Genomic DNA, 72,089 nt, shown 5'->3' with positions numbered 1-72,089 from the left:
CAATGTTTTCCAGGTTTCAATTGCTAATTCGTGAGGCTTAATAGGTAAATTAAACGAGGATTATCAACTGTTCTAGCAGGGTTGGCATATAAGTGAGGACTGTTCTAGAAAGGTTCAGAATTCAAAAGCTATACCATCTATGATGTACCTCTGCGTGTCGTTCTTTGGATTACAGTAGGTTATAGCGTTTCGAAATCTAACGAACAAATCTACAGTTGGCAGCGGGCTATATCAACAACAGATAATATATATTCTTGACGTAATCAAAACTACTTTCTATGTTCACCAGTCTAATGTATATATGATATTTGGGTAAATGTTTTCATGACAAATCGTTATGCATTAAATAAAAAAGGCTGCTTATTAAGAATAGGCATTGTGTCGACTTTATCAAAACAAAAACACAATTTTCAGATATATATAGAATTATGTTTTGACAAATAAGGATCATGGGTCCCTTCTCTTATTCTTAACTATATGCTAGAAGACATAATTTTAAAAGTATTTCCATGTTGCTAGGTTGAAAGTATCGAGTAGAATAGAAAAATCTAATTATTTTTCAAAATTCAACACGATATCACGTAATACACCAACTTTTACAATTCTTGGAGCCCGACAGGTTGGATAATTCTACACGTTTCTGCGAAATCAACTTCTAGTTTAGCCGACCATAGAAATACAATGTATTGAAGTCGCGACTTAATCGTGACAACAATACATTAGGCCAGTAACAGAGTACCTCCTTTTTGGAGAGTATTCAATTCCTACAACAAACCACTTTGACTGAAATATTTCAGGGTGCGTAGGTTCCAACTGTTTTCCCCTTATTTTCCTTTTTTCCTAGTAGGTTTTTTAAAACTGTTCAAAAAGAATTTACCTCTGAAACAGAAGGGGGTGGAGTTAGACATCTTTAAAAATACTGAGTAACACGCGGTAAACTTGAGTTCTCTATTTTGCCTTTACTCTTTAGATAACATACTGTGGAAGAAATGTAGGTAGGTTTTACTTCTGCCCCAAGGTTATTTTTGAATGAAGTGAGCAAATTTAAAACAGTCCCATAGGACTCGACCATAATTTTTCAATGTTGGAGTTAGAATTCTGTCTCGTTAAATCCGTTTACTTTACTTGAGGCTATCGGGAATGATATGGTCCGAGAGCTCACGGACTTTTATTGCAACAATTGAGACCAAAAGAAGTTTATACATTTTTGGAAACAATATTTCATATCCTCCATGAAAACCCATTTCTTAAGTGTCAAAGCCGTGCCTATCTATATTTTGTTCACTTATGTTTGTGATAGGAGAGGTAAAACTCACTTGTAAAAATTTAGGGGGTAGGGTAAGGTTTACGACTACCATTTTTTTCACTGTTTGATTACAGTAACTATCTTATTGTCAGTAAATGTATATATGTCAACCAATGTCAGCAAAAAGAAGTTCATCAAAAAGGAATGAAGGGCAAACTTGATATTTAAGGTCAAAGGTCAAATTTATGTACAAATCACAAAAATTGGCATATTTGAAATTTATATTTATACTTAAAATTAGTGTGTTATCATAAGCCACTCAGTTTTATATATATAATGTGTATGTATCAGTCAAAGTCAGAAATGCAAATTTTATTGCAAAACGTCGAGGTCAACCTTGATAACTGAAGGTCAAAGTTCATTTTCATGCAAAAATATGAAAAATGTTACATTTACTTTTTCTAACGTTTTTAATATGTATTCACATTGTTAGTCACTGACGTTACACTGCGAAAAAAAGGTCAATATACGGGAGTGTACGGTCCCGTATATTTCGAAAATACGGGCGTATACGGGATGTATATTACAAATATACGGACCTAATATACGATCCCGTATTCGGAACATCTAGTATACGGGAAGTCCGTATATTTGTCATGCATATACGGGATCCCGTATACGCCGAATATACATAAATGTATATTTCCTGTATATATGCAATATACGAACTTTCCTAAAAAATCCCTAGAAATGGTGTTATTCGTGTCCTGCTTTAACATAAGTTTCATTTTCTTGTATTCAAAGGGTCTTGGGATTTTTTTTCCCTTTAAAATTTCCGTTTTTTTAAAATATACGGAAACCGTATTCGAGCCTGTATATTCCAAATTTTTAGTATTTTAAAAGGTTTCCCGTTTTTTTGTAAAACGGACTGGTTTGCTTTTAATTTTGGGGGGTTTTTTTAAAAGGAAATTGTATTTTTTTAATATAGGGGCTTGGGGTTTTTTCCCCGTATACGCATTTATACTTAGTATACGGATCCCGTTTTTTTTGGTTTATACCGACTGTGTTTGCATCTATTAGGGGGCATATACGGATTGTTTTTTCCCTTTTTTTAATAGGGGGTTTTGGTTTTTTTTCCGTTTACGAAATGTTATTTAAGTATCGGATCCGTTTTTTGTCTTTTTGGGGGCATATACAAAAACTGTACTTTTTGTTATACGGGGCAAAGGACTGGGCCCGGGTTTGCATGGTATACGCTTTTTCGGCCCCCGTACTTGTTTTCTTTTTGGGGGGAAAATTTACGAAACTGTTTTTTTTATTTTTCGGGTTGGCTAGTCCCTTTAAAAATGCAGGGGTATACGCAATAGGGTTTCCCGTACTTGTGTATATACGGAATGTACTTGATTAAATTTACGGGGATTTTCGGGCCAGGTTTTTCCCCGTTTATGCAAAATATGCAGAGTATACGGATTCCTTTTTTGGTGTAAATTTAGACTAAATTTTGGTTTTTCGTATTGGGGGGAAATTTCAGGGGACCGTATTTCAAAAAGTTCTTTTCCCGGGACTTTTCCTTTATATGCATGTATAGTATACAAATCCCGTATTTTCTTTTTTGAAAAGGATTTTTTTTTATGGGCCCCACACTGAAAGATGAAAAAATGAATTCGGTGTTACCTACAGCAGAATACGGTTTTTTAAAAAAAGCGAAAAAGGGACGGGTTTTAAGAAAAATCATTTTGTTTTTAAACTGGAAAAATTGTTTTTTAAAACTAACTTTTTTATTCAATTTAAATACTTTTTAAATCATTTTTTTAAACCCGGTTATGAATAATTTTCATTTTTGGCCGAATAAATTTAAGCGGAATTAAAATGTGAGAAAATAATTTAAATAAAGCATTTTTTTTTATATTTTTTTATATTTTCATTTTGATTGAAAAATTTGAAATTCGCAATTTTTTCTGCGGGGGTTTTGACTAAAACAAATCTTTTGAGTATCACTTTTTTTCTATTGTCTGACTGTCTGTACATGTTTTCGTTTTTCCCCATGTATGCGGGATTCCCGCTATAGGTTTTCGATTTGCCGTTTTTAAAAAAATTTGAGCAGTAAAACCCCTAAATTTCCGAAGATGTATTTTAAAAAGACCTTTGTTGGTTCTTTTCGGGGAACACGATATGTAAGAAGGTTAAAAATTGATGAACCAAATGGAAATATTCAGTTTCCTAAACCAAAAATTTATAAGTTTTATCGGTTTTTTCGAAGTAAAGGGAAAACGAATGGCTCTCCGGGTGTTGTCTGATCTGTTGATCAAATATTTAAAAACCCTTCACACTTAATTTATATTCTCTTTCTTTGAAAAAAAAATAGTTCTTTCCCGTTTTCTGTTCCCAGTAAAGAATTTGTGTAAAACCTGGAATAAAAAAAATGCACGCTTTTAAAAGTTTTTAAAAAATGGCTTTTTGCTTTTTAATGGATACTGATAATTTTATTTTTAATGGTGAAAATTATGCAAATTTAAAATGACATGGGGCCCGCGGGGGGGAAACAAACCCCTGACCCCCAGGGGAAATTTTAAAAAAGTTTTCCACTGTCTTTTCCAATTATAACGCAAGGGGGGTTTTTGTGTTTTTTGCGCGTTAAATAAAACCAATTTTTATCGAAAAAAAATTATTTAAAAAAATCTAATTCTCTGTGTTTCCGCAAACATTATATTTGGCCCAGTTAGGTAGATTTTTATACCCTTTTAATTCCATTTATCAAAAAAAAATAAAATTTGCCGTGTTTTGGAGAAAACCACTTTGGGGGTTTTTGCGACCGCATGGATCGAGACCAGCTGCGCATCCGTTGAGTCTGGTAAGGGCCATGCTGTTCGCTTTCAAACCCTTTTGGGAAAATTAAAAAAGTTTTTTAGCAAAACAGCTTTGGATCCTGAGCGGGATTTCCCGCGGATGCGCGGGGTTGGCCCTCGCCCTTTGCGGGTCGAAAACTAAGCTATTTTGGTTTTCTCTGGAAAGGTCAATTATATATTTTTTTTCTGTTCTTGTGGGACGATCTGGGGGCCCAGTCCCTTTTTTTAGTATTTTTTTAAACATTGCGTTATTTTTTAAATTTTTTTTAAACCCCCAAGGGGGGCATAAAAAGTTACAAAAAATTTAAGTTAATTTAATTGGGTAAAATTTGTTTTTTTCCCCCCTTTTAAAAATTTCATTGGGTTTTTACAATTTTGCCTGGGGATAAGAAATTCCGGTCGTGTTGTTTTAAAAGTGGGTCTTTAAAAATAGAAAACCCACTTACAAAGTGATATGTATTTAAAAATTTTTTTTGGGTTTTTTGGGTTAACGGGTTAAGTAGGCCTACATCTTTTTGGCATTCCCGGGAAAAAAAAAGCTTTTGTGGTCTTATTTGAAGTTTTTCGGGGGGGAAAAGGGCCCGGGAAACCGGAACTAAAAAATTACCAGTAAATTCGGAAATATCGTCAACTTTAAATGTGTTAAAATTTTAAAAAGGGTTTTCCTTTTAAAAATTTGTTTTTTAAAATTTTCAAAACTAATCTCGCAATTATTTTTGTTTTTACATGTAGGGTTTCCTGAAAAGAAAAATTTTTTTGTTTTTGATGTAAAATTTATGTAACGTTTTTAAATTTGTTAGTTTCCATTTTTTTTTTTAAAACTTAAAAATATTACTTTTATTTTGACTTTTAAAAAAAAGTTTTATATACATTGACTTGTTCCGAATTTCATTTTTAATTTTAAATTTTTAAACCCAAAATTAAAGTACTTCGTTTGTAAAAACTTTTTTGCTGTAAATGAATCAGAAAAAAAAAAATATAATGACCAAAGTTTTATTTTTTCGATTCACCCACCCCCCCCCCCCTTTGTTACAAACTAAAAAATTTTGTACAAAAATTTCAAAAATTTTTGGAAATTTTTTTGTTTTTCCCGTTTTTCGGTTTTAAAGGGTTCAAAAAAACGGGTTTAATTGCAAAAGATTTTTAAGTAGGGTTTGTTTTTTAGGTCATTTTAAAAATTTTCTTATAACTTTAGTTTAAATTAATCAAATTCTACAAAATTATAAATTTTTTATTTTTAAAAAAAACCTTTTTTTTTATTTTAATTTTTTTAAAAAAAAAATTACGCGAAAAACCCCTTACTAGATTACAAAGTTTTGTAGAGAAAAATTTTAATCTGAAATTAGTTTTTAAATTTCTTCATACTGACCTTTTATTTTCGAGAGAAAAAAAAATTTTTCTCTCTTGACAGAGGCAAGGATGTTGAAATTTTTTGGCAAATTTCCCAATCTTGAAAAAAGGTTATTTTGTCGTTTAAACCGGTACCCATTTTTAAAAAATAAAGATTTTTAATTTTTAAAACTTTTTTTAAATTGCTTTTCCGGGGTTCCCATTTTTAAATCAAATTTGAAGAACGGCGTGCCCCCTTTATTCATTTTTTAAAAGCTAGCCTCGGCTACCTAGCTTCTTCAAAATTTTAAAATTTTTTTCCCTGGAGTTTTTTTTGGGCCTTTTAAACCCGTTTTGGAAAAACCCCCTATGGTTTTTTTAAATTTGTTTTTTGAAACGATTTTTTTTTATTTCAAACAATTGCAACATCAACTTTTGGGGGACTGACATCCTTTTTTGGACTGTCGGATGAAAAAAGGAATAAAATAATAGTTAAATGATTAGTTTGGGGGAAAAAAATGATCAATCGAATGAATTTTAAAGAAAGAACTAAAATTTTTTGCTTTTGGGAAATTTCTTTTTTTATTAAGATTTCAAAATTTAAAAAAACCTTTTTGACGCTTTGAATTTGTTAAAGCAATAAAAAGCAACCCGTGTTTCCGATTAATTGAAATTTTTTTTCTTTGGGTTTGGGTTTTTCACAAAAAAAAAATCAGGGTTTTTTAAAAATTAAAAATATAAATTAAAAAAAGATTACTCGTGGGTTTCCCTTCCCTCTGAAATATGAAAAAACAGATTATCGGTGCGGTCCTTGAGCCTCGGGATTTATGAAACGCGCGAAACTGCCGGGGAAAACGTGTTTCAAATGATTGGTTTCCTAAAATCTTTGCATTTAAAATTTTCCCCAAATTTTTTTGCGTTTAAATTTTTGTTTAATTTTGGGATTCTTGAGTTTCTGATATTGTCAATTTTTGGAGGTTGAAAAATTTTTTTGAAATTGTCAGACCCGGGTTTTGGGGTTTAGGGTTTAAAGGGTTTTTTATCCCCGATTTTATTTTAATTTTGTTAATATGCAAAACAAATTTTTATCAATTAATGTTGCAAAATAAAAACTGGTTTGGCTGAAATTATTTTGTACGTTTATTTTTGTTTTGGGGTGGGTAAATCAGTGTAAATGCTTATATTTATTTTGGGTTTAATTTAAAAAACACTCTTTTAAACTTTGCCAATTTTTTTCGAGCGTTTTCGTTAATTTTAAAACAAAATTTTATTTTTTTCGTCATTCCCGTGAAACCCCCCATCCAAGTTAAACCCCGGTTTTCATTGTTTTAAAATAAAGTAACGTGTGTTTTCGCTACCTGTTTTTTCTTTTTTAAACTTTATTTTTTTTTAAAGTTTTTTTTTTTTTTTTGTACGCTTTTTGGGTGGGTAATGTGTCTTTTTTTTTTTGTTAGGGTTTTTTTTTTTTAAATTTACTTTTTTACAACGGGGGTGATAAGTTTTCTTTTTAAAAATGGCCATAAATATCACGGTGGTTTTTACAAAAAAGTGGAAAAAAGTTTGCAAATAAATTTTTGGGGGGAAAAAGGTTTTGGCCAAAAATCCCCCCACTACCCTGATTTTGGCAGCTAAAAGCTTTGCCCCCCCAGCCCCCTGCACTTCGATAGTATAATATCGTTTAAAATATTATATTTGTTAAAATTTTTATGCTATTTTTTTTTGGAATTAAAAGATTTTTTTGGAAATATACGAAATAAATTTACATGTGCTAGGGGCAATACTAAAGGACCCTAAATCCAGAGAAATAAAATTGTCTGCCAAAAGTGTATTTTCTACAGTGGGTTTTGAGGGGAATAGGAAAAATTTTTTTTTTTCACGTTTCAAAACGTGTTGCCCACATTCGCCCCAAAAGTCAGATTTCCCCGTTTCGAATTTTGTTGATTAAAACCCTGCGCACGTTTTTAACTATCTTAGCTTTTAAAACGTTGCAATTTTTGGGGTTTCTATCACGTTCGCAGTTGTTAGGTGACACGTTCGAAAGTGAAATTTTTTTCCCAAAGAAACTAATCGAGACATCGCCTTTTTTCAATTTTAAAAAAACCAAATCTTACTTCGTAAAATTTTTGCTTTAAATATAAAAAAAAACTTCCCTTTTGAAAGACTTTCCCTTTTGATAAATTTTAGTTTTTCACGCTTTTTTATTGTTAGCTAACCGTGCCCCCAAAGTGTTTGTTTTCACTTTGGGGCCCTTTGGGGTTTTAACGTGCGGGCACTTGCGAAGTGTTTGTTTTCTCCCCCAACTTTTGAATTACCACATTCGCCGTGGGTTTGCTAAACACGTGGCCGGAAAAAGTAAAATATTTAAAATGAATTTGGGGTTTTTTCGAATCTTTGGGGCGGGAGGGAAAAATTTTTTCGATTATTTTTGTCTGTATAAAATTTTAGAATTTTTTTTCATAAGTAAAAATATCAATTAAAGTTTTTTTATCTTTTTTAGTACAATTTATTAAAAGGGGTTTGTTCCCCTTTTTTTCTTATAATTTGGCATTGTATGCACAAGGGTTTTGGGAAAAGTGCAGAAAAAAATGGGGAATTTATTTTGCCCTTAGATTTTTACAATGGCGGGTGATTTTAAAGGATTTTTTTTTTCCTTTCAAATAAAAAAGGGGGTGAATTGTTTTAAACCTTTTCTTTTTTCAACGGTTTTTTGATTAAAAGTTAAAAAATTTCGGGAAAAGCGCTAGATGAAAAGATGGGGTTCATTAATTTTTTGATTTTAAATTTATAACCCGTTTTGGTCCCTGAATTTCTTTTTTCAGTTATGCTTTTTAGTATTAAACATTTTTTTTTTTTCCAAAATTTGGCCCTTCAATTTTACTTTAAAGTACTTTTTGAAAACATGCAAAAAAGTTGACCTTTGGGGAAAAGGCCGGAGAAAATAATTTTCACTACAAAATATTTTTTGCATCCCGTTTTTTTGAAATTTTAAAATTATTTTTTCCCCTATTTCCCGGGTATACGGAAATACGGGTTGTATTTCCCAAAAATATACGGACCTTTTACGTCCCCTATTTTTGAAAATTACCCAAAAAATATACCCAAGAATATACGGGGGAAAATTTAAAACCCGGGATTTTTAAAAAAAAAACAAAAATATTTCATACCCCGATATCCCGAATATACGGGGAAATATTTTCGGAAAATTGGAAAAAAAATTTTTACGGAATATAAAAATCCCGTATTTTTTTAAAATACAAATTTTTTAAATCCCGTTTTTTCTTTGGAAAATACGGGAAAAAATACGGGGGTTTTTACACCCAAAACTTTTCGGGGGCATGTACGTGGCCGTTTTTTCGGGAAAAATACAAAAATTTTTTAAATTTCCCCTTTTTTTCCGGGAATTTTACGGGAAAAAATTTTCGGAGTTTTTTTACGAAAAAATTTTACGGGAAAAATTTTTTTTCCCCGTAAATTTTGAAAAATACAAATAATCCCCATCCCCTATTTCCAGTATTTGGGGGAAAAATTCGGGGTTGTATTTGAAACATATAAAGGGGGAAATTTTTGTCCGTTTTTCGAATATACGGGGTTTAAAGTATTCCCGACACCCGACATATTCGGAATTTTTTCGGTGGGTTGGGTTTTCCCGGGTTTTTGGGAAAAAAACCCTTTTTTGAATTTCCGTATTTTAAATTAAAATTTTCGGGGTTTTCGTATACTTTGAATTTTAGTTTTTATTGTATACGGAAAATCCCTATTTTTTTAGTATCGGACTTTTTTAATTTTACAAGCCCCCTAAAAGCCCGTATTTTGTTTTCCCGTTTTTTTTCCCGTTTATGGGTATTTTAGGGATCCCGTTTCACTCCCGTTTTTTAACTTTTTTTTTTGCAGTGGTTAATTTGTTTTAATGTCTGAAATTTCCTGTCGCAGTGCAAAGGTTAACCCCAAAAATTGCCAAAAGGGGAAAGCTTTTTATCAAAGGTCAAAAGGGGGAAATTTTTTTGTGAACAATTGCATGAATAGCTTCCTGCTTGAAATATAACAGCTATTTCTGATCATTATTTGTAATTGCTCGTGATTTATTTTAATGTATAGATATCCCACAATGTCAGCAATAAAGATATCGTCTAAACTCAGACAAGTTCAAATGTGATATTAAGGGTCAAAGGTCATTTTGAAGTAAAAGAATTAAAAAATAGCTTTTTAACTTTTCTTCTTGTTAATGATATTTCGTCGATATTAATCAACAATATCAGTTCATTTTAATGTATAAAAAGTAGGCGATGTCTGGTATGCACATATTATTTCATAATATTTAAGGGCAGCCATAATTTCAAAGGTCAAAGGTCAGAAAAGTGAGTAAAATGTTGCAATAATATCACCTGTTTGTAATAATTTTTATTGTTTAAAAGTATATGATTTGTCATTTTAGTAACTGATCGTTGTTCATTTTACTGTATATATGTCAGACGATGTCAAGGAAGAGAAAATAAGTCAAGGTCAAACCTGGTATTAAAGGTCAGGGGTCATTTTTTTGTAAAAGATCAAATTTACCATACTTACTCATTACTTTGTTCAAAAATAAAAGAGCTTGTTAGAATTTTCTGTTAGCAATTTATTTTAATGTATACATGTCAAGCAAGGTAAGGAATGTAGGTCTTATCCAAATAAGACAAAGCCACACCTTTATTATCAAATGTCAAAGGTCAAATTTGCGTGAAAATTAGCCAAAAATATCAGTATTTTTGCAATGATTTTTCATTAATTTTGGGGGTATTTCAAAACTATTAACTAATTATTATTCATTTTAAAGTATATATAACAGATGATATCATTCTTGAAATAATAATGAAAAATTAGTCAAGGTCAAATCTGACATTAAAGGTCAAAGGGTAGGGCCTTCAAAAAACTCGCCATTATGAAACAAAATGGCTGGAACAAGTTGGAGAGTAAATGCAAAGATCCTCTGCAACTCTACACAGGCAACGTACGGCCCATAGCAGAGTATGCATCAACCTCATGGGTAACTGCTTCCAAAACCAGTAAAGATAAACTGGACAAGGTTAAATTTCAGGTCTGAGGATAATCCAGGGGCAATGAGACAACTCCAATAAATTAAATGGGAAAGACAGCCAACCCTGAGCCATAAGAGACAAAGCTTTTGTGCATGCAGAGAATGAAAAGAGACTACCACTCCACTCAAAACACAAGAGCAGAACCAAGAACAGACTGAAAAGACAGAGTCTTAACCATATCGTCAAAGAACTACAAAAAGGGAAAACAGCAGCACTAGACACAGAGGCAGAGCCGCTCGAGCCAAATGAATGGGTTCCTAGAGAATGTGCTCCCAAGATCAGATTGGAGGTGCCAGGAGTAGAAGAAAAGGGAAAGCAACATCAGGCTTACCAACAATCTCTTACGCTAGAAATGATCAATAACCGCTATCCAGCACACTCTTGGATCCAAGCATATACCGATGGATCAGTGGAAAAGGCTGTTCAGAAAGCTGGGAGTGGTGCCTACATCAAATTTTCAGACAGCTCCTACTTCATACCCTCTCATCCAGTCGGCAAGAGATGCTCCAACAACAGATCCAGATACAAGCCCTCACATCGGCGACACTCGAACTGTATGAGCGAGGAGAAAAGGGACAATATATTCCTAACAGACCCAAAGTCAGCTTTTCAGGCTCTCTCATCAGTTCCATCAGACAACTTAATCAGACAGCTGTTGAAAAACATCCATCTCCTGCCTCAGAGCAACAATGTAGCATTTTGATGGATTCCTGCACATGTGGGCCTAGCTAGAAATAACGCTGTGCACAAACTTGCAAAGACAGCAACCAGGCAAATACAGCCCCAACCTCCAATTTCATACAGAGAAGCTCTGACTCTATGGAAGGACAGCTTGGCGTCAGATTGGAAGAACATAAATGGAGGTTACCTGCCAAATCAGGGCTGTCTACACAAGCTAAACAGCCAATTAACTGTCTTCCGTCTGTGCACTGAAGACTGTGGCCTGAGAAAACATATGAAGAAGCTGGGAGTTGCAGAAAAAGCTAAATGTCAGTGCGGATCAGAGGAACAAACACCATCTCACATTCTGCAGAGATGTTTGAGACCAAGCCGTGGAGAGATGCCTGCGACCTGCAGAATACGGTGCAGTTCATTGCCGCATCTAATCATAAGATATAAAACGGCCATAAGAAGATGGAAGGCAGTAAGGAAGTAGGTAAGTAAAGGCTAACATTACAATGAATTAACATCAAGTTATAACAAGATATGTTTGAATAAAGAAATAAAATAACAGTGTTATCTTTTGAATTTATTACCCAAAACTGATCTAGACTCATGACTTATGATATCTTCATTGTTGACATTGACCCATATATATATATATATATATACATGTATGAAACTTCAAGGAATAATCATAAGATATTAATGACAAAATACCTTTAAACAATGAAAAGTATTGCAAAAATGCTTTTTTTTGCGATCTTTCACGCAAATTTCACCTTTTACATTTGATATCCTTTACCAATCACTGTTTTTGAAATTAGATCTGCCTTGCTGACATTGATTTACAAATAAACATAAGACAAAATTATTTTCAATGAACAAAATGACAAGATAATTTGTAACGAAGAAGAAATTAAAAATGCTGTATTTTGAATGTTTACATGAAAATGACCTTTGACCTTAAATGTCAGGTTTGACCTTGACTTATTTTCATTATTATTTCAACAGTAATATTGTCAGTTGTATATACTTTAAAATGAATACTGATCAGTTTTACTAGTAGTGACAAAAATAACCTACACAATAAAGAAAAATCATTGCAAAATTCTTGTTATTTTGCGAATTCTAACACACATTTGGCCTTTGACATTTGATAATAGGTTTGCCTTTGACTTATAAGAATAAGACCTACATTGCTGACCTTGCTTGACATGTATACATTAAAATAAATTGCTAACAGTGAATTATAACAACAAGCTATTTTTGATCAAAGTAATGAGTACGTATGGTACATTTTGTGATTTTTTATACAAAAGTGACCCCTGAGCTCAAATACCAGGTTTGACCTTGACTTATTTTCTCTTCCTTGACCTCGTCTGATATAGATACAGTAAAATGAACAACGATCAGTTACTAAAATGACAAAACAAATACTTTTAAACAATAAAAATTATTACAAACAGGTAATATTATTGCAACATTTTACTCACTTTTTTACCTTTGACCTTTGATATTATGGTTGACCTTGAATGTTTTGAAATAATATGTGCATAGCAGACATCGCCTAACATTTATACATTAAAATGAACTGATATCGTTGACTAATATCGACGAAATATTATCAACAAGAAGAAAAGTTAAAGAGCCATTTTTTAATTATTTTACATGAAAATGACCTTTGACCCTTAATATCACATTTGAACTTGTCTGATTTCAGACGATATATTTATTACTGACGTTGTGGGGCAAATATACATTAAAATAAATCACGAGCAATTAATAATAATGATTAGAAATAGCATTTATATGTCAAACAGGAAGCTATTCATGCAATTTTTCACACACATTTGACCTTTGACCTTTGATATAAGCTTTACCATTGGCAGTTTTGGGGTTACATCTGCACTGCTGACTTTGCCTGGCATACAGACATTAAAACAAATTAACTTCAGTGACTAATAATGTGAATACATATTAAACAGATTAAAATAGTAAATGTAACATTTTCACATTTTTGCATGAAAATGAACTTTGACCTTCAATTATCAGGGTTAACTTTGACGTTTTGCAATAAGATTTGCATTTCTTACTTTGGCTGATATATACACATTACATAAGTAAAACTGAGTGACTTATGATAACACACTAATTTTAAGTATAAATATAAATTTCAAATATGCCAATTTTTGTGATTTGTACATAAATTTGACCTTTGACCTTAAATATCAAGTTTGCCCTTCATTCCTTTTTGATGAATTTCTTTTTGCTGACATTGGTTGACATATATACATTTACTGACAATAAGATAGTTACTGTAATTAAACAGTGAAAAAAAATGGTAGTCGTAAACCTTACCCTACCCCCTAAATTTTAACAAGTGAGTTTTACCTCCCCTATCACAAACATAAGTGAACACAATATAGATAGGCACGGTTTTGACACTTAAGAAATGGGTTTTCATGGAGGATATGAAATATTGTTTCCAAAAATGTATAAACTTCTTTTGGCCTCAATTGTTGCAATAAAAGTCCGTGAGCTCTCGGACCAATACTGACAGTTTTATTTTGTGTTTTATTATTGTTTACCAATAATTTGGAGTTTCTTGTATTAAAATTAATTTATCGTGAATTCTCCACAAACGTTTCGGACAATGGCTATCACTTTGCAATTTAACTGTACTTGAGCTTGAGGAAATACCATAAATTATATAAAATTTATAAAACAAACAAAAAAAAAAAAAAACAAACAAAAAAAACAAAAAACGGCACGGTAAAAGTTGTTTGAATTTTGCAACTTAATGCAAAACACAGTCAACTTTAAAAATATACCTAGCAAATACCATTTTTTAAACATTACTATTAGGGGTTTAATACCTTAAAAGTGTTGCTACCCCACTTCTTTATTTCATGGGCTGTTGCCTTAAAACCTCGCTACCTTGTTAAAAAGTTTCTACAGACGACCGACCCTGCTAAAACAATAGTAGAAGTCAGTGGGGACCACCAAACTAGAAACTAAACCTATCTACCCCAAAATCCTGCTGTTTCGACTTCCGCCCAGTTTTCAGATAAAAAAAGAAAGAACTATACACATGACAATCGTGTTATGAATGTTTTGACAATTATGGAATACAGATCATTTCTCTGTTGTTTGTTGTTGCTGTTGTTTTTTTTCCAGACGATATACATTGAACTTATACAGCTGCAAGTCACTAAGCAAAAGCGCTGGTGTGGCCCATGAATGTGATGTTGGGTTACATGGAGAGAAGACGCAAATGCCCACTTGTGATGTTTGATTCTATTTGCTTAACTGAAATCAAACAGTTTCATTAATCGGAGACATAATGTAGGCCAACATCGAGAAACTTCACATCATAGATAAATATTAGCATTCCCTGTAAATCGTAAATGAGTCTCGAGGTTTAACAGCGTTACGCCAGTTCCGGATTTGTATTACAATTGTTGTTGAATTGAAAGAACGCCATTATGTACAAACCAAAAGTGTGTGAGCACTCCTAGTTAAATGTTCACATAATCAGTTTTTAATGCTAAGACATATTCAAAATGTAACCCATGTTCATTAATAACTACGGTTAACCATGTATTCTAAAATCGAAAAAGTTATTTAGACAAGAAGAAGTACAAATATCCTATTTATTCAATGACATATAAAAATAGTAAGCCCGTCCATTGAGGAGCCGTTTTAAACAATTTAGGTAGAAAGACATGTTCTGCCAAATTATTTGTTTGAAACTGCTTGTTCGATTTAAGAATAATTGCTAACAATAATTGCTCTATGTATTCTGTTAATGACATTTTGTTATGTTAAAAAGCATCGTCTTCATGACCGTATCTGATTTTTTCTATATGTCTTGTCAAAGCAATTTATCGCAAAAGATTCTCCACGGTGCACAATCACGTGGTCTATGATGTCACGCCGTAGGTATCGCGCCAAGCATTTTTTGTCAACAAAGCGTCGATTCAAGAAGAAAATTCGTCGTAAGTATTTTGTTACGAATTTTTTTAAAATGTCTTTTGTATGTTGCAATTCTGTTTATAACTGCGTACCTCCGACTACACAGCATCTGCCCGTGTCTGCTTTAGTTTGGCTGGAAAACGGAACAAACTGTCCAAAATTTCAAAATCGCTCTTGCTATCGCTCCAAGCTGATTCCAGAACCGCATTAAAATCCGCTTTCTCTTGCTGAAGTCTTCAGGTGAACGTTTTGGTCTGGTACTTTTTGTCTCCAAACAGCCGCTGATTGATTATTTTTCACGTTAAAGGCCTTTTTTTCAGATTAAACCAAGGATAAAAAGGTATGTTATTGCGGCAAGTTCTGAAAGATAAATGATATCGCAATAAGCTGAAAAATTATGCTATAGCAGCTAGTTCTAAAGGATAAATGCTATCGCAACAAGTTGAAGCATTTATATGCGAGGACGGCGGCTTGAAAGGTTTGAACGTGCTTTTCAGGATAAATCACAGGCTTTGAAGCATAATAAAACTGTTTATTTGTTAATGTAGAGCGGTATTATTCGCGGTACTATTATTTTCGTTATATACGCGGTTTTCACTTAAGCGCAAATTTAAGACACCCGCGTAATAATTATTTCTGGCTCAACACACCGCTAAATATTCAAATTTTTAAAAATCTCGAAACATTACCTACGCAAAATCAACCCGGTTTACAAGGTTAGAATTTAATTTCCAAATTAACTTTTTTTCTCATAATAAATAAGATGGCTAATGGTGTTTTCTTTTAATTGCAGATTCAAACACAGAATGGCTGATGAAGCTAGCACAAACGTGTGCAGCCAGTGTGGCAAGGCTTTCCACCAGAGGCGAAATTTGCATACACACAAGAATAGTCACACAGGAAATACGCCATTAACTTACATGTAAAACACTACTGTCTCCAATGATCTACAATATTTCAATGGAATCACAAATTCAAATTTTGTGTACCAGGATAACCAAATGACCAAAAAGTTGTACCAAAGTAACATTTTACTGATGTTGTGATTGCAACATAATTTGGGATGAAAGGAGTGAAACTGAAAAATTCATGTATTTTCTTAGAAATGTCCAAATAAAGTATATTTTCGACAAGAAGTTTTGACATGTCTATATTGATTTCATAAGCTTTTGAAAATACATATAATGTAATGTGTATTTTCTTTAAAATTACAACTTTATAAATTTTAGACCTTTGACTCTCGACTTAAAAGGTAGGAATAACTTAATAACTGAAGAACTGCAGTGTATGAATCAGTTTTTTACATGAAAATAAATACTGAAATTACAGCTGGTTGAAAATAAGACAATTTACTTGTAAATCAACGGAAAATTATCAACTGCACATTTACTTGTTTTGAGCAGTGTATTTACGAGATATTTTATCTGTTTATCCTGCGCTCAATAGCGCCGGTGTAATGAAGTATTTCGACCCCCATAGAATAACGACACCCGGTCATTATTCTATAGAAAATGTGACTCCTTTCCTGTAAAATATTGACTCCCCTTATAAAAAACTGACTCCCTTTGAAAACTCTATAGAATAACGACCCCCGGTAATACGTCTTGTACATCTACAACTTCTTCTCCTGTTGCTGTCACTTATTACTCTGCTGCTGCTGCTGCTACTGCAACTGCCACTTCCACTGCCACTACTACTACTACTACTACTTCTACTACTACTACTACTTTCTATTGTTGCCGCTACCGTACTTTACTGCCACTGCTAAGTATTGCAACTTCTATTAATACTAAGTTCTATGCTAGCAGTTTCTTGTGTAGTTTTCTTCTGAAGAATTACTTCATACCGATGTTTGCAGGGATTATTGACACTGGTGTGTTTTGTGAACGTATTGTGAATTATTATTTTCCTGAAAAAAATGTATACACCAAGATACAGCGTCTAGAAATAGAATCCCTTTTCCCGTTGCGGAATGCTCTGAGTTCTGTGTCAAGTGATGGTATCTGGGGCTAATGGTCAAACGGAAGGACGGACGGACAAGGGCAAATCTATATGCCCCCCTCCCCCGAGTGGGGGCATAAAATGTAGCAATTAGGCCTTAGATACATGAGTTATCACTAAATTTGGCCAAATGACCGGGGTCGTTTGTTTTATGGGAGTCAATATTCTTCGTGAGGTTCAGTTTACTTCACGTGGGGGAGTCATAGTACTATGGTCTGGAGGTCATAATACTATGACCGGGGGGTCACTTTTTCTATAGAATAATGACGGGGGGGGGGTCGAAATACTTCATTTCACCTGCTTCAGCAACATTGACAGGACGGCCTATGCGGCGCCTAACAAGCTCTTGGCCTCTCCTGTTGTGAACATATAACAATTCTGAAGAAAATGAATATAATTTTGGTATTTATTTATGACATGATTCCCAAATACGCAGATAATTACGACAAAAGTGCATAATATATTTTATTTAAAGTTAGAAAAGTATCACTGCATTATTTCTTTTAAATTTCAGATGCGGAGAGCATGATACACTGAGTTCAGAAAGCTCACGAGAGCAGAGACAACAATCATCGGATTTTCAGTTCTGTCATTTGCGGCCATCTTGTAGCAACCCGTCATGAACTTATCGAGCACATGCGCAGTCATGGAGACAATCGGAGTCTGGTCTTCCCACAATGTGGTGCGATGTATAAGCACAGGTCATCCCTGAATCGGCATATTAGGCAGCGTCGCAGGAATGTGTGTGTAATTTAATCCGGTGAATACTTAGAAAAATCGATGAAGACATGTTGATCCTTTTTTTAGTGGTGCATTCTAGTCATTTAATCAAATAGCATTTTTTGGCAAAAGTGTAAGCAATATATGATGGAATTCATTAGTTGAAATATACTTTATTCAGTCTTCTTTAACAAACAAACACTTCCTACTTCTTTTAATGCAAACTCGGAAATTACGGAATTGAGAAATCTTGACGAAGTCTTTCGATTTTCAGAAAAGAAAACCTACTGTTGATTTATTAAGACTTATTCACTTTATTTACAGTAAAACATTGGGTAAAAATAAGATAAAGTGATCAATGGCTATACAATTCTGGCATTAATTTTGCAATGTAATATAAAATGAGTGTTCAGAATGTTTGTTCCGGTTTTTCAGTAGCTAAAAATATAGTGGATATATACACAACCTTTAAAATTGTAGGAATTGTAATACTTGCAATACATACAACTATGCTTCTACATGTGGACTGTTACTGAAAGAAATTATTTTGAAGTTTTGAAATATCAAATTATAAAATCGTCCATTACATTCACAGTCATTGGCAAAACTGGTGTGAGCGTCTAATTTTATCCGAAATCCATCATTTCCGAAATACTGTACATATTTTAACTGTACATATTTTAAATACTTTGCTCATCCTTTTAAAGTTTACAATTGTAAAAGTTCTTTTAGCACATGAACTATTGTTTCAGAAAAAAACATAATAGTTTTTTTTTTACTTACAATGTAGAGACATGGTATATGGAAACCAAATATTCATAGGAACGAATTTTCGGGACATAATATATTATTTTACAATCATATAATTAGTATGACTTTTATCTTGTTTACGTATGATTATACATGAAGTTACATGTCTTTAAAAATAATAAAAAATGAAGCTGAAAGCTCTGGAATGTGTTAGTTGTAAAATGTTAGGAATGTTTAAACGACCTGTCTCAGGAAAAGTCCAGTCTACATCATAATACATACATAACCTTAAAGGCCTACGAGAGTTAACTGTATAATAACTAAAATTTCCAGCATACAAAAGTTCTTCAAACTTGGTCTATTGACTCATGATAATGTCTGAAATAGAATTTTGAAAGAAACTTCTGATGTCAGCAGCCTTAATTTTTAGTCGTCTTCCTTTAGAAAAGCAGCAATGTCTCAAGGTATATTAGAGTCCACGGCTGATTCTTTTGAGTACGTCTGTCGGATATATTCTGCCGTCTCTAAGACTTAAATACCTCAAACTTTCGCCGCAAAAAGCTGTTAACTTACATGTAACAAAGTTCCCATCTGTTACATCTTCTTCTTCTAATTTAAATTGGAATTCGCAAGACACCCTACAGAAAGATCACCGAGAGATTTTCCGTAGAGTGAGTTTTGGTTGAATAATAAAATATATTGAAAATGAACAAAAACAAGTCTACAAACTACCTGAAAAACATTGACACCGATCCAAAGCATCCAGCAAGCTTCACAGGTCCTGCAAAGCTGAAGAAAGTGCTTGAAAAAGAAGGGGTGAACAATATAAGTGACAAGGAAATGCGTTCTTTCTTACAGACTCAAGATACATATACAGTGAACAGACCAGTGAGGCATTCATTTAAAGGGAATCGTGTGATAACGCGTGGTATATTGGACGTCCTAGAAATAGAATTTTGTGATATTTCCTGACTAGAAAAATACAACGATGGAGTGAAGTTCCTACTAGCTCTTATTGATGATTTTACACGTGTCGCCTACGTGAGGGCTTTAAAGAAAAAACAGTCTGCAACAGTTCTTGCTGCGCTGTCAGATTTATTGAAGGAGTCTGGAAAAGCAAGTGTCATCCGGAGTGATTCAGGAACCGAATTCAAAAATCTTAAAATGTTCAAGTTTCTCAAAGATAAAAATATTAAACAGACGTTTGCAGCACTTCCTGTAAAAGCTGCATACATAGAGATTTTTTTAACATTAAAACGGACGATATATAATTTCCTGCACTTCCACAAGATTTTTCGATACATAGACAAACTTCAGGACATAGTAAGAGCATATAATGACCGCCCACATAGGTCGCTTGGGTCTAACATAAGCCCTCTCAATGTAAACCATAGAAATTAGGCGGCATTGTTTTATGAAATGTACATCAATAAACCGTATGAAAAAAATCATTAAAAAGAATACAATTACCAAATATGAGACAAAGCATAGATTAATGCGAGTATCAAAATTCAAGTTCAAAGTGGGACAGTTAGTATGCGAGAGCTATAGTAGAAAAACTTTTGAAAGAAGTTTCCATCAAAAATGTTCGGAGGAAATTTTTAAAATTGCTACTCGATTTAGGGAAGAAAACATACCAGTTTATGATCTTGAAGATTTGAAGGGGACAATGATTTCTTTAATATTGATAAAGTCTTAAGACACAGAGGCAAATGTCGAAATCATGAAGTTCTTGTTTCGTGGGTTGGCTACCCCAAAAAATTCAATCAATGAATCCCGTATGTTTCTATGAAAAGACCTGTGGAAAAATTACACTTGTCATGGAAACCAACTATTGGATACGATTATAGATGCCAGCAATTTGTGTTATATATAGTAATTTGTATTGTTTTGATAATGATCTGTAACATCATTGCTTCTATAGTACAAGCTAGTTTAAAGCAGTAAACGACATGAATACAGGAAGAAAAAGTCCCGGTGTTCCGCACAGAATAACATATACATACCTGATTTCGACGCGTGGACACAATTTTATGAGAATAAACTGAAACAGGGGTCTAGTGTAGGTTTTGCATTACAGACAGAAGAAACAGCTTTGTCAGATAGGAAGCAGTTACAGAAATTAGCTGAAAATGAGCTTGATAGAATATCTGTAGACGAATTATCGAGTGCTAAAACTGAAAACATTGTGAACATAATTTCACCTTGTTAACAAACTGTACAACAAGCTGAGGGTGTAGTGAGAAAATCGTTGGAAAAAAGTAGCAGTACGATCACGAAGTCCTCAAAATCTACAAGTAAACGAAAAAGTGGAAATAAGAAGCCAGCCTCTAAAACATAACGGAAAGTAAAGAAGATAAAAAAGACATATTTAGCCATAAAAATTGCGAGATATATTTTGGGAAAAGTAAACACAAAATCGAATAAATATTTTGTTCACAAAGTTCAAGGACAGTATGTCAGTATTCACTTCAGACAGTAAAAGAGATGTTGGTCCAGTCCAGCTCGATTTATTTACCTGTCCACCTAGCCAAGTAGCATGTTTAAGGCAGTACTACAAAGTGTTACGTCCAATTAGCCAGTATCACGGTCTAAATCCATTACAGTTTTAGACTACATTACAAGGTGATTCTTACACGGACCTTTTAAAGTCAAAGTTGTTCTTAAAATGTCAACTGCTAAAAGCCAATGGAAGTTCGTTTTCAAATCAAGATGGAGTCACGCCATTTAATTTGTTTTTTCACGCAATGTTTTCGGAAGTTGATGTGCAAATGAATAAAATGTTAGTGGCGGAAACAGGAAATATGTACCCGAGCATTGCATATTTCCATACATTGCTTAGAAGCAGTCAAGAAATGAAGGAATCTACTCTAACTGAGCAGCTTTATTTTGCAGATTGTCCAGGGTTAATGGATACTACGAATGTCGCTGATGGTAACTACGGGCTTTTCCAAAGGCCTGGCCTTACAAAAGGCTCCAATACTTTTGAAGTCGCGGGACCAATGCTCGGTGATTGTCCTATGTTCGACAGGTATCTATTTAATGGAGTGAAATTAGACATATGTTTGAAACGGAGTTCCCCAACATTTTGTCTCATGAGTTCGGAAGATCAACCACTGGCATCTGACAATTACAGTGTTGTAACAGAAGGCGCATTTCTAAGACTTTATAAACTTAAAATTAATCCTTCTGTGCTGGTGGCTCATAGTAAACTTCTTCACAGCGATGTTACGGCAAAATACCCTTATACCAAACGCGATGTGAAATACTGTACCGTACCACCAAATCTGAGCAGTTTCAGTTGGTCACACATTTGCCAGAATCTAACGCCAAGTACAGTGGTTGTAGCATTCTGTCTTTCGGAGGCAGTGGCAGGTAGTTATAAGAAGAATCCATGGCATTTCATAAATTGTGATGTCAAACAACTACCTCTTTGCGTGAACGGTATCAGTACGCCAGGGGACCCGATACATGTCGATTATAGCATGGACAATAAAGGTGGCAAAGTTTTACAGGTTTTCGACGGGTATCTCGATACGCTTAACAACATTAATGTCGGTATTGCACGTGCATATGTTGGTAGAGGATATGCTATTTACGTGTTTTACATGGAACCCTCTTTCAGTGAAAATACAAAGTTTCCACCTGTAAAGTCGTATGAGCTTTACTTAATTGTGAGGTTTGGAACTCCCTTACAAGAGAGCGCAAGGTGTGTTATTTACACAGAAAAAGTTGGACTTCTGGAATTTGACAAAACGCGCAATATAAAAATTAACTAGTATCAATTATAAATCATAAAACATGTACTAATTCTGTTTTAACTGAATATGAGAATAATGCTCTTAATAGCATGTACGTGACCCTTCGGGTTATAGTTTAAACCCGATTTCGAATATACATTGTATAACACTAACTGCAAGACACTGTTCACCAAGAAACGTGAAAATATGATTTTTTTACTAGATAGTTTGTACTTCTTAACAACTGTCAAGATATTTATAATGTAATCAATCACCCTGTACCTGAAATTGATATTGCTTGTTTATCACAAATTGTAATACATTATTGAACAAAAGTAAAGCCCTGAAAAAAAACAACAAAAAACAAAAAAACAAGAACACATTACATTGCAGCAAATTAAATATTTTGGACAAAGTGTTTTGTGTATCCTCGTAAATGAAATGAACTGGAACAATGATTACTCTTAAAGCATCAACAAACGCTTTATAGCCAGCGGGTAATTGTCGCCCATTACAGCCAATAGCCGCCGCTTCCAACAGCTCAATAATATTTGATTTTGAATCTATCAAATTTCCACGAATTTTGCCGTTCCCGTCAGAGGTAAACTCAAACATATTTGTCCAAAGTTTATGATAAATGTCGACAGCCTTCTTATTTTGTTCCGTACGGGTGAGGAAAAACTGTGCTCAATCACTTGTAAAATCTTTCTGTTTATTTCATATGCCGCATTCGTGTAATATTCTGTGAGCATGTTAACGTCCTTTTCACCAGGCGAGCTATTTTGGGCTTCATCCAAAGATACTCTCTGTTCTTGTGTCAAAATCTTCGCCTTCGCTGTTGATATAACTGTCGTTGGTGTATTCGCTTTGTTCTCTTGGCTCCGCAGTAATTGTTGATACTGAGACTGGGGAATGACCACGAGTTTCCTCACTCCTTCCTCCATTCTGTTTAAGAACTGACCAATGACTAAAGAAAACGTTCAGTAGATCCTTGATAGAAACACTTTGCCGCAATAATGCTCTTCTCTCCAGCTAGCTTCCTGTATACGGCTTTGTATTTTTCCAGATTTTGTATCTGACGTACTTAGATAACTTAACAGATGTAAATGTTTCAAAAAACGATCCATCGCGGAAGAACAGTTTGATACAGAAAAAGGCCCAGACGTCGATTTTATATTATATCTAAATATCTGTTAATTGATTTCATACACAATAGTACGGTGTTCCGTTTGGACATTCGTGACATTTATTTAATACTAAACCGCGATGCACGATGGTACAATAACAAAAACGTGATGGCGCGATGGCACGATGATGAAATCGCGATGGAGCGATGGTACGATTGTGAAATGTCGATGTAATATCGCGTTTTCATCATCGTACCATCGCGTTTTCACCATCGTATCATCGTACAATCGCGTTTTCATTATCGTATCATCGCGTTTTCACCATCGTGCCATCGCGTTATCATCATCGTACCATCGTGGTTTCACCATCGTGTCATCGCGTCATAACCATTGTACCATCGCATTTTCACCATCGTACCATCACCTTCCGGTGGTCATGCGCAGTGGTACAGTATGTGTCAGTAAAATACAGACTTGATACAATCTCGTTTTCACATTGCACTTTGTACCTTCTATACATCCTAACAAGAATAAGCTGAGTTTGAATAATACCATGTGACAATTACATCCAGCTTTTTTTTTACTTTCATGCATACATAAAATACAAAGGACGTGGCCTCGAAGATTTCACAGTTTTACTACGCATTTCTAATCGGAAGGTGATGGTACGATGGTGAAAACGCGATGGTACGATGGTGAAACCACGATGGTACGATGATGATAACGCGATGGCACGATGGTGAAAACGCGATGGTACGATGGTGAAAAGGCGATGGCACGATGGTACGATGATGAAAACGCGATGACACGATGGTGAAAAGGCGAAGGAACGATGATGAAAACGCGATATTACATCGACATTTCACCATCGTACAATCGCACCATCGCGATTTCTGGTATAATAATTTCGTCATCGTGCCATCGCGTTTTCACCATCGTACCATCGTTGTTTCATCTCATGCCATCGCGCCATCGCGTTTTCGTCATCGTTCCATCGTGCATCGCGGTTTAGTATTGAATAAAAAGTCACGATTGTCCACACGGAACACCGTACAATTGGGTACTGACCTATTAGCACACTTGATCGCAGCCTAAATCTTTTTTCCTGACACAATGGACTATTGTCAATTATCAGCATGAAAAATCTTCAATCACCATATCATATGCCTTAACAAAATTTTTGGCTTTGTTTTTATGAGAAAATACATGGCTTCCTAGAACTGCTAATTTTTGTCGATTTCGCAATGTAAACAGAAGTATGTAGTGAAGGTTTGTTGCAATCGTTTTACTATAACGAGCATTATCAAACACATTGTGCTGAGTGAATAACGAAGTAATGTGCATGTGGTTACTCAGCTTTATAGGTAAATCGCATATCGCTTTACTTGAAGATATTTCATTATACATATCACCAAACACGATAAGTAAATGACGCTCTTGTGAGGACCATTTCTCTATCGTCTCTCGGTCGGGTAACCCCTGATAAAATGTTATATTGGGAACTGACTTACTCATTTGTGAAAAGAGATCTTGAAAGTTATAACAGCAATAAACTCGTTTGCTCGGGGCACCGCTAAAACCTTATCGCTTGCTCTAATAACTTCCTAATGTATGTAGTTTTTCCGCTTTCACTCATCCCAGTCAGACTCATTGAACAAGGTGTTTGAAACGGTTTCAAAGACTGATTAGTATACCATGCACTAGTTTCAGTATTAAAGTCACCACACGTTGTATTTCCTCTCCTGACATGACAGCTCTGAAATTTACGGCTGAAATTTACCCAGTTGAGAGACACTGGACGTTATTCTTTACCTATGATCGGTAGTTTTGGTACAAAATATTTTGCCTTCAATGGAATAACACTGTGGAATGATCTTCCTCGAAGTCTTAGAAATATTCAATGTCCTAATAAATTCAAGGATGCCATAAAACTCCATCTTATGACCAGTTAAGATCCTTTTTATTTTGTCTTTTTCATTTTTTTAGGATAAGTCATAAGTTTTAGACTTGTAGTTGTACCAATGTATCTTAATTGCTTAGTTTGTACCACTTAATGCCTGTGATATCAAAACGGTTGTTAATTGAAATTGTGTTATTTTATGTGTATAAAGCTAATCTGTAATGCATTTTATGCTTAATCAAATGACTTTCTTAATAGATTTATTATTCGATTAATTCATAAACAATATTGCTCCCTCACTACACATTACTTTCTGTGTCAGGCATGCAATATCAGGGACCACTATGGCAATAAGAGGAAAGATGCTTACCCTTTGTTGTGTTATCCCTGGTATTGGTTATCCCTGGTATTGGTGTGCACTACATGGCCCAGTTTGTATATCATTATGTTTGTTATTTGTTTTAGCACATGCATCTTATTGATAATGCTTTGTTTTATGTACACTTTTACCGAAATGAATATATCTATTTAACAATTCTGATATATACCAAGAAATAACAAGACATAGAAAATAAAAAGAATTTTAGGATATGTATGTTTTATTGCTAATAAAATGCATATTTATAATTCCAGTGCAATTAAATAAAACCATGACATATTCTCTAATCTAGAATGATCAATGATTTTTATTTGTGTTACATATTATGCGACACCGTATACAACCTGATACATCTAGAACATTATCCAGGGCATTCTCGGTTTCAATAATAGGTTTATTCCGGCCCGTCACAACGGGTTTGTTACGATAGGATGTTTGTTTAAAACAAATGAAAAGGACCTCGAATCTCATTGAGGCATAATTTAGCTTGCTTTCTGTTCGAGCAACTGCAATTGCATAGGCCAGTTGAGAAAACCAGCTAATGCAATATGTCAACCCAAAGAGGCTATTTCTAAATAAACATAGTTCCTTTTTGAGTTACTGCTCAATGATATACCAGTACATGTACCTCACAGATCTTTCAGTCTCTGGCCTCTGACTAACTCCTTGTTGTAGTAGTTGTGTTGCTTTTAATATTTAGTTTAGTACACTCACACACCTTGTAATATTTAAATGTGTATAAGCATTAAATGTCAAAGCAAAGAATATAATATGAACGCTGAACGTTTGACATTTTTCTAACTGCTGGCTATTCAGGAAATCAATCAATGGTAAACGTTTGAGATAAACAGTGCAAACTTAATCAACATGCACAATAACAGCCCTGCAAATTTAATACTTTTGTAACGATGGTTACATTAGTTTTCTCACAGTATTTCAACTTTTATAAGCAAATGTATTTAGTGTTAAAACGATATTCGTGTATACATATCGTGATTTTGAGTTCAACCTCGTAAGCAAACGAGTCCACATACTATACATCTCAGGTTACGTTATTTCGTAATATGTTCAAAGCTATCTTTACATAAGCATAATGAACATTGTACAAACAATGCATCTTAACGTAAAGTCAAAGATTGGAAATCCAGAGAATTCATATAATATACTTCAAGAAATTGTTTTAATCTTTTCAGAGTTTCTATTAATGCAAATCGTCTATGGCATCAAAACATGCATCTTTATAATGTACATTTGAATATATACAATTTAGTCAATGTATTACGTATTCTTTCAATGTCTATGTTGCCTTGCCGACAGATGTGTTTAGTTTCCGATTGTCTTTGTTTTTCTTCTTTCTTCCAGTTTCGGGATACGTTAAGCTATACTGCTTTGATTTATCATCTGTGTTTTTAACTTTGGGAGGTGATTCACTATTTTCAAATCCTGGATAAGAAGTTTCCATGGTAGTTTGACCTTTACTACTAACAACAGCTGTAGTAGTGTTTGGATTCGATGTTTTTGTATTTCTATCACCTTCCATTGATCTAGTAGCATTCGAAGTTTTTCTCTTTCTATTAACAGAAGGCTTTGCGTTTGATGGAATAATATTCGGATTTGACTCGTTATAATCATTCGATTTCGTATCAAAATTTGCACCCGGTCTGTCTATCGATATATCAGCAGGAAGGTTAGCCTTTTGATCTGTTTCAGTCCTATGGTCTCGCTCTTCCTCTTTCTTGAGGGTAACTGTCGTTTCTTGACAGTAACTCGGCTCGACATTAATGTAATTTACTGAAATTGGCCTTAGAATCTGTTAGATTAACTTCGGATGGAAATTCAGAATTGTCAATCGCCCCCATCTTCTCCTGTCCGTCTGTCTCTGTCACTGTTGTAATATTTGTTTTCGCATCGTGTTTATTTACTTCATTTGTTGTTAACATTTCATCTAGAACAGGAAGTTCTGATCTGTTTTCATTTTCAGTAACAGAGAGTATTCCTACAGAAATTGGCTTTGCATGGTTCGATTCCTTTTGATTGCTGCATGTTCCCGGATCGGTATACCTGTCATTATGATAGCTATCAGACACTGATAATGTTGCACCTTCAAGTTTGGTTTCAGAGTTTTTAGTTTCTTTAATTGATTCTTGGAGTTCTGTCTCTGTTTTAGTTGCTCTTGTTATTTCTTGTTGTTCCGAAGTTGGTGGACGCGCATTACACGAAATTCTGTTAGTTACGCCGGATTTACACTGTGCAATACCTTTACATAAAATATTTCCACCTTCGTTGAGATATAACGGAGGCCATACAATGTAATCAATATACTGTCCTGACTGAGTGTAAGGTTTCAAGGTGGTGCTTTCGTACTTTTCTCCATATCTGTTGCAGATGGTTACGTCCAAATAGACAGAGGGGTCTTGAATAACCATGAGCCAACACAATTCAATACCCTTATTTAGAAACAGTTTCAATCTCACATCGTGGCGCTTCTTCTTATCAGGAAAGAGCTTATGTATATTTTCTTTTAAATCCTGAAGAAAGCAAATTTATTTAAATAATAGATGGTAACTTGTCTGTTAAGGTAAAATTTGTATTTCAAATACACTTCCACGTTTCTATTTACAGCATACCGTATTTTAGATACTTCTCTACTTTAAACAGGCTTTACGGTACTTAATGAAATGTTTTTCTGATATCGTAAATATTCTATAGATATGATTCTACACTATGCGGTACAATAAAATCATTAAATGGTTAACATGTTACGATAAAGTACATACACGCTTTAGGTGCTTTAAGTGTCCATTATGGATCTTTTTCCTCTGATCTTTAAGTGGTTTCATCAGCTCTGATGGTGGTTCTTTACCCTAAGATTATTATAGATCCAGGATAGATATATGTTTTTTATAATTATGTAAAACATACTGATAAAAACAGCAAACCCGCCAGTTTGATATGTATTAGTTTCGCTAAATGAGACTAAATATTTTGAAAATGTATTCGCGACCGTGGCATCGGTAAGACAGTTAGTTTGCTAAATTATATTTATTCTCTTATCCGCGTTGTTTAAGAGCTAAAAGCTTAATATGCACGTACCGCTTAAGCACGCGCCGTGCCCTAACACATGTTGATCTATGTTCAAAAGTTAGAAAATGGCGGCCTTATGAAAACGACACATCACAAGTTTTCTAATGGAAATATTATTGCTGCTATTGTTAATATATTTCCTCTATCGTGAAAGAAATGCTCCTAGTTTTAAAAATAATTGTAGTTAGAAGTTTTAATCAATATAGTGTCAAATGGGTACACCCAGTTATCAACAGATATCTCTGTTTGATCAGTATTACAGCTGGGTATGTTAGTGGTTGAATAACTGACAAGTTTAAAGAGAATTCCTACAGATTTTTTTTTCCTTTCATAGATTTTTTTCAAATCCATATATATGATAGGAAAATTTGTGCTGAAAACAATGAACAAATAAAAACAACGGGTCACCTGGCTTGTTTTTGTGAAAAACTGTTTTGAGCGATTTTTCAACATTTTCATAATTTTCTGCTTTTTTATAAATACCAACTAAAATATACATCAAGACAGCAAATAAGGTTTATTCTTTTTACAGATTTTATTATAATATACTTATTTGATATCATAGTCATATTTGTAATAATATATTCTTACAATAATGGGTACAAATGAAAAAAATATTGTTTCATATTCAATTTTGTGAATTTTTTTCAATGAAAAATACCCATAGTAAAGAATTTTTTTTTAATTTGGAAAAAAAACTGTTTCATAGAATTTTTTCCTGTTTTTCTTGTGTATAAATAATTGTATTGTGAGCATAAAAATGGCTAAAAATGTATGGGTCACCAGGCTAAATTTTATGTTAAGACCGCTTGAATACAACATCTGTTCGGACAAAAATGGCGCGAACCTGACCAAATTGATTACATGTATATCTGCTAGAAGTTAAAAAAAAGTTTTAAAACTTCTTAATTCTTTCTATGATTGAATACTTAATAATCTGAAAGGTGATATTGTATTATCATTACTAAGTCAATTGTCTTACATTATATGAACAACACTGTCTTTGTACTAAAATGCGATGTGAAAACACAACCACAAAATGGCAAGATACCTGTCAGGCATGATACTTGTCAATACAATATAAACCAGTATCAACATTTGATTACTGATAAAACTTATCAAAAATGTTATTTCATTCAAGATTCCTCATATTTAACATTGTCTGTCACAGGTTTCAACAAAATGTTGACTTCATTTTAGTTTTCCATAGAAAGTGTCGGCTGCACAAAAAAGGTGTGCATAAAAAAACTATAGGAAATTCCCTTTAATTCCTCAGCTGCCACTTTTCAGAGTTTATAACATTCATTACGCATAAAGGGTTCATCTGACAGTAATAACAATATTACGAGGCAACACAAAATAAAAGTATGTCCAATTTATATTAAAAAGTAACTGGGATATGTTTGAAGGGCCGTTTTGACTTATATTTGGGTAATATTATCTCTGGGTACATTTTGTTTTCGCAACAAATTAATACCCGGCCTATTGTCACTTTTTTCGGCATCCTGAAGTAAAAAATGTATCCATAGGAACCCTTTACCTTGATAAATGAGTCTAACAAGAAAATAATCTAGGCAAAGTAAATTAGGCTGATTTCCCTATTCGGCAGACGAGTCTAAAAAGCTGAACTCTCAAACGTCAAGATCAAACTGTAAGATGGACTTTTCGTCAATAGTGTTTATAAGCGCCGTTACCTAACAGCATTTCATGTATTCGAACGGCAGACACTAAATCCAACCAGTAATCCTTTATTCTGTACCAGTACTAAACTCTTCTCCGCACATAATTTTCAACTTATCCACATGCATCAAAACGTCATAGAAAATAAACACTTAGCCCTGGGTCAAATTCATGATCCCACAATCAAAAGATCTGTGTGCTCTCTCTATTGAGCTAAGCAGACTAGCTTTAAAACAAATGAAGTTTTCAGAAATATCTGTTCAAGTTTAAATGAAATAGTAACAAAATATACCCCAAGGAACGTCTTTATTGCCTCCCTCATGTTTTCCAAGTCACCGTTCGCCTTCTTTTTGCACGCGTTGTAAAATGCCTAAAGGAGAAAGAGGGATTATAGATACCTATATCAAAACTTCAAAAGATAATAACTATTCTAAAAATTGTACTGAAGAAATACTTTAGGCGATGAGCTTGCTAGCCGTCGTGCTGAATGTAACAGAAAGAAAGTAAGTTGTGTTTTGTGCTCAATCTTTGTATATTTTGTTTGATAAAAATCGTTTATCTACTGTTGCAGTATAAAATGAGCAGAAATTGATCTAAGAAAATCTAGACACAAGCAATCGAAATTCTCAGACATATTCAACACAACGAAAAGATACTGTAGCTATATAATGTTGCAAATTCAAACGATCGTTACAAATACATTAATTTCGTTACTATTGTTATTTCGTAGTCATTTATGTTGGATACATCAACAGCTGAATGTACGTTTAATCTTGATATATTTCAATATTATATAAATAATAATTTTAACATTCAGTAATAAAAATCTTACTCACACAAAGCGCTTCCAAAAGCGTATGGCATGCATCTTGTTCTGATACATGTTCGCCAGCCGTTAACACTTCAAAAGCATCTGTCCATTCATTGTCATAAAGTTCTGAATACTGCTCAGCTAGTTTTGTGGGTCTGTTTTCATCACTGAGGTCTGCAATATTTGCGTTGCCATCCGTCAGTCTAGCACCAGCCATAGCACTTAGTCTTAAATTCACAACAATTCATGCCAAATGACTTGCTTAAATTACCTAAAAATCCTATCATAGGCAAACACATTCTTATAAGTTAGAAAATTCTCATCAAGCAGAGAAAAAAAATGGTAAAAGTTTAAGTACTTAGATGCGAAGTATAAATTCAAACGTAAATAGTAGTCCTTTTTATCATTATCAAACTTACAGCTTTTATCGTGCGGGCAGTAACTGTTAATTTAAAAGCGCTTGAATTAAAATAAGACTTCTTGGTAAAACAAATACGGTGAAACGGTGCTAAAACATTTACAATGAGATAAGAAAATAAGTTATTTATGATGTATATAATTATATTACCTTAATCTGGTCTACATAAGTACAGATATCAAAATGAAAATTATAACATGTATCCAGGTAGAAATAATTTAAATTCATAACTTCATCATGTCATCAGGGGATCTAACTGACCAATCAGAGAGCTGCATTTTTAAGTACCTGCCAGTTTCCACTTGGGTAAAACGAAGTATTTTTACAATGAAAATATAGTGACTTTAAAAATAAATTCCACAATACTTCGGATATCAAATAGACTTTTTGACTGCACATGCTCCAAATGATGCTACAAACTACAAATTTTCGAAGTTTAACTGAAATATCATAATTATGGACTTAATATTTTGATTTTAGTTTAAAATTTGAGATTTTACACAAAGATTCTATGATAAAGTCCGAGTGAAATGTAATCACTACCCAAGTAAAATTAGTATCATTCCGCAATTTTTCGGACATGTTAAAATTATGAATAAATAAGTCCTTGAACAGATAAAATCAAAAAAATATGTTCCACATGTTTGACTACATGAACTGTTGTTATTGTATTAGTTAGAAAATTAGAATAGGTTGCCAGCTTGGAATCTGTTATGAAACAGTCTGAAAATAGGGTGAGTTCTAGGTAGTGCTTATATACAACAGTAACATAAATGAAAATAACTGTCACACCTTGTCAATAGTTCGTTATTGGCATCCTTCAGTTCCTGATTATCGATTTTTTGTCTTGATACTTTTTCTTGCAATTTTTCTACTGTACGCTGATGTCTGAAAATAAATGACCAAATATGAGCAAGAATATTAAACCGTGTCGTATGAAATATAAGTTTTGGATTGTATCATTGTCCACGTAAATACTTTTCAATAATGCAGAAAAGTTATGGATTTAGCGAAGCACTTTGTATTTGATGATTGTTTAGTCCGGTTATTATTTAGGATTGTTTACACAGTGCTGAGTTCTTGGGGGAAATTGTCGTTCATTGAAATTGATTCTGTTTAATGATTGAAACTATCAAGAACAGAAACTTTATTGATATTTACTCTATTTTTTGCTCTTCCATAGTTCTGAGATGCTCATCTTTCATTTTTGCCATTTCTTCTTTCCTTTTCTTTCTTTTTTGAGACGTTTTATTTTAGCACTTAACTCATCAACCATGTCATCACTTGCTTTCTGCCTGTTTTTACATCTTGCAACGGAAAAATAGAATGAATATGGCAGTATCTGGTATGATATCGTAGACATAATATTGTTATAATCAATACTAGTAGGTATAAACTAGGACGAATTTTCGCGTATTTCGCGCTAGGACCAATGCAAAATTTAAGACCGCGCTATTATTATTTTTTAGTTTCATTTTTTCATTTCTAAAATTGAAAATGCGCGAATTTAAGCCCACGCGAAACAGTCACTTTTTCACGTTTGCGCGAAATTTCATGCCAGCGAATTTAAATGATTTCACAGTACTTTTTATATTTTTTAACACTTAATGTTTTAAACGACACAATTTCAATGCAAGATATCAAAATCATAACGAAAACAATATAACGCTGTTGTCTTTCCTCTCATACCAAAGAATAAAAACTTATAATTCGGCAAAGTTATTTAGATGTGCATGTAACGATTTTGTTTTCCTGCAGCGTAACAATCGTACAATATAAACATCGATATCATATGAATCATTATATTATTATATTCTTATCATTATTATTACAGTGATATTCCATTGAGGCAGCACTATGAAGTTGGGGATTGTGCTGACTACAAGTAGAGAGCTGAAAAATTGTTGAAAAAGACGTTAAATCCGCACGCGCACACACAGTGATCTATTTTATGCAATATCTAAACTATACTGCTAAATGTCACTTTTGATGAAATAATAAGCGCTTACATTAAAATTATGAGAGCATGTTTGTAACACAAGTACAGCATGGTATAAATTAATCTAACAATAGAGACTAAGATAAATTGAAGCCTTCATGCTGCAACTCATTTCTTGAAAAAAGTAAAAAGTAAGGCAATGCAACATAAAAACAGTTAATAAAGATTAATCATTGTCTTTTCTTTAAAATTCTAAAAAAACATACAAAATAATGAAATATTTACTGTTCATGAGGGTTATGTTGCCGATTGCTTTGGTCGTTTTCTTGCACTACTGGGCATACTTGTGAGGCTGAAGCAGGTCGTCCTTTATTCCTATCAACTGCATTAGTTGTATCTGGATAATCAGTTACAGCAGTTGCCTCGTTATTTAGTAGTCCAGATTGTTTCCTTTTCTTTCTTCCAAAGCATAGCATTTCAATATGTTTATTTTAGCTTTAGACGTTTACTATTCAGGTATGTCTGAAATGTAGTAGAATTTCAAGGATATATCATTTTTAATTTAATTTGTTGCAAAATATCATGTTGTACCTATCTCCATTCCCAAGAAACGCCTACGGTACCCTTGTTTGTATAGTTACACTTAAGGTGATCGAATTATGCCTTAAAATATTCCCGATATGTCATATGTTTATAATTCCCGTGGGATTAAGTCTGTCAATTATGAAATTACCAATATCACACTATGTACCTGGATAATCTTGACTCTGTTCAGCAACCCTGACTCAGTGCCAACATGGCTGACGAAAAGACATGAATGTAGTTAAATGTCTTGCCTTTCTTCATGTTTTTATGTTTGTGTGCAATGTTAACGTGAAACTTTTAATAGCCATAATATCCTGTATTGGTAACCTGGTTTGTTTACTAAATATTTTGTCCAACAAATCACTTTATGCTGCTGGAATTCATTCAAATGTACTCGAAAAATGTCTTCAAAATGAACATTTTTAAGTTTCCGACCGTTTAAAAGCACCTGAAATTGCGGTAATACCTTACTTATCAACTGTATTAGTTCAATAAACATCTCTATGACAATGTGTAACAGTATCCATACCCAGAAATCTAAGCCAATTTGCTGGCTTATTGGCAAAATTGTCTCCCCTGAAAACAGCTTATCGAGTGTATCGATTAGCCGTTATCGGTCAATTTACGCCTATTGAAATATAGAAGGGAAAAAACTTTAACACATCAAATGACATCAAAAGCATTATCTGACAATATTTATTAAGTTATTGAAGTAATCTGCAATATTTACATTTTCTTTCAATATAATTGTTAATAAAATAAAACATGATCTTCTTGCTTCCCTAAGCGTTTGAAATAAGTAACTCATTTTGATCCCAAGTCCTACTGATTTCTGTAGGAAATGACAGATTTTAAGCTTTACATGGTCTTTTTAAATGATATATTCTCATATTTATACTCACAACATTTATCAAGTTATTGAAGTAAACTAGAAAATTTAATCTTTCTTTCAATGAGTTTATTTAAAAAATTTAAGTTATTTTTATGTCTTCTTGCTTCCCCTAAACGTTTAAATATCACTGATTTTACTAATTTGGAATTTTTTGTCCGTCTTAGTACGCGTGTACTGATGACACTGATTCATTTTTTATAGCTTAAAAACTGTATTGATTATGAGGTGGGTTTGGATTTGCGAATAATTCCTGACTGATATAGGAAACAGTGCTGGATAAATACAAACTGAAAATGGATAAATACCTAACAAAAGGAAAACTCAGCTCTTAGTCCATACTAAAAACGTCTTGTATTTCACAAATAAATATGAACAGGCAGAAAAAAATACCGGATTGTACCTTTTGTATTGTATGTTGCGGACTACTTTCATTTAATATGCATGACTTGACACGGTTCTATAAATAGCGCACATAAAAACTTCACTCAGTTCTATTTTTAATATAGACAAAGATTGAAGATTTCATTCGATAACAAAAAAAGGTGGAAGGTATATAATAAAAGGGTCATTATAACAGTAGCTAGATCTGGGATTTCGTATTCAGCTCTCGTGATTTTGCAAGGTCGGATCAGACTCGGTGTGTGCGCGCCTTGTGAGATCCAATCTGGCAAAATCTACTCGATACAGCATTCCAGATCGAGCTACTGTTAGAATAACCCTATTTTACTAGAAATTCCTTGTCACTTTATTTAATAGCGGAAGGGATAATGCCTTTATGTAATTTAGATTTATAGCCATATTTTATGTACATGTGGACTCATTCATTTCTATAGAATATTAGTCAGTTAGGTGAATATCCTTAGACGATTTCGAGAAAGTTAGGTTTTATCAATTCCTCGTGTAAACTGAGTTCGGTTATTATCAACTAGAAGTTAAATTTTTATCCCTTTTCTCGCTGTCAGCACATTTGAAAGTGTATTGTGTCAATATGCAGTGGGCTAACAGGCCTATAAAGAAGTACATTTTTGCTTCCAAACAACAAAAAAGTAGGGGCAACAAAAGCATATAAGTATTTTTAAACATTTTTTATAAAAAAGTTATTGAATTTTTTGCCTTGTTCGTCAGTATTCTACCTGAAAACACAAGGTTTAATATTTTTAACATGATACATTTTTAAATAAATATACACTTGATCATTGGAGACACATTCTATTCATTTCCGTTTTAAGTCTGAAACTTAAAAATTATTGTTTGCCCTAAATTTGTAAATCTGACATGTACTTCCTTGAAACCTCGCAAGTATATAATATATGCTTCAACAAACAGCTATGAAAATTTTCAAATAAAAAGGTTTATTGACCTGAGTGAAGTTACGGCAATTGTAGTGATTTAAAGACTTACATTTAGACTTCATTTATAACACTTTTTGATAAGCAATTCACCATCCAATTAACTTAATATTTTCCATGTCTTTGATAATATATTTCAATCTTGTAGGCTTTGAGTTAAGAACTGAAAACGAAAGTACAAAATAAGTCACCCACTATAGCTTATGCAGTGATAAATTATAATGAAAATAAATAAAACAGGTTTTTTTATGAATCTAAAGTAGTAAAATACTTTTACTCAACGATATAACCTTGTGTATCTAACACAATGAAAAATGTTTCTTACCTTGTTCACGTCGACAAGGAAGTAAACTATATCTCCTGTTATCTTGATTTATTGAAGGTAGTGACAGATTTTAAAGTACGCTTGTTATCAATACTTTTAACAAAAAGTATTAACTTTATAAAAATGTACATTGGGGTTTACATACCGAGCGGAGAAAGCAAGTTTGTGGTATTCATAAACATGTTTTTCACATTTTTGTAAGGCATTCTTCACTAATTTTCGTTTTGGTGTTCTTTCGAAATAATTCGTTTCGCTTTTTACACAAAATCAACAGCTGATAATGAATCAAAGTTGTCTCCCAAATATGATCATATCACGTGTAATGTTTTTAGGTTGTGATCTATGAGGAAGCAATAATTCGCAGTAAAACTAATCAAATAGCGGCAAAAAAGAATGAAACTTAACAGTACCGATGAGAAAACCTTGGACATTCCCGTTCGGTATGCTTAAATGACTTGTCTATGTTAAAACTATTTGCCGACCGCCACTGGCCGCTTACTGAAGACTAAGTGCATGCCCAATGGCTTCAGATGGCGGCCATTGCCAATAACATATTGGCTTTGGCGAACCCCTAGCAGATAAAAATTGAGTCGTGCTTAAATGGTATTGATTTCTATGATGACGCAGGTTTTTTTTAGAAACAAGTCATTACCTAAAGGAGACAAAGGAAAACCATCTTTCACATTCAAAGTTTATACCGATGTCAGTACGTGAAATGCAATAGTGAACTATGAATGAACCAACTGCTCATATAACTATTTGACCTGTCAAGTAATTTAATACCTGCAAAAAAGTAACTAACTATTATAACCCTGAAATAGCATAAATTGCTTATAAAAATATGCAGTTAAATTATATGTATACAAATGTTTCTAATGTAAAATATTTATAGATAAATAGCAGTTGGAACTACCATATGCTTTCTACTATTTTTTTTTTGTATTCAGCATAATACTTAATAGATTTAGGTAGAATTCTTATCGGACCTCGGACGGAATTTTTGTAGGCTGAAGATTTCTCCCTCTCGGCCTCTATCATAGCCTCCTCGTCCCAACGCAGTCGTGGCGGTGCCTATGCGAAATGAGTGCGACTTGAAATTTGCATAGCTAAGACCGTAAGCTACAAAAGCTGTTTAACAGACTTGTTGTTACTGGCTTGCCATCAAAATAAATAAGGAGCTAACCGACTAACTTAGGCCGAATGTTTAAATACAAATGAATGTTTCTTACAAGGCAACTGTAAAATTGCACACCGTCTTACTTGATCGGTCTTGGAATATCTAACTGTTATACGAAACTTATTATTTGCCTCATCTAGAGTAATATTGTTTATATCTATTAAACAATGTAAATAACAGAATTTCGTGACTGTATGTTCGCCGATCCTGAATAAACCAAAATAAATAGGCCCAAGTTAACGCAACTGCGAACAAAGTGCTTTCGTACATTTGTGCAAAAGGCTGGTAATTCTGAAATAAGTTTTGATAGTATAGATGTCGTATTAGGTAGTCGTGCGTCTCGAGAACTGTTAACACTCCGTTTGAAACCCTCAAGTACCTTGCTAACTAAAAAGTGTTTGGTGACAACAGGGCGGCCAAGGATTTTTCAATGAAAACCAAGTGCAGTCACATATAATTTGGCTGTTGCATATGACAATCCTTCTAATGATAACATAGATAGGCACTGAAAACTATGGTCGACAGTGAATGACCACCTTGTTCCAAAACAATATTTAAACCTGAACGAGACAAATCTCTGGAATCCTAAGTTATACGAGTTCGATGTACCGGCTGCAAGCGATTCTCTCAACAGTCTTGCAGCTGTTGACAGATATTGGATTGTTATTGACTCTGTTTCTCTGTTTGTGATGGAGCAACCTCCTGGAAACGGGCCCATGGCTTGCGGGAAATAGAATCACATAATAAATTATATAGTTTGACTTGGAAGAAATGTGAATGTGACAAGCCCTATCTTATGGCTAAACCATACAAGTCTGGAGTCAGGGGAAATAAAAATGTAAATACAGAAACAACCTGCTGGAGTTACTTCCACTGTTAATGAACAAAATTCATATATGAGAAATAGGACAGAACAAACATAGGGACGGGAGCCAGTCTAGTTGTCCGCCAAAACTTGATTCATTCGAATATAATGTAGTGCTCAGACAAACATTAATATTAAACGTGTACCTGGTCCAGTATTTGTTTGATAAATCGTTCAAATTGTATATCATACGGATCTGCAAATATGTATAATATGTCATCAAACATCATGTTTACGAAGTATGAAATTAAGATTATGTAAAACTTGACTATCACACCATAGCTGTTGCAAAACACAATAAATTCATCAGGGAGCTACGGGTAATACAGGAAGCAGCAGACGAACCACTGCCAGTGCGACCTACAGGGATACTTTGTTAACGGACTAATGACGCTATATATGACATTTTTAAATTATACTGGCACATATTCAGAATTCGAATTATGCATATAACAGGATATCGTGATCTTTTAAGTTCCATGAATTCATGTCACAACGTATGTTGTTTTGTCGATACCACAAATCTATATACCCATGAAACAAAATGACATCACAACAAATTTTGTTTGTACTTTTAGCAATTACAACAAACCAGATCATGTTGGGATAAGGCCGTGACTTAAATTTGAAATTATCGTGACATATTGTGAATGTCAAATTTAATACATTATAGATCTGATTGAAAGACATGAAAGGCATGCTCTAGCTAAAATGAATAGAAACAACATAGAAGCGCGCCATGACATACAGAAAATATTGATAATAGGCGATGAATAAGCTAGACCTAGCAAGACTATATACTAGAAATTCTAAGCCAAAGAGATGCTCCCAGTGATGTTATAACAAGGAAAATATTCATACTATGTTAAGTTAATACGAAATGAAACTTAACTCTAAGATCAAACAAAATCCTTTGTAAGTTAAAAATGTCCTACGTAAACAACACACAAAACAAACAAAAAAATGTTAATATGTTTTACATGCATATAACAAAAACATGTACTAAGCACGGAATCGACTGGTGGGAAGGGTTATAGCAAACTACAAAAAATGTATGTTATAAAATATAATATAATCCATCCAAGCAATTGACTGAGCTAATCGACAGACTTCGGAAAATGGGGATTTACATGTCTGTATAAACATACCCGAGTGTTAAATGTTTTTAGTAAAGTGATTCACAAATTAAAAAAAAAGTATGTACTATGGACAAATGAAACTGACCATAAATAATCGTATTGCCGAAAAACAACACTGTTTATATAAGACGTGGTAAATGGCCGACCTCATGGCCAAGGCTTTTGTTTACATTTTGAAACGCAATAATACTGCGTGATACCTGTAATGTATAAGTACCGCACATTATAATGGTGTCTTTATTTTTAGCAACATGTAAATAAACAATCAATACTTAGCAATACTTTTAAAACAAAAGATATTAAAAATAATTCAAAATAATGTCAATAGTTGGCCTGATGGCGCAGTATGTTGAGTGGATAGATATGTAATCATTTTGTAGTGATAGTATTGATGGTTCGAACCTTGCATCCGTCATTTCTTTTTTTATCATTTAATTTATATACTTTGTGTAAGTTTGTTTTTCTCTGATTTCTAATTTATTTACGAAAACCTAAAAAACATTAGATCATATTAAAGATGATTGCTTATTTAAACATGGCTACGTGGTAACAATGACATATATAAGTTAGTGAACAAGTTAATACTAGACCTAGATTAGCAAAGTTTTGTTGTTTTCGTTGAATCGTATTGAAAAAAATAACGTAGTTAAAATACTTTTTTTTACGAATCCGGGAATCGAACTCCCGACGAAAAAGTATAAGACGGATACCAATACCGCTCGGCCAACGAGGACTTACTATCTAATTTTCCGATACAGGTAAATCCAATAATTGCTTTACAATGGATCTATGACGGATTATCATTGAACACCCCTGGACTTATTGGACTCAACTGCCACATTATCGAAGCTTATTAGTATTAACAAAACGCGATAACTGTGGCCTTTATTTACTAATACCGGATTAACCCATAACAATGGAATAGGGAATCAGGTGGACACATTATATGACAAATATCTTATACCGCAAAACCAATGCAAGTTGCGGCGTGGTCTAGTGGTTAACATGTATGATTTGTAAGCTTACGGTGCCAGTTCGAATACAGGACGAGCTACTTTTTTTATTTTTCCAGCATGTTTTTACCTGGAGAAGGAATTCATGTAAAACTATTTATATCATGATTTTCTCTTGCACTTATACTGATTACTTATTGACATTTTTCAGAGGATCTCTTATTAGAATAGACATTGAATCTATAAACATTGCAATACATAAACAAATACATAAATAAAAAGAATGAAAGAAAAAATACAAAAGACGATATAAACAAAAACCTGCAAAATAGAATAAGTAAAACACATTTTTAAAAAAAGAATGGCTCGAACCTACACCATACAAACATAAAAAGAATAGATGTCCGGCACACTATCCACTAGACTATAAATCTGTTTTGGAATAAAGGATCGTATTTAGAGTTAAGAATACTACATTATACAAATTAACACCACTTATCGGATAACACACCTGCTTTACCTGTTTTTGGATTTTACCGAGTACCGTTAAAATGAAATTATCGCGATCCATTAATACCTACAGCTCGTTTAAATGGGACAACCGTGTTGATGTACTTATAAAATAGACTTTCCCGGTTTATAGGTTGGTCAGGGCTACGGATATTTATTGTATTTTGCGATCGGAATATTTCTATAAAATGCTTCTTCCCCTTCCGTTTGGATCTGTCCATGTTTACAAACACGTGTGTTTATTTTAAGGACTGTATACCATTTTCACATGACAGCTTATATTAATTTTATTAATAATTATTTACCTGTAATGGTCATGTGACTTGAAGCGACGCGGCGGAAACGCGCTCCAATAATTAAAGGCCCATGTTTCGAACAGCTTTACAAATAGATGTTATGCGTAATTCCGTGGTTACAAAAGCACTACTTTTAATATTGCACATGAATTGTTATAGTTAGAGCCATGAAGGGAGGTAATAAAAACAATAGAATCAATAAAACATTCTCGTATTTTCAGCAATATTCAAACCTTCGACAAGTGTTAAAGACAGCATTTCGAGGTTTCAACGCAATAAGGGCGTATCTACATATAATTATTATATGTAGATACGCCCTTATTGCGATGAACCCTCGATTTTTCGGAAATACGATTTAACAAGAAATGAATGAAGTTCATGATGGAAATGCGGCAGCCAAATTTTATACCAACGCATTATGAGCCTTTAAATAATATTTATTTCATAAAAGAACATAAATCTACTTATGCAAAGTTGAAACTTATACGAAATATCTATTTTAAAAAGATTTCGCGGAGGATAAAATGTAAAGCATTGCGTGAATTAATTGATTGAAACCATACTCTTAATGAGAAGACAGATGTTTCAACAGTATTTAAAATAAAGTGAATATAAAGGGGTAATATTTCATATTAGGAGCCCTAGAGAAATATTAAATGCCATATTTTTTTTTACATTTTGACACGAAATCTTAGGCCGTATTTAAATTATCGCATTTGAGTTAATATCGCAGGTCTTTAACAACGTTTAATTGTTGCCTTGCTCTTAAAATGTTGTCTCTTCTTTTGCACAGTATTTATTCATGCAACCATTTCGAAAAACAAACGCATCCGCATCCTCTTTGGTCTATAGTTCAACATTAACTTTTTGCTGGACTTGAAGAAATAAATTGAAAAGTTTTTTTTCTGATATCGGACGTAGGGTAATAGTTTTGACTTTTGACCGGAAAGTCATTCAATAAGTGTAAACTATATTGTTTGCAACAGCTATTCCATTATGATGCAAACCTCCTATATATAAGGTTATAGTTGATACCAATGTCATTTCAACTGGTCAACATCGACCAAATGGGAAAAGTTTTAAGTCTATTTCAATTCTTAAATATTGGAAGAATGCTTTATAAGATGTTCAAAAACATATTTGTATTCAAAGAAAAAGTTTCAAATCGAAGAAAATGTAAAGATTGATACAGAAATATATTGTCAGTTTTATTTCATAGGTGAAACCAAAATGTGTAGTCCTGTTTGTCGCCATATAACCTATACTGTTTTGGTGCGCCGTAAAACCAAAATAAATAGATAAATTATTTCATAGATTATAAGAATTAAGAGGGAGCATTGCAGCAAAGAATGAAAGTGATACTGAATTGTTATTACGTCTTTTATTAGTAGTATTCCGCTTTTATATCTATACACTACCTTAGAGTATCAGTACTACATTTAAGCTGGGCTTGGCTAGTTGAGTATGCATAGCTCAGTGGGAAGGAACCCTAATTCAAGTTGAGACCTGTAGGATTTTCTTCAGAATGAATCTTATGTACTTATTTCAACCTTTTGAACTTACAAAATCTCTGGACTGGGAGGAGGAACATTTGAACTTTACCAAGGGCAAAGTGTCTGTATTTAATAGGTGGAGAAACATTTTTACAATGCCGAAGTACAAAATGTCCGAAGTATGGGGAGGAACATTTTAACGTTCCTTTAGTACAAAATGCCCAGATCAGATAGAGACGTCCGAAACATGTTTTATTCTGTATACAGCCCATACTGTTCAGGTTATAAGAAGTATTAAGCAACAGTTACTACTTTTGCCTAACTATATTTTTGTGAACGGTACCTTTGCTGCCAATAACAAAAGTGAAACACCAACGACCACAAGAGAATTAACTGACGTTTCTAACATGAGAAAAAAAGATCAAAACCATTGATCTCTAACCGCTAAGGGTGTTAACCAATGCCATATACATCCAATTCATCAAATGTCTGCAAATCTAGATAATCAGTACATTTTTAATATAAATTATGTGCAAGCAGATATAAAACCTTACCAACATTGGCATCAGAAACATATTGTGAGATATTTTGACTACCGGGCATAGCTGTAATAAACGGTTTATATAATTCTTCTCACGTACCATGTTTGAGATGTGCATTTAATCTGATTTTATCTTTTCATATCAGAGACAGCTGCAGACAGTTTATTGCATCGGTACAGTAGCAGTAACCTCAGCATAATTAATTTCAAACAGTGCATCATTCAACACACATATGACAGGAATATTAGCATTCATCAACATCCTGTTTGCAGCAACCAAACCCAGATTCTCACGGTAATAAAAGCTAAAGGGTTAAGTTGACATGGAGCAAAGAATTTCATTTGCAAGGGTGCTATTGTAGGGGACTATACAAAAGTTTTCAGTGCTTCTATTTCTTTATGTACTAAGCGTTCATTACGAAATAAACATAAAACAAGTAAATATGACACTGGATCACACATACCTAGCGCATCTGATGCCACCACCAGCATAAAGCCATATGACGATTTCATGCTTTATTGTATATTAACCGGATATATGACATTACTCCATGACTTCCGGTTAGTTACAGATGATCACACTCATCTTGAAAGAATATTAAAACTCTTCACAACTGTTTTCTTCTAGTTCTGTCTGCTTTTTAAACCCTATTTTAAGTCGAAGAGAACTTACTCAAATTCCATTTTTCATCATTGTAATGTTTTATGTTATCTGTCTTTCCTTGCATTTAAGACCTTTCAAAAACATGAAAAAACATTAAACTAAACTACCCACAATCCGGCAGTGACTTTTTCTCTTGGAAGTGCTCAACTGACGCATATTTTTCTCTCAAAATGCATCAATCACACATTACACAAACGGAAAATCACTGTACATATGCATGATAAACATCACGAAAATCCCTATATATTTTCAACAATCAGAAGTCCTGTGACTTAGTTCCATCTAACATAAATGTCAGGGAATGAGAGCATATTAACGAACTTTGTGACTTTCCCTTGTAAATAATATAGCAGATACCGGCAAGGTAACTAATAAATTCGGTGAAGCAACTATTTCCATGTCATTGTATGGAAATATTTGGAGCGATTAACATGGATTTGAGATTAAATTTTGCTTTAGCTGTCCTTTGCCTGACAGTATAAACATCTACAACTTCAACATCTTTTAGAGATGTCATCCTTCCGGCAACGAAAACAGACATACACTATCAAATCGAGTTAGATGAAGAAAAAAGGGGGCGCAAATGTCGAAGAAGTTGTAGAAACGTTGCATTTCAAGCAAGTGTCAGTCCGACAATAAATGATATAAAAGCTGATGCAACGATTTTATTCGGAGATTGCACAACAAATATTGGAGGAGCTTTCGATGCCAAAAGTGGAATATTTACAACACCAGTTGCGGGCACATATATATTCCATTCGACGATTTTAACGCCCCCAAAGTCGGTAGTTGAAACAGCACTTCAAGTAAACGGAGAAGTCAAGATGCTGCTATATTCTGGCGATAACTCGTTATATTCACCGGGTAGCAATATGGTGGTGCTTCAATTAAAAGTCGGAGATCTTGTGAAGATGGTGAAACACGGGCCGTGGGGGAAAACGCCATTCACAATACATCATAGGTTTAGCACGTTCTCTGGTTTCTTACTGCAGGTTGATTAACTGTCCATCAGAAAATACTGGATGTTAAAACAAACACAGTGCGTTTTGATAACATTTTGAGACCTTTATAGATGTGACATTACAGATCTTGAACTATGTTTTTTTGCATGAACGAGTAATCGTAGGATTTTATTCTTTATTTCAGTGTTTATACATTTTGTCGTTCCATTTCAAGAAGTACTGAAAACATGAATCTAAAATATCAACAAGACTAGTACTTAAGGAACAGTTCAATTTTGTCTGGGACAATATTCATAAGATAATCATTATACATTGCACTATATGAAAGGGATTTTCTACATGAAGGTGAATACATACTCACAGTCTGTAGTCGAAGTTGAAGTTGAAGTTGAAGTCTCTCATATTTCTCACGACGTATGTCTATTGTTCTTCTATATTCAGTTGTATTTTATTAAAAATTCATATGCACTATTATATAAGCGGTATTCATTTGTAGTTTATCGATAGTCATTTGTACTTTAGCGACAGTCATTTGTATTTTACCGGAATTCATCTATACTACAGCCATATCATTTGAATGTTATACTACAGCGATTGTTATTTGCATTTCACCAGAATTGGTTAAAACAGTATTTTATTGATATAATTACAATTGTTACAGTAAATAAACATAGAGGATTGAGTAGGAAGCTATAAGCTTTTTTAGAAACTCTCCCTTAATTCTTCACCAAAATTCATAACAGCGAAAGTTATTTGTTTTAATGGCTTAAAGAGTAGCGAAGAAGAATGTACAAGAATTCTTTGGATTTTTTCTAATTAAGTTGAGGAAAATGTAATAGAAATTTATAATATTTATTCAATAATGATAAATGAAATTGTTTTGCAGTCTGTAAATTTGTTAAGGAGAACTGAAACGTGCTTTATATGTTTTCATATGTGCCTGTTTATTTACTTTGATTTACTTTAATTGTGTTCTGCTGCATATTTCACGTTTATAATTGTTTTATTTGTACTCTGTGCTAAAGATTAATATTAATTTTTGTCTTTGCAATCACCATTTGCTAGTGTTTAATTTCAACATTTAATGTGTAACTCATCACGCCATAACTGTTAATAAACATTTACTCAGATTTAGTGCAGCGTTGTGGAATTGATTGTCGGATTATCAAAAAAAAAAAAAGAAGACCTTTTTAATCAAATATTTTGCACACAGTCAAACAATAGTAACTATAACGTCAACAACTGGAGAGACCTTGATAATTTACTTTGCTCCAGCCGTATACCCTCTATATTTCTTTGTAGTTTTGCTCTTAGTAAGCCCGAGAACCGACGGGTAATACAATCACTATAGCGCAGTACATGGTCCCTGCAGTTGTCTTTGTTGCAGATGGCAAGCTCTAGGATACCTGCCTTAAAAGATATATGATGAAGCTTCCGAAAAGAGGAAAATATTTGATATAATGTTTCTTTATAAAAATGATTTAAGCTTGCTAAAATTAAAAGTACTTAAGCAGTCACTGACAGTATTACGTGTAAAAGACTTAAATACAGTTGTTCGTTAGGGCCATGGCTTCCTCCCTGATAATGACCGTGCGCGAAGAACGTGATAACGACGGCAAAGCGTGAAGTTTCGCCATCGTGATCTCGAGCTTCACCACCGTGAGCTCGCACTTCTCAATTGCGATTTCGCACTTTATACATATATTGCACTTGCGATATATGAAGCGCGAGATCACGGTGACGGAGCGCGAGATCACAATGGTGAAGCGCAAAAGTACAAAAATTTCGCGATTTCGTGCCTGACCGTCGTGATCACGCGCTCTGCGTATCGCCTTCACATGATAGCCTAGCGCAAGATCAAGATGGCGAAGTTCTTTGGCTTAATTATCACACGCTTCGCCTTCGTTATCTCAAGCTTAGCGCTCAGCCATTATTGTAGAAGACGCAATGGCCTTAACGGAACACTGTACTGAAACGTTTCGTTTGCATCAGCTCCATTGAAGTCAAAGATCAGTTGCCTCGAAGCTCTTGAAATCTGAGATATTGATTTTTTAAGTTTACATCAGTTATATCAATAATTAATTATTCATAAAAGGAAGCGTTTTAAAAACGTTTCAAAAAAATGTTATTTTTTGTCGAATTAAAAATAGAGTGACTTGTTTTTCTATAATTTATCCTTCGTATAATTCATATTGAAGAATCGAAGAAAATCAAGGTTGTCAGGGCACATATTTTCAACATAAACGAAAACAATACCGAGGCAACAATTAAGACATTTAACCTAAATCTCCTAAAAGAATGCAAAACTGATTTGCCTGGTCTTCCATGGCGGGTTAGACAAAGCGTCCGACGCAGAGAATTTATTCTTGAGAGAGTGTCTTCATATTACAATTAAGCACAGCCATGGTCCGATTCAAAGAATTTATTCCTTGGCGGGAACCTTTAAGGCTGACCACTACCAAATCAAATGTAAGCCTCCGCTGGTCAACAAGTAGTCCAAATGTATATAGTGCTTATCTTTCTCCCTTTCCTCATGCCCTTTCTTAATAGCATCGTGTTTTCTTTTACTCTACCGCGTTTCAGAACTAAAAGAACATGACATAGGTATACCTAAACATCGTACAAATTATCATGATTATGGTAAAAATAAACTTTTGTTACATTGGTGCAAATGTTCCAAATGTGGAATTCAATACTAAACGAAATTCGCTCCACATGTTCTCTAACGTCTTTTAAAAATAAGTATAAAAAGTATATCTTAAAGTTAACTGCTTAAAGAATCTCTTTGTTTATATCAACTGAATTATAACTATGCCAATATAATATAATTATGCATGTTTATATTATGTCACTTTTTTTTGTTGGGTTTAACGTCGCACCGACACTATTATAGGTCATATGGCGTGTTTCCAGCTTTGATGGTGGAGGAAGACCCCAGGTGCTCCTCCGTGCCGATGATTATTTCATCAAGAGCAGGCACCGACCTTCCGTAAGTCAGTTGGATGGCTTTCTCACTTGAATAATTCAACGCCCCGAGTGAGGCTCTAACCCACATCGGTGAGGGACAAGTGATTTGAAGTCAGCGACCTTAACCACTCGGTCACGGAGGCCTCCATATTATTCACTAATTGACTGCCTAAATGGAAATTGTATAAATGGATACTTTAAGGTATTAGGTCCCTAATAGTAATGTTTAAACAAGAGCTGTCACTAACGGTGACAAATGCCCCCGCAGCACCTTGACCTTTAACCTGGTGACCCCAAAGTCAGTAGGGGTGGTGTACTCAATAAGTACTATCAGCATGTGAAGTTTGAAGGTCCTGGGTGAAGTGGTTCGCATGTAAAGTGCCTTCATGCAAAAATTTAACGTTGACCCCTGTGACCTTGACCTTTGACCTGGTGACCCCAAAGTCAGTAGAGTTGGTGTACTCATAAAGTACTATCAGCATGTGAAGTTTGAAGGTCCTGGGTGCAGTGGTTCGCGAGTAAAGTGCCTTCATGCAAAAAGTTAACGTTGGTCCTTGTGACCTTGACCTTTGACCTGGTGATCCCAAATTCAGTAGGGATGGTATACTCAATAAGAACTAACAGCATGTGAAGTTTAAAGGTCCTAGGTGCAGTGGTTCGCGAGTAAAGTGCCTTCATGCCAAAAGTTAACGTTGGCCCCTGTGACCTTGACCTTTAACCCGGTAACCCTAAATTCAGTAGGGTTGGTGTACTCAATAAGTACTATCAGCGTGTGAAGTTTGAAGGTCCTGGGTGCAGTGGTTCGCGAGTAAAGTGCCTTCATGCAAAAAGTTAACGGTGTGACGAACTAACTAACTAACGTACGGACGGACAGTTGAAAACTAATATGCCTCCGTTTGGGGGCATAACAATGGCATTTGCTTTGAATATTCTTACAGTTGAGCGTGCTTCGCACTTTGTTGCACATTTTTAAAAACTTTTACCGTGCCGTTTTTTATAAATTTTGTGTAATTTATGGTATTTCTTCAAGCTCAAGTAGAGACAAATTTCAAAGTGGTGGCCTTTATCCAAAACGTTTATACCATTATTTTTTATGAAAGAAACATTAAACTATTGGTAAACAATTATAAAACTTAAAATAAAACTTTTTCTAGGGAGCCTCAAGTAAACGGATTTAATTAATGGGACAGAATTCTAATACCAACATTGAAAAATTAAGGTCAAATCCTGCGTGTCTGTTTTGAATTTTGCTCACTTCATTAAAAAATAACCTCAGGGCGGAAGTAAAACCTACCTACATTTCTTCCACAATATGTAATCTAAAGAATGAGGGCAAAAAGAGAACTTTTACCGCATGTAACTCAGTATTTTTAAAGAAGTCTAACTCTACCCCTTCTGTTTCAGAGGTAAATTAATTTTGAACAGTAAGAAATCGCTTATCAAACGAATTCTTTTCCACTTTTGTACAATAATTCAATAACAAGTCTTGAAAGAATTAAAAACTTACTAGAAAAAAGGAAAATAAGGAAAACAATAGTTGATCCCAGTGGGGCTAAGAACCGACGCCCCCTGAAAATTGCTGTCAAAGTAGGTTCATGGTAGGAATTGAATACTCTTCAAAATTGAGGTACTCTATTATGGGCCTAATACCTTAAGGCAATATCTATTTTAAGGGGTATTTGTCCAAGAATGAATGTGATATTAATTAGTTTATGTGACAGTGTAAATTGTATTTGGTTGTTGTTGTAGTTTTCTTACATAAAAGTTAACACCCGCTTTTCATTTTGTTTTGCTTAAGTAGCGATATAGTTCTTTATGGGTATATACTAGTCTCTGAAAATCTGATATGCAAGAAAATGTCGAAAACCCGTCATAAAGTAAGTGGATTTTATATATAATAAAGAATAACTGGATTTAGTGGTGTTCAGCCTTTATCCCACAATCGAGATTTTCGGACTTCTATGAAATTCCTGTCGCAATATCGTCCCGCCGGGGCGGCCCGAAAATAATAGTCTTTGTTGCTAGTTTAATTAAGTAAGGGTTACTCATGCGTTAGATAAACGTGCGACAAACATAATAACGTACATCAATTATTTTGAAACTAGGATCTCGGATGTAAACTTTAGCGCATACACATCTATTTGACTGATGTTTTAATAACATTTCTGAGAAATAACAAGCCCTCTTAAAATACAATTGGACACGACTTAACAAAGAAACCTATAAAACGGCAATCAGCACAATCACAGTGTCTGTAAATAAGTTACATTAAGATTCATTATTGGAATATAAATTTCGTTACATCATGAATGTAAATGTCCAGAGTGTGTTCTTATATATTGCAACGATCACTTTGCAAGTACCAGTCTCGGAGTCAGTTCCTGTCGGTGATTCAAATCAACTGTCAGCAGTTATTAAAAATATAACAGATCTGCAGATTCAACTAAACGAAGAGAGAGACCGCAGGACTAAACTGGAGGGTGAAATTAACATATATCGCCAGGTACAGAGCGAAATGATAAAAAGTGTTGAAATAATAGACGGACAAATGGGCCAACTTGTGAACGGACAGAACGTGGCTTTTTATGCACGGTTATCTAAAAGCTATGACTGTATTGAGACCAGGGTGGTAACGCATGAATGATTTCGCTATAAATCCCAATAGCTCAAGAACGGTACTAGAAAGAACCGTAAAAGTATATATTTTCTGAATTGTCTTGACGAGACCTTTATAGGGGTATCCTCCTTGACAAGGTTCGAACCCACCCTCGGAGTCCAAAGTGGTTTTTACGCGTGAGTGATTTTATCCTCAATTAGACGTGGTCATCGAATAGTTCTCATCGAGACCTTTCGTTAGATACCCTACATGCCTAGGTTCCCTACAATAACGAAAGAGAAAACCCGGGTTGTAACGCATGAATGATTTCGATTTAAATCCAAATATCTCAAGAACCGTACTAGATAGACCCGTAAAAGTATATATTTTCTGAACGTGCTCGACGAGACCTTTCCAACGGTATCAACAATATGCCTCTACTACGACTTTGAATTTTGATGACGTCATTTCCGGTCTGAGTATGGATTTTCGTAATGTTTACCTCTCGACCTTTCCAAAAATGTCAAAAACCCGGAATGTCAAATTTGACCCTAAATCGCCGTTCTAGACGGATAAAACAATGAAATATTAACATAAAAAGGAATAACGTTATATAATACCCTCTATTGTCTAAAATAGATAAACCGGGTAGAAAACGGAATTTTGGGTGCGGCACATGACGTCATGGTAATTTCCGTTGACTCACCTAGTCTCTATTGTTAGTTTGGAATTTTTGGGTGCGCCTCCCCATTGTTCTAGAGCATTGACCCGCCCGGGCCATCTTGTTGCGCGATCGTGACGTCATGGGTTTTTCCGCGTAACGTGATAACCTCGCCTCCGAGGCTCCTATTGTTCGTACGCGGTCATATTATACCGCCCCATTGTTCCTGCGCGGTCATAGGATACCCTCCCCATTGTTCTTGTGCAGTCACGTGGTATGGCTCCAGCTCCAGGCAGCCAGCAGTTTGGCACCTCAACGCCTCGCACTATACTACTGTTATATACTTTCCATCTCAAAAAAATTTAACAAATGATAGTTTGACTCTTGAATTCTATATAAAAGAATGTAAAAAGTGGAGAAGTTGTTAGCCATTCTCTAAGCGTTTCTGTAATATAAGGCAGCCTATAAAATGTTTCTGAAATCATTTTGTTCTTTGTTCGGACTAGTTTGGTAGCCTATGACCGTTTCCAGAATAGACGTGTACAATTTATATTTGGTGTACATGCTCCTGAGGGATGAATGTGTTTGTGTGTAACTCAAAATTACCCGAGTTCACTTATTCATTTGCAATAGATATTTTGAGGCGAAAGCAAACATTTTCACGTTCTGGATCAAAATGGTGATATTTAAAACTCGCCATAGAAAGGTTAAAAATTGAAACATCGTGTTCAAAACTACCTAACAACATCTGCAATCAATAACCACCAGGTTCGTAAGTAAGAAAACGTGAACATTATCACAACCAAATATTTTACCTACCTATTAATTGTCCGCAAAATTTGGTGTCTGTCACCCAGGCAATGATCTGGCATCACCGGTGCCGGTAATACGGTGTGATATTTACAGTATAAATAGAAATATTTTAAAGTGCAGTCACAGCTCAATATACACAGTGAATACATAGTGGTAGTTTACCTTAAAAATCAATATTGGCATACCCTATACTATACGATTATATGCATGTATAATTAAGAAATGTTAAAAAACGACTAAGTATGGATTTTTAAAAAGTGGATATATCTCTCAAGTGTTAAAAGAAAAATTGCCTTGGAGTATACCGGGAAAGCTGTGGTTTGACAGTAACAAATTAAACTTACATCTGGATCGAACTAAATGACAATACATTGCTGACTTTTTTTCTGACAGAATACTAGATACGACAGACAAATTTAGTAAGTGTTATAAACGTATGTAAATTATTAGTTATTAATTGGTTACATTAATGCCTTGTTAATGGTATTCCAAACATCACACCTGACAGGTTGCAACATGTCCAGTACACGGCAACGCCCCGTCGCAATCATACGGAAGGAGCTTTATTGCTTGCCACTGTAATACAGGGTGGCAATTGGGGATAACGACAACAGGCCGCGCATGGTATTGTTATGCGCATGTGCAAATATCGTGTAAAAATAGCCATCAAATATAGCCACCCCAAATAAAAGTCTATTTTTGATAACTAGCCTTTTTTCTGTTTTAAATTTGACATCATGGAATGAGATGAGGAATTCACATAAAGAATGAATCTTATTACGATTCATTTGTGCCCTATTGAGGCAGCAAAAAATTGCCATTGACGACTTTGAATATTTTACTTCTTCCCATTTTCGGAAACAAGATCGAAAAGGGAACACTTTTTATAGAAGGGAAAGAAATTATTGTTAGAGTTCAACACTAATTTCAGACCCGAAGCCGCACAAGTCATGAAGTATTTAATAAGTCGTTTTTACGGCAATAGTGCGTAGTTTTACTTATGTAAACTTTCACGATGTTATCAAAACTAGAAAGAAACAGTAACTTAAGTGCAGACAAGTATGGTTTGAGGCTGCGTTATTTGGAACAGGGTTTTCCCTGTTGGATATTCTTCCTTGTTGTATCAGTATTATAGATAACCATGCCCTAACTGTTGTCATGGTTCGATAACTACGGGTGACCCATGGTATCTGTGAGTACTATGGATAACATGCTCCGCATTTTTTTGTACTTCAAAAAGCATCATGTATCTGAAACATGGTATATATGAGTATTTTAGATAGCTATGCTCCGACTTTTTGTCCTGGTTAGAAAACAACAGCTGGGGCATGGTATATATCATTACTATGTTCACCATGCTCCAAAACCATTGTTGTGTTTCTGTTACCTCAGGGGAGCATGGTAAATACCATTACTATAGTTATCCATGCTCCAACTGTACTGATGGTTCAGTAACAACAGCTTGAGGACGGTAATTATAAATACTATAGATAACCATGCCCTAACTGTTGTCATGGTTCGATAGCTACGGCTGACCCATGGTATCTGTGAGTACTATGGATAACATGCTCCGCATATTTTTGTACTTCAAAAGCATCATGTAGCTGGAACATGGTATATATGAGTATTTTAGATAGCTATGCTCCGACTGTTGTCCTGGTTAGATAACAACAGCTGGGGCATGGTATATATCATTACTATGTTCACCATGCCCAAACCATTGTTGTGTTTCGTTACCTCGGGCGGAGCATGGTAAATACCATTACATAGTTATCCATTGCTCCAACGTACTGAGGGTTTCCCATTTAACAACAGTTTGAGGACGGTAATTATAAGTACTATAGATAACCATGCCCAAACTGTTATCATGTTCGATAACAACAGGCAGAGCATAGTATTTATCAGTATTATAGTTAACCATAACCAAACTGTAGTAATGGTTCGGTAGCAACAGATTGAGCACTGTATATATGAGTACTATAGATAACCATACCCTAACTGTTGTCATTGTTTGGTGACAACAGCTGGAGCATTATATTATCAGTACTATAGTTAACCATGCCCCTAACAGTTGTAAATGCTCTATAGCAAACTATAGTGATGGTCGGTAGCAACAGTTTGAGCACGGTTATATGACTACTAAGGTAACCATGCCCTAACTGTTAACCATGTTTTAGCCAGTGTCGTGGTTCGGTAGCATCAGCGGGAGCGCGGTATATTTGAGTACTATAGTTAACAATGACCTAACAGTTGTAATGCTCCAGTAGCAACAGCTGGAACATGGTTACATGATAATATAAATAACCATGCACCACTCTTGTCCTGGTTTGAAAACAACAGCATATATTGTACATGCAGTGTAGTTAACAATGTCCCAAATGTTGCTATCGTTCGATAGCAAAATCAGAAGCCCAGCTTATTGAACACTAACTGTAGCATGGTATGTATCATTAGTATACATAGTTATTCACGTTAATAACAGCTGGAGCATGGTATATCTGAGTATCTTAGATAACCATACATTGACTTTTGCCGTGGTTAGGTTACAACAGCTAGAGTTTGCCATAACAGTACAATGTACTATAGTTAATACTGTGCCAATTGTGCTTTTTCGACTGGAGCATGGTCTATATTTATATATCCATTTTTCTGACTGTTGTCCCGTAAACCCAGCTGGAGAATGGTAATTACCAAAAGAATTTGTACCCATTTCCAAACAGTACTGATGATTCGATAACAAAAGCTGAAACAGGGTATTATCAATTTTTATAGCCCCCCAATCCCTCAGGTGGTGCATAATATTTTTGAGTTTTTTTGGTAACTATGCCATGACAGTTGAGTTGGTTTGAACCCGTCTGAAATATATTTCCATTACAGCTTATTTTTGTTGTGGGAACTACTATGCAAATGCGTGCTCTGGGGTTGTGTTTTGATGCTCTGTGCTTCTGAGAAATCTACCCTTACCTATTATCTTTTGGTTTCCGACATCTGGATCATGGTATTTTTTTAGTGCTAAAATTTTCATCCATGCTCAGACTGTAGTTATGGTTCAGTAGCAACAACTATAACATGATATATGGGTACTATAGATAACCATGTTCGACTTGTTGTCGCGGTTCGGTTAAGTACAGTTGGAGCATGGTACATGTATATATCAGTACTAGATTAAACCATGATACAATAGTTGTACATAATGCACTAGAAGCAACAGACGAAACATGGTATACATGAATAATATAATTAACCATGTACCGACTCTTGTCGTGGTTTGATAACAACAGCTAGAGTTTGCATATATCCGTTCATACACTGTAGTTAAAAATGTCCAAACTGTTGAATTATTCGTAACAAAAGCGAACCCTAGTTAACTCTAGCAGTAGCATGGTATATATCAGTACTTAGTTTTTCATGCCCCAGCTGTAGTGATGGTTTGATAGTGACAGTGGAAGCACGATAAGTATGAGTACTATCGATAACCATGCCCCAACTGTTGTCATGGTTAAGTATCAACAGAAAAAGCACGGTATATATCAGTATTACAGATAACCATGTTCTGGCGGTTGTTGTGGTCCAGTGATAAAAGCTTGAGCACGGTAAATATGAGTATTGTAGAAAACAAGATAGCCATGCCCCAGTTGTTGTCAAGGTTTGGTATTAACAAGAAGAGGTATATACCAGTATTACAGATAACCATGTTTTGGATGTTGTTATGGTTGAGTAAAAACAGTGGGAGCATGGTAAATATGAGTACTTTAGATAACCATGCCCCAACAGTTATAATGGTTCAGTAACAACAGGAAGAGCATGGTATATATCAGTATTACAGATGGCCATGTTCTGGCAGCTGTTGTGGTTCGATAAACAACTGCTGGATCACGGGAAATATGAGTACCATCGAAAAACCATGCCCTAACTGTTGTTAGGGTTTTGGTGGCAGCGGGGACGAGCATGGACATATCAGTTTTACAGATGGCCATGTTCTGGCTGTTGTTGTGGTTCGATAACAACTGCTGGATGACGGTAAATATGAGTACTTTAGATAACAATGCCCCAACAGTTATCATGGTTTGGTAACAGCAGGAAGAGCATGGTATATGTAAGTATTACAGATGACGATGTTCTTGTTGTTGTTGTGGTTCAGTAACAACAGAGGGTCAGGGTAAATATGAGTACTGTAGATAACCATGCTCCACGTTGTCATGGTTTGGTAACAACAGGAAGAGCATGGTAAAATATCAGTATTACAGATAACCATGTTCTGGCTGTTGTTCTGGTTCAGTAACAACAGTGGGAGCATGGTAAATATGAGTACTTTAGATAACAATGTCCCAACAGTTATCAGGGGTTTAGTAACACAGGACGAGCATGGTATATATCAGTATTACAGATGACCATGTTCTGGCTGTTTTTGTGTTAAGTAACAACAGTGGGGCATGGTAAATATGAGTACTTTAGAAACCATGCCCAACAGTTTATAATGGTTCAGAAACAATGGAAGAGCATGGTATATATCAGTATTACAGAGGGACCATGTTCTGGCTGCTGTTGTGGTTCGAAATAACTGCTGGATAAACGGAAAATATTAGTACCATAGAAAAACCTTGCCCTAAACTGTTGTTTGGTTTGGTAACAACAGGACGAGCATGGAAATTTATCAGTATTACAGATGGACCATGTTCGGGCTGTTGTTGTGGTTCAGTAACAACAGTAGGAGCATGGTAAATATGAGTCTTTAGATAACCACCCCCAACAGTTATAAGGTTCAGAAACAATAGTTAGAGCGGGGATATATCAGTATTACAGATGACCAGGTTCTGGCTGCTGTTGTGGTTCGAAAACAACTGCTGGATCACGGTAAATATTAGTACCATAGATAACCATGCCCTAACTGTTGTTATGGTTTGGTAACAGCAGGACGAGCATGGTATTTATCAGTATTACAGATGACCATGTTCTGGCTGTTGTTGTGGTTCAGTAACAACAGTAGGAGCATGGTGAATATGAGCACTTTAGATAACCATGCCCCAACAGTTATAATGGTTCAGTAACAACAGGAAGAGCATGGTATATATCAGTATTACAGATGACCATGTTCTGGCTGTTGTTCTGGTTCGATAACAACTGCTGGATGACGGTAAATATGAGTACTATAGATAGCCATGCCCTAACTGTTATCATGGTTTGGTAACAACAGGAAGAGCATGGTATATATAAGTATTACAGATTATGATGTTCTGGCTGTTGTTGTAGTTCAGAAACAACAGAGGGATCATGGTAAATATGATTACTGTAGACAACCATGCTCCAACTGTTGTCATGGTTTGGTAACAACAGAAAGAGCATGGTATATATCAGTATTACAGATGACCATGTTCTGGCTGTTGTTGTGGTTCAGTAACAACAGTAGGAGCACGGTAAATATGAGTACTATAGATAACCATGACCAACTGTTGTCATGGTTTGGAAAACAACGGAAGAGAGGAAATAATCAGTATTACAGATAACCATGTTCTGGCTTTTTGTTGTGGTTCAGAACAATAGGGAAAGCTTGGAAAAATATGAATACTTAGATAACCATGCCCCAACTGTTCTAAAGGGTTTTGGTAACAACGGAAAGAGCATGGTATATATCAGTATTACAGATGACCATGTTCTGGCTGTTTTTGTGGTTCAGTAAAAACCCAGGGGAGCATGGTAAATATGAGTACATAGATAACCATGACCCAACTGTTGTCATGGTTTAGTAACAACAGGAAGAGCATTGTATATATCAGTATTACAGATGACCATGTTCTGGCTGTTATGGTGTTTAAGTAACAAGAGTGGGGCATGGTAAATATGAGTACTTTAGATAACCATGCCCCAACAGTTATAATGGTTCAATAACAACGGGAAGAGAAATTGTATTTTACAGTTTTACAGATGACCAGTTCTGGCTGCTGTTGTGGTTCGATAACAAATGCTGGATCACGGAAAATAGGTACTATAGTAACCATGCCCTAACTGTTATTCATGGTATGGTAAAAACAGGACGAGCATGGTTTATACAGTATTACAGATGTAAAATGTTTGGCTGTTGTTGTCTTTTCGATATATATGAGTACTACAGATGCCCAAACTTTTGTCATAGTTTGGTATCAACAGGAAGAGCATGGTATATATTAGTATTACAGATAACCATGTTCTGGTTGTTTTTGTGGTTCAGTAGCAGCAGTGGGAGCATGGTAAATATGAGTACTTTAGATAACCATGCCCCAACTGTTGTCATGGTTTGGTAACAACAGGAAGGCATGGTATATATAAGTATTCAGATGACGATGTTCTGGCGGTTGTTGGGGTTCAGTAACAACAGTGGAAGCATAAAAAATATGAGTTACTAATAGATAACCATGACCCAACTGTTGCATGGTTTGGTAACAACAGGAAGAGCATGGTATATATCGTATTACAGATAACCATGTTCTGGCTGTTGTTGTGGTTCAGGAACAATAGTGGAAGCTTGGTAAATATGAATACTATAGATAACCATGCCCCAACTGTTCTCATGGTTGGTAACAACAGGAAAGCATGGTATATATCAGATTACAGATGACATGTTCTGGCTGTTTTTGTGGTTCAGTAACAACAGTGGAGCATAGTAAATTTATGGTACAAATAATAACCATGCCCCAACTGTTGTAATGGTTTAGTAAAAACCCAGGAAAGCATGGTATATATCAGTATTACAGATGACCATGTTCTGGCTGTTATTGTGATTAAGTAACAAGAGTGGGAGCAGGAAAATTATGAGTTACTTTAGATACCATGCCCCAACAGTTATAATGGTTCATAACAACAGGAAGAGCATTGTATATATCAGTATTACAGATGACCATGTTCTGGCTGCTGTTGTGGTTCGATAACAAATGCTGGATCACGGAAAATATGAGTACCATAGATAACCATGCCCTAACTGTTATCATGGTATGGTAACAACAGGACGAGCATGGTTTATATCAGTATTACAGATGTAGATGTTCTGGCTGTTGTTGTTTTTCGATATATATGAGTACTACAGATGCCCTAACTGTTGTCATAGTTTGGTATCAACAGGAAGAGCAGGGTAAATTAAGTATTACAGATAACCATGTTCTGGTTGTTTTGTGGTTCGTAGCAGCAGGGGGAGCAGGGTAAATATGAGTACTATAGATAACCTGCCCAACTTTTTGTCATGGTTTGGTAACAACGGGAAGAGCATGGTATATATAAGTTTTACAGATGACGATGTTCTGGTGTTGTTGTGGTCAGTAACAACAGTGGGAGCATGGGTAAATATGAGTACTAAAGATACCATGCTCCAACGGGCTGTCATGTTTGGTAACAACGGGAAGAGCATGGTAAATTTTCAGTTTTACAGATGACCATGTTCTGGCTGCCGTTGTGGCTCAGGAATAATAATGGAAGCTTGGTAAATATGAATACTATAGATAACCATGCCCCAACTGTTGTCTAGGTTTTGTTACAACAGGAAGAGCATGGTATATATCAGTATTACAGTTGTATTTTGTTCGGGCTTTTTGTTGTCTTTCGATATATATGAGTACTACAGATGCCCTAACTGTTGTTCATAGTTTGGTATCAACGGGAAAAGAGCATTGGATAAAATTAGTATTACGATAACCATGTTCGGGTTTGTTTTGTGGTTCAGTAGCAGCGTGGGAGCATGTAAATTTTGATTACTTTAGATAACCATGCCCCAACTGGTTTCATGGTTTGGTAACAACAGGAAAGCATGGTATATATAAGTATTACAATGACGATTTTCTGGGCTGTTTTTTTGGTTCAGAAAACAACAGTGGGAGCTTGGTAAATATGAGTCTATAAAATAACCATCTCCAGCTGCTGTCATGGTTTGGTAACAAAAAGGAAGAGCATGGTATATACAGTATTTACAGATACCATGTTCTGGCTGCCGTTGTGGCTCAGGAACATAGTGGAAGCTTGGTAAATAGAATACTATAGATAACCATCCCCCAACTTTTGTCTAGGTTTGGTAAAACCAGGAAGAGCACGGTATATATCATATTACAGATAACCATGTTCTGGCTGTTTTTGTGGTTCATTTAACAACAGTGGGAGCATAGTAAATATGTGTACTATAGATAACCATGCCCCAACTGTTGTCATGGCTTGGTAACAACAGGAAGAGCACGGTATATATCGTATTACAGATAAACATGTTCTGGCTGTTGTTGTGGTGCTGTAATAACAGTGGGAGCATGGTAGATATGAGTACTATAGATAACCATGCCCCAACTGTTGTCAGGTTTGGTAACAACAGGAAGAGCATGGAAATATATCAGTATTACAGATGATCATTTTCTGGCTGTTGTTGGGGTTTCAGTTACAACAGGGGGAGCATGGAAATATGAGTACTATAGATAACCTGCCTCAGAGTTATAATGGTTCATTTAACACAGGAAGAGCATGGTATATATCAGTATTACAGATGACCATGTTCTGGCTGCTGTTGTGGTTCGATAACAACTGCTGGATCACGGGAAATATGAGTACTTTAGATAACCATGCCCTAACTGTTGTTATGGTTTGGTAACAGCAGGACGAGCATGGTATATATAAGTATTACAGATTACGATGTTCTTGCTGTTGTTGTGGTTCAGTAACAACAGAGGGATCATGGTAAATATGAGTACTATAGATAACCATGCCCTAACTGTTGTTATAGTTTGGTAACAGCAGGACGAGCATGGTATATATCAGTTTTACAGATGGCCATGTTCTGGCTGTTGTTGTGGTTTGATAACAACTGCTGGTTCACGATGAATATGTGTATTATAGATAACCATGCCCTGCCTGTTGTCATGGTTTGGTAACAACAGGAAGAGCATGGTTTATATCGGTATTACCGATGAATATGTTCTGGCTGTTGATGTGGTTCGATATATGAGTTCTACTGAAAACAATTCTCTAACTATTATCATAGTTTGATGAGAACAGCTGGAGCATTGTATATATCAGTGCTGTATTTTACCATGACCACCAGTAGCAACAACTGGAACATGGTATACAAGAGTAATAAAATAACCATGCCCGACTCTTTTCGTGGTTTTGATAACAACAGCCGTGCTGTAGTGTAGTTTGGTTCGGTAGCAGCAACGTAACATGATATAGAGTACTATAGAAGAGAGTAGTATTTATCAGTACTATAGTTAAACATGCCCCAAAACGGTAGTGTGGTTCGGTAGAAAAAAGATGGTACGGTATATATGAGTTAAATAGATAACCATGCTCTACCGTTGCCATGGTTTGGTAACAACAGGAAGAGCATGGTGTATACAGTATTACAGATGGCTATGTTCTGGCTGTTGTTGGGGGTTCGATAACAACTGCTGGATCAAGTAAATATAAATACATGTACTATAGATAACCATGCCCTAACTATTGTCAGGGTTTTAATAAAACAGAAGAGCCGGTATATATCGATATTACAAAAAACCCTTTGTTCAGACTGTTGTTGTACACATTTACCAGTGAAGTTTTTCTTTCAATAAAGAGCATTGAAAAGTATGAATTCCAAAAATGCAAAGATAAAAAGGGACAGAATTTTATTTTTATTATTATTATTATTATTATTATATATTTACCAATTTTTATAGCGCTCTTTTCATCTATAAAAAAAACGTTCAAAAGCGCTGTACAAACTGCATGATTTTGACATACAATACAACAAAAAAAATATATCAACAATAAAAGGTATTTAGCTTGAATCAGTTTTAATTCTGCATTTTAATTTACTAGATATTTTAAAGAACATAAACAATAGGAAATAAGTTCCATTGCAAAGATTGTTTTTGGTGAAAAGTGAGTTTCAATAGATCTTAAAGAAAAAGGGGTGTTTCAATGATCGTTTGAAAGCATCCAAGCTTTTAGCGTCTCAAATGGTAGCCGGAAGAGCTTTCCATAATTGGGTGCAGCTGATAAAAAAACTACGACCACCCGAACCTTACAGTTTTCCCTTTTGGAAACAACTAGCTGTTTTGAGTTGTTCTTGGATCTCAAATTTTCTTCGGGCTGATAGAGTTCCAGCAAGTCTTTAACATAGATCGGTGATTGGTCATTGCAATGCTTTATAGTGTGAACAGAATTCTTAAAGTCCACTCTATGGTAACTGGATTTCAAATCTCACACATTCTGCCCACAAAAAAGGGAAAAACTAAAGGTTTAAAAAATTTACAGAAGGTAACCTGGAAATGAATATATTTCTATGACTACATTTCCACTGTATAAAACTGAAATCATAAAGGAAAGGAGCTTCTATAAAATCTGATATACTGCCGATCTACAATGCAAAACTTCCCATTATATAAAAAGGAAGGACCTTTCTAGCTTTGTTCTGAAGGAACAATATCTTCAGAATGCCATCAGTATTTCAAGAATATTCATCCTGAAAAAGCAGCCAGAGACTGCCTATCAGAACCAGACATTTTGGGAAAGTAAGTTGATAACTCTGAAAATTGAATTTTGTTTTTAAGTAAAAGAGTTGGGTTTTTTTAAGAGGTATTATATACTAAAAACAAGGGGAAAACGTTCTTTTACTAATATCTAGAATGGCCCTGTTTAAACTTGTGTGGTGAAATTTGTTATACAATTTTAAACATAATCTGTAGTTTTATACCCTTTTACTCAACATTTCTATTTGTACTAAGTGCACATAATTTCCTTTGTCTTTGTAAATCATGTCATAGGGTTTGATAGTTTTGTTATAAGTGCACTTGTGACAGTATGGCATCCAAAAAAATTAACACTATTGCAATTTTTTAGAGTACTGAGTGCACTTAACACATTTGACCTTTAATTATTTTTCATTTTGTTGTATGCCAGATTGAGTTAAGTACAATTTTAACTATAAAACCAATTTAATTTGTGAGAAGTCCTTTTATAGTCTTCTTATATTGTAACAACATTATTGACTATAATATAACTAAATCATACCTAAATATTCCCATTCAATAAAAAGTTTTATGTGTCTAAAACCTTTTTGTTGCGTTTCTCTCCACTTTTAAAAATGGACTTATACCGTTCGGTTTTAACCCCTCGATATCAGTATTCAGAATAAACAGTTCTGGCTGTTTTTGGGGGTTCGTAACAACAACGGAGCATGGTATAATGATAACCATGCTCCGACTTTTATAATGTTTCGGTAATAACATCTACAGCATGGTATGATCTGATACAGACAATGCTCCAGCGTTGTAACACAACCATGACAACAGTTGGTGCCTAATTATCTTTAGTACGAAACAGATTTCTCCGGGTGTTGGGACCGGACCTGACAAAAGTCAGAGCATGTTTATCTTATTACTGATACAAACAATGATCAATTGTTGTTACACAACATGAAAATAGTTGGGTCCTGAGTATCTATGGTACTGATACAGACCGTAACTAGCTGTTGTTACACAGACATGACAACGGTTGCGGTCTGTTTTTTCTATAGTACTAATAGACGATCTCTAGCTGTTTTAACACAACCATGATAACATTTTGGGCCTGGTTGTCTATAGTCCTGGTACAAACCATGTTCTATCTGTTGTTACACAACCACTACAACACTTGGGGCCTGGTTACTTTTAGTACAGAAGGAAACCATGCTCTATCTGTTGTTACTGGTCAATGGCAACAGGCGGAGCATGTTTATCTATTGTACTGATACAGAACATCCTCTAGCTTTTGCTACCGGACCATGACAACGCCGAAATAGGTTTATTTTATTGATACAAACCATGCTCTAGCTGTTGTTCACAACCACGACATTTGTTGGGACCTGGTTATCTGTAGCTGTTTTACTGGACCATGACAACAGCCGGAATATTTATATATAGTACAGATACATACCCTGCTCCAGCGTTGTAACGCAACCATTGGACATGTTGGGGCCTGTTTATCTATAGTACTAATACAGACCATGCTCTACCTGATTTTACACAACCATGAGAACAGTTGGGACTAGGTTATCTTTAGTAATTATACAGGCCATGCTCCGTCTATTGGTTCCGGACCATGACAACAGTCAGAGCATGTTAACCTATAGTACGGATACAGATCATGCTTTTACTTTATTTTACTTATTTTGTGGGGTTAAACGTCGCACCGACACAATCATAGGTCATATGGCGACTTTCCAGCTTTGATGATGGAGGAAGACCCAAGGTGCCCTTTTGTGCATTATTTCATCTCGAGCGGGGACCTGGGTAGAACCACCGATCTTCCGTAAGCCAGCTTGATGGCTTACTCAATGAAGAATTCAGCGCCCGCGTTAGGCTCGAACCCACATCGTCATGCTCTTACTGTTGTTACCAACCATGACAACCGTTTGGCCTTGTTATCTAACGTAGTGATGCAGAACATGCTCCACCTGTTGTAGCACAACCATGACAACAGTTGGGGCCTTGCTATCTAAAAGTACTGGTACAGAAAATGCTCCAGCTTTTGTAACAGAAACTGAAAACAGTTGGGGCCCCGGTTACATTAGTGCTGTACAAACCATGCGCTAGCTGTTGTTACATAGCCATGAAAATAGTTGGGGCCTGGTTATTTATAGTACTGATACAAACAATGCTCTGTCTGTTTTTACCAGTCCATGACATCAGCCGGGGCATCTTATCTATTGTACTTATAGACCTTGCTCAAGCTGTTGCTTCCGGACCATGACAACAGCCGTAGCAGGTTATTGTACTGATACAGACCATCCTCTGGCTGTTGTAACACAACTATGGGGGAAGTTGGGTCCTAGGAATCTACAGTACTAATACAGACCATGTTGTAGCTGTTGTAACCGGACCATGACAACAGCCGGAGCATGTTCATCTATAGTACTGATACAGACCATGCCTCAGCTGTTGTTTCCGGATCATGACAACAGCCGGTGATTTTTTAACTATAGTACTGATACCTATCATGCTACAGCTGTTGTAACGAACCTTGACAATTGTTGGGGCCTGTTCAACTATAGTAATAAACAGACCCTGCTCCAGCTGTTGTTACCGATAATGACAACGCCGGAGCATTTTATCTTTTGCACTGATTATGACCATGCTTAGCTGTTGTTTCCGGATCATGACAACAGCCGGAGCATGTTCATCTATAGTACTGATACAGACCATGCCCTTACTATTGTTACACAATCATGACAACAGTTGGGGTCTGATTATCTTTAGTACTGATACAGATCATGCTGTAGTTTTGTAACACAACAATGACAACAGTTGGGGTCTGGTTATCTAAAGTAATGATGCAGACCATGTTGACCTGTTGTAAACAAACCATGACAATATTGGGGTCTGGGTATCTAAAGTACTGGTAATCATACATGGTACATGCGTACATGATGTAGCTGTTTGTAACACAACCCTGACAAATGTTTTTGGGCATGGTTATCTAAAGTACTGATACAGACAATGTTTCCACACAAAACAACCATGAAAGCAGTTGGGCCTGGTTAATTAGTACAGATACGATAATGCTCTAGTTGTTGTTACACAACCCTGAAAATAGTCTGGGCCTTTGGGATCTAATTACTGATTCAGACCATGCTGTAGCTGGGTTTAAACCGGACCAAGACAACAGCGGAGCATTTTATCTATAGTAGATACAGACCATGCTCCAGCTGTTGTTTCAGATACATGACAACAGCCGGGCATTTATCTTTTGCACTGATATAGACTATGCTCTAGGATTTGTTTCCGGATCATGACAACCAGCCGGAGTATGTTTCATCTATAGTACTGATACAGACCATGCTCCAGCTGTTGTTTCCGGATTCATTACAATAACCGGAGGATGTTTTTCTATAGTACTGACACATATCATCTCCAGCTAGTGTAACGCAAACCCTTTACATTGTTTGGGGCCTGTTTATCTATATACTGATACAGAAACCCTGCTCCAGCTGTTGTTACCGAACATGAAAAACAGCCGGAGCATTTTATCTTTTGCACTGATATAGACCATGCTCTAGCGGGTTTTTTCCCGGGTCATGACAACAGCCGGAGCATGTCCATCTATAGTACATGATACAGACCATCCCTTTCTATTGTTACACAATCTCACAACAGTTGGGTCTGGTTTATCTATAGTACTGATGCAGACAAAGCTGCTCTGTTGTAACACAACCATGACAACATTTGGGGTTGGTTATCTAAAGTAATAATGCAGCCATGCTGTAGCCTGATTATATTTAGTATATTGGATAGTTGGGGCCTTGTTACATTATGATACAGACCATGCTGTAGCTGTTGTAACCGGTCCATGACAACTGCCGGAGCAATGTTCATCTATTGTAAATAATACAGACAATGCTGTAGTTGTTGTTACACAAGCATGACCAAGTTGGGGCCTGTGTTTTAATAGTACTAATACAGACCATGCGCCATCTGTTGTACCAATCAATGACAACAGCCGGAGCATTTTAACTTTTGCACTGATATAGACCATGTTCTAGCTTTTGCTACCGGACCATGACAACAGCCGGAGCATGTTTATCTGTTGTACTGTACTGATTTATACCATAATCCAGCTGTTGTAACACAACAATGACAACAGTTGGGGTCTGGTTATCTCTATACTAATACAGACCATGCTCTAGCTGGGTTTGGGCCGGTCAATGACAACAGCCGAGCATGTTTTATCACGATAAGACTATGACTAGCTGTTGCTACCGGGCAATGGCAACAGCTGGAGCTGGCTTATCTATTGCAATGATACAGACCATGCTAGCCTTTGTAACACAACCATGACAAAAGCTTGAGCCAGGTTATCGTTAGTATAATACAGATTATTCCCGGGTATTTTTACCGGACCATGACCACAGTCAGAGCTGTTTACATATATTTCTGCTACAGACCATGCCCTAACTGTTGTTACACAATCATGACAACAGTTGGGATCTGATTATCTATAGTACTGATACAGACCATGCTGTAGCTTTTGTAACACAACCATGAAAGCAGTTGGGACCTGGTTATATTTAGTACAGATACAGATCATGCTCTAGCTGTTGTACCCTAACCATGACAACAGCCGGAGCATGTTTATCTATTGTACTGATTTATACCATACTCCAACTGTTGTAACACAACCATGAAAACATTTGGGGTCTGGTTATCTATAGTACTGATACAGACCATGCTCTAGCTGTTGTTACCGGTCAATGACAACAGCCGCAGTATGTTATCTATTGTAATGATATAGGCTATGCTGTAGCTGTTGCTACCGGACAATGACAAAAAGCCTGAGCAGGTTTATCTATTGTATGATACAGACCCTGCTCTAGTGTTTTTTTAAACCGGACATGACAACAGCCGGAGCATGTTTATCTATTGTACTGATTTATACCATACTCCAGCGTTTTAACACAACCATGAAAACAGTTGGGTCTGGTTATCTAAGTAATGATGCAAACCATGCTGTTCCCGTTGTAACACAGCCATGACAATAACTGGGGTCTGTGTATCTAAAGTACTGATACAGACCATGAGTAGCTTCTGTAACAAAACCATGACAAATTTTTTGGGCCCTGGTTATCTAAAAATACTGATACAGACAAAGTTCAGGGTGTTGTAACACAACCATGAAAGCATTTGGGGCCTGTTATAATTTTGTACAGATACAGACCTGCTCTAGCTGTTGTAACCAGTCAATGACAACAGCCGCAGAATGGTTTATCTATTATAATGATATAGACCATGTTCTAGCTGTGCTACCGGACCATGACAAGAGCCGGAGCATGTTTATCTATTGTACTGATTTATAAACCCTACTCCAGTGTTGTAACACAACCATGAAAACATTTGGGGGCCTGGGTTTTATTTAGACAGATACAGATCATGCTCTAGTGTTGTTAACCGGCAATGACAACAGCCGAAGCATGTTTATATATTGTAATGATATAGACCATGTTCTAGCTGTTGCTAACCCGGGCCATGACAAGAGCCGGAGAATGTTTATCTATTTTTATGATTTAACCATACTCCAGCTGTTGTAACACAACCATGAAAACAGTTGGGGGTTGGGTTATCTATAGTACTGATACAGACCATGCTTAGCTGTTGTTACCGGTCAATGACACAGCCGAAGCATGTTTATATATGTAATGATTTTAGACCATGTTCTAGCTGTTGCTACCGGACCATGAGAAGACCGGAGCATGTTTTTCTATTGACTGATTTATACCGTGTCCAGCTGTGTAACAGAACCATGAAAACAGTTGGGGTTTGGTTATCTATGGTACTGATACAGACCATGCTCTAGCTGTTGTTACCGGTCAATGACAACAGCCGAAGAATGTTCATCTATAGTACTGATACAGACCATGCCCTTACTATTGTTACACAATCATCACAACAGTTGGGGTCTGGTTATCTATAGTACTGATGCAGACAATGCTGCAGCTGTTGTAACACAAACCCTGACAACATTTGGGTCTGGTTATCTAAAGTAATAATGCAGACCATGCGTAGCTGATTATATTTAGTATATTGAGAATATTGGGGCCTTGTTACATTACTGATAAGACCATCGTAGCTGTTGTAACCGGGCATGACAACTGCGGAGCATGTTCATCTATGTACTAATACAGACAATGGGTGTAGTTGTTGTTGCACAAGCATGACAACAGTTGGGGCCTGTGTATTTATAGGACAATACCAGACCATGCGCCATCTGTTGTTACCAGTCAATGACCCAAAAGCCGGAGCAATTTTAACTTTTGCACTGATAGACCATGTTCTAGCTGTTGCTACCGGACCTGACAAACAGCCGGAGCATGTTTATCTGTTGTACTGTCTGATTTATACCATAATCCAGCTGTTGTAACACAACAATGACCCAAAATTGGGGTCTGGTTATCTCTTACTGATACAGACCATCTCTACTGTTGGTACCGGTCAATGACAACAGCCGCAGCATGTTTATCTAATGATATAGACTATGATCTAGCTGTTGCTACCGGACAATGGGAACAGCTGGAGCTGGCTTATCTATTGCAATGATACAGACCATGCCTCTAGCCTTTGTAACCAACCATGACAACAGCTTGAGCCAGGTTATCGTTAGTACTAATACAGATTATTCTCCGGCTATTGTTACCGGACCATGACCACAGTCAGAGCCTGGTTACATATAGTATGCTACAGACCATGTCCTAAACTGTTGTTACACAATCATGACAACAGTTGGGATCTGTTATCTATAGTACGATACAGACCATGCTGTAGCTTTGTAACACAACCATGAAAGCAGTTGGGACCTGGTTATATTTTAGTACAGATACAGATCATGCTCTAGCAGTTGTAACCGAACCATGGGCAACAGCCGGAGCATATTATCTATTGTACTTATTTATACCATACTCCAACTGTTGGGAAAACAACCATGAAAACATTTGGGGTCTGGTTTTTTATAGAACTGATACAGACCATGGCTCTAGCTGTGTTACCGGTCAATGACAACAGCCGCAGTATGTTTATCTATTGTAATGATTAGACTATGCTGTAGCTGTTGCTACCGGACAATGACAACAGCCTGAGCAGGTTTATCTATTGTACTGATACAGACCATGCTCTAGCTGTTGTTACCGGACCGTGACAACAGCCGGAGAATGTTTATCTATTGTACTGATTTATACCATACTCCAGCTGTTGTAACACAACCATGAAAACAGTTGGGGTCTGGTTATCTAAAGTAATGATGCAAACCATGCTGTTCCTGTTGTAACACAGCCATGACAATAACTGGGGTCTGTGTATCTAAAGTACTGATACAGACCATGATGTAGCTTCTGTAACAAAACCATGACAAATTTTTGGGCATGATTATCTAAAGTACTGATACAGACAATGTTCAAGCTGTTGTACACACAACCATGAAAGCATTTTGGGACCTGGTTAATTTTGTACAGATACAGACCATGCTCTAGCTGTTGTAACCGGTCAATGACAAAAGCCGCAGAATGTTTATCTATATAATGATATAGACCATGTTCTAGCTGTTGCTAAACCCGGACCATGACAGAGCCAGAGCATGTTATCTATTGTACTGATTTTTACCATACCCAGCTGTTGTAACACAACCATGAAAACAGTTGGGGTTTGGTTATCTATAGTACTGATACAGACCATGCTCTATTGTTTTACCGGCAATGACAACAGCCGCAGAATGTTTATCTATTGTAATGATATACACCAGTTCTAGCTGTTGCTACCGGACCATGACAAAGCCGGAGAATGTTTATCTATTGTACTGTTTTTTTTACCATACTCCAGCGGGTTTTGACACAACCATGAAACAGTTGGGGTTTGGTTACTATAGTACTGATACAGACCATGCTCTAGCTGTTGTTACCCGGGCAATGACAACAGCCGCAGAATGTTTTACTATTGTAAAGATATAGACCCTGTCTAGTTTTTGCTACCGGACCATGAGAAGGGGCCGGAGCATGTTTACTATTGTAAATGATTATACATAGTCCAGCTGTTTTTAACACAACCATGAAAACAGTTGGGGTTTTTGGTTATCTATAGTACTGATACAGACCATGGCTCCCACTGTTTTAAACCCGGGCAATGACAACAGCCGAAGCTTTTTTATCTATTGTAATGATATAGACCATGTTCTAGCTGTTGCTACCGGACCATGACAAGAGCCGGAGCATGTTTATCTATTGTACTGATTTATACCATACTCCAGCTGTTGTAACACAACCATGAAAACAGTTGGGGTTTGGTTATCTATAGTACTGATACAGACCCTGCTCTAGCTGTTGTTCCGGGCAATGACAACAGCCGCAGAATGTTTATCTATTGTAATGATATACACCTGTTCTAGCTGTTGCTACCGGACCATGACAAGAGCCGGAGCATGTTATCTATTGTACTGATTTATACCTATACTCCAGCTGTTGTAACCCCAACCATGAAAACAGTTGGGTTTAGTTATCTATAGTACTGTACAGACCATGCTCTAGCTGTTGTTACCGTCAAAGACAACAGCCGCAGTTGTTTATTTTATTGTAATGATATAGACCATTTCTAGCTGTTTCTACCGGACCATGACAAGAGCCGGAGCTGTTTATCTATTGTAAAGATTTATACCATATTCCAACTGTTGTAAACACAACCATGAAAACAGTTGGGTTTGGTTATCATAGTACTGATATAGACTATGCTCTAGCTGTTGTTTTCCGGTGCATGACAACACCGCAGAATGTTTAATCTATTGTAATGAATACACCATGTTCTAGCTGTTGCTAAACCCGGGCCATGGGCAAGAGCCAGAGCATGGTTATCTATTGTACTGATTTATACCATACTCCAGCTGTTGTAACACAACCTGAAAACGTTGGGGTTTGGTTATCTATAGTACTGATACAGACCTGGCTCTAGCTTGGTTACCGGTCAAGACAACAGCCGCAGAATGGTTTTTCTATTGTAAAGATTTTAGACCATGTTCTAGCTGTTGCTACCGGGCCTTAGAAGAGCCGGAGAATGTTATCTATTGTACTGTTTTTATACCATACTCCAGCTTTGTGACACAACCATGAAAACAGTTGGGGTTTGGTTAT

General features: G+C 35.4%; 3 protein-coding genes and 1 long non-coding RNA gene across 5 annotated transcripts; 2 read left to right on the top strand and 2 right to left on the bottom strand.

Annotated features, from left to right (window-relative positions):
* The first annotated feature begins 21,352 nt into the window (after positions 1 to 21,352).
* LOC128554719 (uncharacterized) lies at positions 21,353 to 22,384 on the top strand. Its single transcript, XM_053536031.1, has one exon. It carries the CDS (start codon positions 21,353 to 21,355, stop codon positions 22,382 to 22,384), a length of 1,032 nt encoding a protein of 343 aa, XP_053392006.1.
* A 3,576-nt stretch (positions 22,385 to 25,960) lies between these two features.
* LOC128554717 (uncharacterized) lies at positions 25,961 to 32,626 on the bottom strand. Its single transcript, XM_053536029.1, has 5 exons — positions 32,537 to 32,626; positions 31,352 to 31,553; positions 30,808 to 30,885; positions 28,529 to 28,615; positions 25,961 to 28,279 (listed from the first exon to the last, which is right to left on the bottom strand). Exons 2-5 carry the CDS (start codon positions 31,541 to 31,543, stop codon positions 27,530 to 27,532), a joined length of 1,107 nt encoding a protein of 368 aa, XP_053392004.1. The 5' UTR covers positions 31,544 to 31,553; positions 32,537 to 32,626; the 3' UTR covers positions 25,961 to 27,529.
* Positions 32,627 to 32,911: 285 nt separating this feature from the next.
* LOC128554716 (uncharacterized) lies at positions 32,912 to 36,970 on the bottom strand. Of its 2 annotated transcripts, none has more exons than XR_008369676.1 (3): positions 36,835 to 36,970; positions 33,969 to 34,205; positions 32,912 to 33,051 (listed from the first exon to the last, which is right to left on the bottom strand). It is a non-coding gene; the product is annotated as an uncharacterized LOC128554716 (long non-coding RNA). The 2 variants fall into 2 exon arrangements; XR_008369675.1 differs by lacking the exon at positions 36,835 to 36,970 and adding an exon at positions 36,562 to 36,758.
* Positions 36,971 to 44,954: 7,984 nt separating this feature from the next.
* On the top strand, positions 44,955 to 45,792 carry LOC128554718 (heavy metal-binding protein HIP-like; the record flags this gene model as incomplete). Its single annotated transcript, XM_053536030.1, has 1 exon — positions 44,955 to 45,792. A coding segment is annotated over one exon (519 nt), but the record flags the coding sequence as incomplete, so codon positions are not given.
* Between the last annotated feature and the right edge of the window lie 26,297 nt (positions 45,793 to 72,089).

The sequence above is a fragment of the Mercenaria mercenaria genome, unplaced genomic scaffold (genome assembly GCF_021730395.1).
Source record: "Mercenaria mercenaria strain notata unplaced genomic scaffold, MADL_Memer_1 contig_681, whole genome shotgun sequence".
NCBI lineage: Eukaryota > Metazoa > Mollusca > Bivalvia > Venerida > Veneridae > Mercenaria > Mercenaria mercenaria.
This window is presented reverse-complemented; position numbering and strand designations above follow the sequence as displayed.

What these genes read in the sequence shown, in the direction of transcription:
- LOC128554719 (XM_053536031.1), top strand. Translation starts at nt 21,353, where the DNA reads ATGTTTTCGGAAGTTGATGTGCAAATGAATAAAATGTTAGTGGCGGAA.
- LOC128554717 (XM_053536029.1), bottom strand. Translation starts at nt 31,543, where the DNA reads ATGGCTGGTGCTAGACTGACGGATGGCAACGCAAATATTGCAGACCTC. An exon ending in CGCTTTTGGAAGCGCTTTGT is followed by an intron (nt 30,886 to 31,351) that starts GTGAGTAAGATT and finishes TTTCTCCTTTAG; the next exon opens with GCATTTTACAACGCGTGCAA. An exon ending in CAATAAAGACGTTCCTTGGG is followed by an intron (nt 28,616 to 30,807) that starts GTATATTTTGTT and finishes TAATAATCTTAG; the next exon opens with GGTAAAGAACCACCATCAGA.